This window comes from Macrotis lagotis, chromosome 1 (assembly GCF_037893015.1).
Source record: "Macrotis lagotis isolate mMagLag1 chromosome 1, bilby.v1.9.chrom.fasta, whole genome shotgun sequence".
NCBI classification, from domain to species: Eukaryota; Metazoa; Chordata; class Mammalia; order Peramelemorphia; family Peramelidae; genus Macrotis; species Macrotis lagotis.
The window spans coordinates 582328532-582400021 of NC_133658.1; the positions used below are offsets into that span (position 1 = coordinate 582328532).

General features: G+C 44.6%; 1 protein-coding gene and 1 long non-coding RNA gene across 12 annotated transcripts; one reads left to right on the forward strand and one right to left on the reverse strand.

The window, feature by feature from the left end:
• Positions 1 to 8667: 8667 nt before the first annotated feature.
• On the reverse strand, positions 8668 to 48689 carry TNK2 (tyrosine kinase non receptor 2). 10 transcript variants are annotated; one of them, XM_074214759.1, is made up of 16 exons: positions 40193 to 47150; positions 33499 to 33679; positions 30551 to 30621; positions 28381 to 28602; positions 27660 to 27812; positions 26587 to 26864; positions 25486 to 25612; positions 24529 to 24675; positions 24269 to 24363; positions 15926 to 16120; positions 13718 to 13809; positions 12460 to 12504; positions 10414 to 11798; positions 10146 to 10241; positions 9868 to 9995; positions 8668 to 9579 (listed from the first exon to the last, which is right to left on the reverse strand). In XM_074214759.1, the coding sequence occupies exons 1-16, from the start codon at positions 40265 to 40267 to the stop codon at positions 9573 to 9575; spliced, it is 3297 nt and encodes a 1098-aa protein (XP_074070860.1). In that variant the 5' UTR covers positions 40268 to 47150; the 3' UTR covers positions 8668 to 9572. The 10 variants fall into 10 exon arrangements, with proteins under 10 accessions (XP_074070860.1, XP_074070854.1, XP_074070859.1 ...); XM_074214753.1 differs by lacking the exon at positions 40193 to 47150 and adding an exon at positions 48561 to 48689 and having other exon boundaries at positions 8668 to 9995; XM_074214758.1 differs by lacking the exon at positions 40193 to 47150 and adding an exon at positions 47213 to 47973 and having other exon boundaries at positions 8668 to 9995.
• Positions 36132 to 39742, forward strand: LOC141507261 (uncharacterized). 2 transcript variants are annotated; one of them, XR_012474112.1, is made up of 3 exons: positions 36132 to 36377; positions 38200 to 38885; positions 39607 to 39742. It is a non-coding gene; the product is annotated as an uncharacterized LOC141507261 (long non-coding RNA). The 2 variants fall into 2 exon arrangements; XR_012474113.1 differs by having other exon boundaries at positions 38730 to 38885.
• Positions 48690 to 71490: the final 22801 nt, after the last annotated feature.

Here is a 71490-nt window from a genome sequence, read left to right on the forward strand (position 1 = left end):
CACTTAATAATTAACTAGCTATGTGAATTTAGACTGGCCACTTAACCCCATTGCCTTGCAAAAACTAAAAGAAAAAAGAAAAAAGAAAAGAAAATCTCCCTCCAGGCCAGTACCAAACAATTAATGATTTCTACTTGGGTTTAGTCATTCAGTCAGTTCCAAATCCACCTCACTGTCCATTTTCTAACTTACTTCTTTCCATCTTTTTTCAAAAGAATAAAATAAAAGACCTAATCAAATGCTTTGCTACTATTTGGGTAAACTGAGCATTCTCTTGATCCACCATTTGGGTAATCCTCTCAAAAAAGGAAACAAGATTGAGGCTGACATGACTTATTCTCCACCAGGTTCTTTGCAATCACCACTTCCTTTTGTAGACAATAACTCTTAAATGATTCAGGTTAGTCATTTATCCTTTCTACTAATTTTAAAGATTTTGATCTTGCTTGTAATAATCTAATGATCTGACTACACACAAGGAGCTGATTTGGAAATGACTCCCACGCCAGTAACCAGTTGTTTCCTGTCTGTTAAGATAAGAACTAGTTTCATTTCACAGAACTAGAAAGGATCTCACATTTAGAGGTCTAAGGTAATGTTTAGAGAATGTCTAGAAATGTTCACTATCTTCATCTCACCTCCTTTTCCGCCATTCTCCCTTGCTCACTACAGAAGCATAGGGAGTTGCATGGGATTGAGGTGTGGTGGGGGGTGGGGGCGGAGCATTTTTATATTTTTCTGGGTTACCATGGTCAAATCATCATCTGATGTTTTTTCCAGGAGAGATTATACTCAATAGGCATGGACTTCAAGAATTCATGTCGAGACACTGGGAAATTTTTGTAGAATATTAATAATTGGAATTATAAAGAAAAGAGAGAGACAAATTTTGTATATATGTATAATATATGTCAGTATGGACCCGTTTTTGAATAATCATGTTTCTTCAACTTGTACTTTTCCATCTTCTATGACTCTCAATATTTTGTGAGTGATTTTTTTACTCTGAAACTGACTCATAGCTTTGAAACCCAACTCAAAGCCATATCCTCCATGGAATGTCTCCTGATTTCCTTCCCCTCCTCTCCTCCCCACCTGTCCCTACTCTCAATTGGTAAAACATCCATCAAATCCCAACCTTCCACTTAACCATGTAGTAGGATTAGATCCTGACTAGTGAAAATAATGGATCCTTTTGAAGCAGTTGGATCATTTTAATTCACACTGCGTATTTACCTTAAGGCAGAATCAACTACCATATTTTATAAAATTATAACTCTGAATCATGTGACCTTAAATACACATAACCATTTCAGGGGATTCATTGTTCATATTAATCAGTCCTAGGCTCATGAGAATTATGAGAAGTGGGGAATAGAGTACTAGAAGATGCAGATTACAAATCCTACCTCTGACACTTACTGGCTGTGTGATTATGGTGAGTCACGATTTCTCAGTATCTTAGGCAACATTCCTAGGAAATAGAACCCTCATACTGGGAGTACAAATTACAGGTAGGTCCTGTGATGATTCTGATTTTTGTCTCATTTGCCATTGTCTTATTTTGACTATTGTGACCCAAAGAAAAACTCAGGGTGGTAATGCTATGTGAACTCTACCTGTATAAGTTAGGTTAAGTAATAGATCAAATTATTATAAAATATGGGCTATTTGTGCCCAACATGTGGTGGAGCCTTCTAAGCTCAGACTGGTCTGATCAGCCTCAGTTGGACATGCTGTATCTTGGCCCCAACATAATGATGTCATTTTGGTCCTTTTCAAGAACAAAGGACAGGGGCAGCTAGGTGGCACAGTGGATAGAGCACCAGTCCTGGAGTCAGGAGTACCCGAGTTCAAATGCGGCCTCAGACACTTAATAATTACCTAGCTGTGTGGCCTTGGGCGAGTCACTTAACACCATTGCCTTGCAAAAAAATAAAGAACAAAGGATAACAACCAACCAATTATCAATAATTTATTTTGATGATGATGATGACAACAGCTTACCTTGGGCTAAAACTTCCAAGTGCATTCTCCATTTGGGGAGATAACTTTCCTAAGTAGAATAAACATATACTAAGTAGGATTTATTTAGGCCAACTGGAAAGCTAGATATGGAGTCAGGGACAGAGTTGAAATTTGGCTTCAGATGTTTATTAACTGTTTGAAAGATGTTTAATTAAATTAAATTGTTTCCCTTAGTTTCTTCATATGTAAAATGAAGATAAAAATTGCACCCTCCTCATAGGGTTTTGTGAGAATTAAATTAGATATTAAATGCTTGCTATATAATATCATAATTAGCTATTTTTATTTACTCTTTTCTGCTCATGTGCTTAAATTTTAATGGGTTTTTTCTTGTAATTTCTGTAAAAGGCTTTGCCACTTCAGTCAGTCCCTGCTCCTCCAAAGCCTATTTAGGATAACAAGAACATCTTCCAAGGTCATTCTCAGGATAATTATTAGTACCTGAACTGGCAGACTTCCTTATTAGAGATAATAGCCACTTTCCAAGGTCACTAAAATTATATATATCACTTATAATCTTTCAGCTAATTATGAAAATGTATAAATGAAAAAATCATTTAAGTCCTTACTATGTAAAGTACTCAGAACAAAAAGCAAAAAGTCACACATCTGCTCTCAAGGAGCTCACATTCTAAGGATGGAGAGATAACATATATTCAGGATTTCAGTTATAAGTTAAAAGGTCAGTCCCCATGGACTTTAGGGTCCCTATGTTGCCTGCAGCAGCAAGGATGTTAATGTCTTTTCTAGAATGTCATTTCCACAGATAAAATTAACAGTTTCTGATGTTGAACCATTTGACAGTGCCAAGGACTTTGGTGACAAGAACTTTCTATTTTGGGTCTTTAGTGGATGTGGTTGTAACAACTGCAGGAGAAGCTGCCAAGCTAAATCTCCCAAGGATTTGCTTCCCAGAATGAAGGTTTAGGGAGAGTACTGGGTTGGAAGCATTGTCATTTGTAAGGTCCTTGTGTTCAGCATACCAGATAGATACCAGCATACCAGGTTTCTACTCAGAGATTAGTCACATATATCATAGGCCCTAAGGGTCCTGAATATGTGAAAAGAATAAATTTCCTTAAAGAAATAATCAAAAGACAAGATTGGGCATGTTGGTCCACTGGCCAATCACTACTTTTAAATATTCAAAGTCAGAGAAAAAGCAAAGTTACTGCTCATTCCTGTCAAAAACTCTTCTTGTAAACCTTTAGAGATGTATCAAAGGCTGAAGGACTGGGGATTCTGACGAGATTCAGGAAAGCAGGCATGCCCTAATCTGGAAGCACCCTCTTGCTAGACAGCTAAGATCCACTCACCCTTAACATATTCTTCAATAAATGTGAATCGTGTATTCGGTTTTGCTTTCATTTTTACCATACCACCACCATTTAGGAAGCATTTTTTTCAGAGAAGCATGGACTCACATGAATTAATGCAGATGAAAGAAACAATGACAAGGATTTTATGAAATGAACAAAACAATTCCAAAGGAGAGACGAAAAAATTCACTTTATTCTTTGAAAGGAGAGAAATTAAGATTATAAAATGCCATTGGACTCATCTGATATGTTGGTCAATTTTACTGAATCACTTTTTCTATCCCTTTTTTTTAAGGTTTTTTTGCAAGGCAAATGGGATCAAGTGGCTTGCCCAAGGCCACACAGCTAGGTAATTATTAAGTGTCTGAGGCCAGATGTGAACTCAGGTACTCCTGACTCCAGGGCCAGAGTTCTATCCACTGCACCACCTAGCCGCCCCTCTATCCCCTTTTTAATCTCTTTTCCAAAGAATGGTTTTACAGGGAAAAGGGAGAAAGCAAAAAGGGTCAGAAATATTTGGATATATATAATAAAAAAATTTAAAAAAAGAAATATTTGGATATGAAGATGATGCAAAAAGTATAAAAAGGGGGGGGGCAGAGCCAAGATGACAGCATGAAGGCAAGAATTCCTGTAATCTCATTCCTCAAAAAACTCCAAAAGCCATGAAATTATGACTCTAGCCAAAATTTAGAGGAACAGAACCCACAGAAAAATTGAGTGATACAATTTCCCAGCCAAGACAATTTAGAAGTTCCATTGGAAAGATGTTTCACCAGGACCAGGGAATGGAAAAGGCAGCGCAGCACAGCACAGCCGAGTGCCTAGTTCCCTGGGGGCACCTGGGTGCATGGCAGTGGGGACAGTTAACAGACCTCCTGGCCCAGGGATGACTGGGAACAGCCTGAAGGGGTGACAAGAGAACTCTGCTGACCAGAGTGGGTGCTGAGCAAGTACTGGCCTCAGAGCAGCCCTGTGGTGAGAACCTGCAGTGGGAATGGGGAAGCCAGGCTGCACTTCCAGAGCACAGCCCTGGGGGTTGGAGGAGCCTGCAGAGGTCTCTGCTCTCCCTGGGGCAGTTGCTTTGCCCATACTCAGATCCAGGTTACAATCTGGGCCCCCCATAACACTATAGCTGAGCAGGGACTCTTCTCACAGCTCCAAGGCAGAGGGGAGGGCCTGTGGTCATTCACATACTAAAGCACAGGCAAGAGAGCAGTCAAAGCCTCTCATAAAACCTTGGAGGAATTAAGGTCCCTGTGGGTTGTCCCTAAACCCCCTCCCCAAAAGCCTTGGAAGTGCAGTAAATCAGTCATAGGCTGAGGAAATGAGCAAACAAAAGAAAAATCAGAATCTGATCATAAAATTACTTTGGTCCCATGGAAGATTCAGAAGATGACAAAATCAAAGGTTCTGTACCCAAAACCTCCAAAGAGAAATAGAAAATGGGCTCAGGCTACAAATGAGCTCAAAAAGACTTTGAAAACCAATTAAGGACGGTAGAGGAAAAATTGGGAGGAGAAATGAGAGCAATTTATATCATGAAAACCAAATCAGTAGCTTGGTGAAATACAAAAAAATACTGAAGAAAATAATATATTGAAAGCCAGTTTAGACCAAATGGAAAAAAAACAACACAAAAGGCAAATGAGGAGAATGTCTTTAAAAGCAGAATTGGCCAGCTGGAACAAGAGATAAAAAAGCTCTCTGAAGAAAAAACTCCTTCAAATGCAGAATGGAACTAAAGGAAGCTGATGACTTTGTGAGTAATCAGGAAGAAATAAAAGTATTTCCCCCCAAAAAACCCAGATTAGAAGAAAATGTGAAATATCTCATTGGAAAAATAACTGACCTGGAAAACAGATCCAGAAGAGATAATTTAAGAATTACTGGGCTATCTGAAAGTCACAACCAGGAAAAGAGACTAGACTTCATTTTACAACAAATAATACAGCAAAATTACCCTGAGATCCTAGAAGCAGAGGGTAAAATCAAAATTGAGAGAATTTACCAATCTTCTCTTGAAAGAGATCCCTAAAGAAAACTTCCAGGAATATTATAGCCAAACTCCAAAACTCCCAAGTCAAAGAGATGCTAAAAGCTGCCAAGAAACAAACAATTCAACTACTGTGGTTCTATAGTCAGGATTACACAGGATCTGGTAGCATCTACATTAAGGGCTCATAAGGTTTGGAATATATGAAGACAAAAGATCTTGGTTTACAACCAAGAATCAACTACCTAGCAAAACTGAACATCCTCTTTTAAGAGAAAAGATGGACTTCCAAACTTTCTTATTTAAGCAACCAGAGCTGAACAGAAAGTTTGATCTCCAAGTACAGGATTCTGGTGAACCGTAGAGGGGGCAAACAAGGACTAATTAGGAGGAGCTTAAAGATGCTGAACTGTTTGTATTCCTGCTCAGGAAGAAGATATTGATAACTCCTATCAACTTTCTCATTTATAAGAGCTGTTAGAAGGAGCATATATAGATAGGACATAGGAAGGAGTGGAATATAATGGTCTAATATAGTAAAAAGACAGAGTCAATGGGTGATAAAGGAAAGTACTGGGATGAAGGGAAAGGAGAGGAAGAAGGGGCTAAGGTATTTCACATGAGAAAAAGCTTTTTCATTGGAGTGGAACAGGGAAGGCAAGGGGGGAATGAGTGAGCCTTCATTCTCATCAGAGATGGCTCAGAGAGGAAATAACATAAACACTTAATAGGGTGAGGAAATCTATCTTAACCTAGAGGAAAATGAGAGGACAGGGATGGGATAAGGGGAACAGGGTAGGGAAGGGGGAATAGAAGGGAATAGAAGGGAAGATTGTGGGAGGGGATACTCTAAGATACAACACACTTCTGAGCACAGACAGGGTGAAAGGAGAGAGAGAATAGAATAAATGAGAGTGGGAAGGAATAGAGTGGAGGGAAATACAGCTAGTAATAGCAACTGTGGGAAAAAATACTGAAGCAACTTCTTTGGTGGACTCATGATAAAGAAGGCAACTGATCCGAGAGACAGAATCATTGGAATCTGAACACAGACTGAAGTACATTTTTTTCTCTTTCACTATTCTTGAGGTTTCTCATATTTTGGGGGGGATGGGGGGTTATGTTTACTCTCACAAGATTATTTTAATAATATAAAATAAATAAGCCAAAATATGTGCTATGTACAAGATAAAACTTTTTTTTAAAAAAGTAGGAAAATGAATAAAAACTAAAAATTAAATAATAAAAATAAACATTTGTTGCTATTAGGAAATGAGCAGGAGTTTTATCACCTCTCCAAACCTTGGAATTAATCCTAGAATATTTATTCCTTGAGAGCAGGGTCTTTGTATTTCCCCATGCCTAAAACACAGTATGAACTGAGTAAATGCTTATTGAACAAATAAATTAGTTGGTTCTGTGACTAATAACAGAGATATTGAGATTTCCAGAACTTTCATTCCATTTTGAGGATATTTGGACAGTGTATTAGAAATCTGGACTGTCCTACTATAATAAATTAACAAGTACTTACTAAGAATTTATGTGAAAAGCAAATCAAAACAATGATGTCCTTTCTCATCCATATCAGATTAGTTGATATGATAGAAAAGAAAAATGACAAATGCTGGAGATGTGGAAAAAATTGGGATACTGATGCTCTAGAACTGTGAACTGGCCCAACCATTCCAGAAAACAATTTGAAAGTATTCCCCAAGTACTGTAAAATTAGGCATACCCTTTGATCTATAGTTAACACTACTTGGTTTGTATCTCAAAGACATCAAAGAAAAAAGGAAAAGGATTTATGTGTACAAAAACATTTCTGATCATTCTTTTTTTTGGAGGCAAAGAATTGGAAATTGAGGGCAATGACTAAATAAATTGAGGAATATGAGCATGATGGAATACCACTGTGTTAAAAGAAATAACAAGCAGGATGATTTCAGAAAATCCTGGAAAGACTTGAAATGATCCAAGTGAAGTGAGCACAACCAGGAAAACATTGTACCAGGAAGATCCATAAAGTATGATGGTGAACTGTGAATGATTTAGCTGTTCAGATTAACACAATAATCCACACAATTCTGAATGAATGAAAAATGAAATGATGAAAAAGTTATCCATCTCTAATCCTGATCTGTAGGATACATATTTTCCTTAATTTTTGCTTTACTTTTTTTGCAACATGGTTAATATGGAAATATGTATAAATGATATCATCTTTCTTGCCTTCTCAATGAATGGAGGGGCAGGAAGAAAGGAAAAATTTTTGATAGAAAAAAATTTAAGTAAAAAATAGACCACACACACACATAAAAGGACAACCACTCCAAAAAAGATTCTATTATGATAATGCCAGATACTGAGGATACAAACATAATGGGGTCCAAGAGGCATGGATTTTTTTTTGTAGCTCATAATAGCATTTTCTTTATAGGGTTTTTTTTTGTTTTTTTATAGGTTTCTAAATTTATTTTTCCAACTACATGCAAAAATAGTTTTCAATATTTTTGTGAGATTTTAAGTTCCATGATTTTCCCCTCCTTCCCTTCCCTTGACAGCAAGAAATCTGATGTTATACACACACAATCATGTTAAACATATTTACGTAATAGTCATGTTGCAAAAAAATAATCAGAACAAAAGAAAAAACTATGAGGGAAAAAATCCATAAAACATAAACAAGTTTTTAAAATGAAAAATAGTGTGCTTTGGTCTTCATTCAGGATTCATAGTTCTTTCTCTGAATGTGGATGGTATTTTCCATCACAAGTCTTTTAGAATTGTTTTTGGTCATCGTACTGCAGAGAAGAATTAAGTCCATCATGGCTGATCATCACAATGTTGCTGTTAATGCGCTAGTACCAAATGGTGAGTGGACTAAGTCTCTGCTCTTGCTGGGGCAAGCATGCAGCTCAGTCAAGTATAATGAAGGTCCAACTCAATCCCTTTAATTTGAAGGAAAAGAACTGATGATGTCATGAGATATTACTAATATTTATGGGGTCAGTGACTAGCAGGCTCCCACAGCCTAGGCAATCTACCCACCCCTCCATCACCACCTTGTGTTGGAGTCATTCACATTCAGGGAGTCTCTGAAAGTCATCTTTTAAACACTAATGTTCTTCTAGGGATGCTAAAAAATGGTGAATCATGGAGTACCACAGCCACTCAAGAACCCCAACTGCGAGTCATCCAAAGGGCAACAGAGAGACATGATGACGGCCATGAATAAGTCGCAACACAGAATTACCCGAGGTTTATCTCGAGTTAAGAAGTAGCAAAAACAACAACAAAAGTAGTGTGACACGACACTCTTGGTAATGTAAAATAGAAACGCTTTATTTCTCTGGAAGAAGCAGATGTGTGGAGGCAGGACAAGAGCAGCAAATTTGGCAACAGAGGTTGTTTGGGAGAAAACACAAACAGCAGTGGGCTGGGGTGGGAGCACGGTCTCCACATTAGCTGCCGGTATCTGTTCCCTTCTGTTGATCCTGGGGTTCTGTCCCCTGGAACTGAGCTTCCATCCTCCCTGCCTCCAACATCCTGAAACTCTCGACCTCGGCTGAGCCAGTGACCCCAACCCAGGTACCAGATCGACTGCGGTCTGAATCCTGAGAACACTTCCTTAACGGTCGCTCCCGTGCCCATGGGACTCACCTGCCGGGAAGCTAGCGGGCTCCATGGAGGGGAGCAAAGCAATGGGGTCTCCCTCCTGCCCTCACCTCACCGCCCCTGACAGCTTCCTTCAACTTTCATAGGAATAGGAAATGCCACAGACGCAAGCAGACAGGCTACAATCTGGTCCCTAAAGGGAAGTGAGGAATCACAGTGGATGGACATTTCAAGGGCTGGGGTGGGGTGGGGGGAACATTTTTGCCTGGGACTGTCTCCAGTCTTCTCTCAGCCCAGCTCTGAAAGCCTCCTCGCCCCCTTCCCGATGTGCCCTCTCCGTGGTCCCTCTAGACTGGCCACGGGGGAGCAGATGGAGGAGCTACAGCTAGCACTGTGGAAGAGTGGTCCCATCCGAGGCTCCTCTCTGCCTATCTAACGCAGTGGGGTGATGGGGGGAGAAGGTAGCAGCAGCAGGTTCCCCCAGGCCCCCAGGGGCAGGAGGAGACCACCCTTCCCTGGCCCCCATCATGCAGCTCAGGCTCAAACGATCCTTCAGGCAGACTAACAGGACCCCCCCTTAAGTCAGACTCTCCGGTTCCCCAGACCTGCCATCAGCGCCTGCAAGAAGAGAGGGGGTTGCATGCTTGGGAGAGGTCACTGCGTATATTCAGGGTCCACCTCTTCCCTGCCCCACAACCCCCATTCCCAGGACTTTGCCTCCTCACAATATATCTCAGCTTTAGGGGCTGGAACTTCCCTGACCTTGGGAGGGGCTCTCGGCTATGGAATATTTAGCCCTGGGAAAACGCTGGGTCCCTGTGCCTACAAGGCCTAGCTCCCTCGGGTCCACCAGGCCGAGTAGAGGAAACAGGAAGAACTGGGGGAGAGCAGGAGGGAAACACATACTTATGGTGGGTGGGACCACAGGACTCGAGCAGGTGGCAGCCCGCCTGCTCCAGGTTCCAATCAAACATCTCCAGCACCTTATGGCACTCCTGCCTTGGCCGCAGACCCAGGCCAAAGAGCTGCTCCACCTGTTGGGGGGGTGAGGACCAGAAAGGGCATTGTCGAAGGCCAGGGTTACGGGGGGCTTAAGCATGAGTCGGAGGAGAGGAGGAGAGCTGGGGATCGGGGGGCTGAGCCAGCTCCCCAGTCCTTGGAGCTGGAGGGGCAAGGGATGGTACCTTCAGATACTGAACAGCCCTCGGAACGCTCCAGCTGTGGTTCTGCAAGGCCGCCTGGCACTCCTCGGTGGTCACCCCATGCACCATAGTCTGGACCTGGGCACACCCCCACCACTCTCTGTCAAGACTGCTCATGGGGCTGGGCACCAATTTCTGGGGTCCCCTGCTCCACACACTCCTTTTCAGAGCCCTGCCGAAAGGTCAAAACCCCGGAGGACCCGCTCCCCCGATGTCCTCCCTCCCCAACAATCTCTCTCCCGGGACTCACCATCTGTATCTTGTCTGTGGGCCGCCCAGCCTCCAGCCCATCCCCTGGGCAGCCCCTCACCAGACGAGTGGGTGCCCTGAAGGATGGGGCACGGGCACCTGTGTTGCTATTGTTGGCTGAGAAGTTGGCCTTGGGGTCCAGGGTTGCCTGGGGCATGGGTCTCACAGTGGCAGTGGGGGCAGCGGGGGCTGGCGTGCTGGGGGGAGGCAGCAGCAGAGGGACAGGAATGGGAGGAGGGTCCTCCTCGGGGCTCCGGGCCTCCTGCAAGAATCGCTGATATCGTTCCAGGTATGGGGGCCTCTCTGGAAGCAGATAGTAATGCGTATTGCTGATCTTCTTGCCATCTCGGACGATTGGGAGGATGCAAGGCCCCGTCCGGGGGCCGGGGGCCTGGATCACTTGGGGTGTGGCGTATTTGGGATCAGAGCCAAAGCTCTGAGTGGTGGGCATAGCCTTCCCAGGAGAGCTGGAAAGTCGAGGAGGCAAGGGAGACCCGCTAGACAGTGCCAAGGGACTGGGGGTACGGGAGCCCTGGGGGGAGAAGGGCTCCCTTGGGGGAAGTAGAGGGGCAGGAGCCACCCCCCGCCACCGTCCAGACTCCTCTTCACCCCCAGAAGCTGGCGACAGTTCCCCTGAGCGACAGCCCAGCTCACTTCGCTGGCGGGTGGGCCGAGGTGGGATCGGAACCCTGGGGGGCACTTGGGGCTTGTCTTCTCCGCCAGGGCCAGGGCTAGGAGAGGAGGCCAAAGGACCAGAGGGCACCTGCAGCTGCCTCATGCATTCCTGCTGCAGAGCCTGAAAGATTTCTGCAGTCTGGAGCGAGTTGGGGGGCTTGGTCCCCCCTTGGGGTGGAAGGAACAGATTGTCTTCCAGAGGAGGGGGCCGTCCAGCCTCAGGCACAAAGGCATAGTTGGTCTCCCCACGGGGAGGCCCCTCGGGGCTTCTGACCCCAACCAGGGTGCTGTTGATAGAGCAGACCTCAAAGTCCTCTTCATCCTGGGCCACATCATCATAGGCCGGAGGGGGAGGCAGCGGGCGGGTGTCCCAATCCACCACAGGGGTGGGGTGCAAGGGCCTTGGGAGGGCCCGTGTGGGGCTCTGAGGAGGGGTCTTGTCCAGCAGGGAGCAGGCATCCATGGCCAGTTGGGCAAGGGAGGGGGCAACGGGCTTTTGGGAAGGGGCAGCCAGGGGAGGCGCCGTGAGCTCGTCCCCAAAGTCAATGAGAGACACTTCGCCTCCGCCCCGGCTCGTCTTGGAGCCTGGCACTCGGGCGGAAGGCTTCACCAGCCACAGGCCACGGGGCAGGCCTGGCTTCCTAAGACAGAGGCGCTTGAAGTCAGCAGCCAGGGCGTCCTGGTCATCACTAACAGGGTCATAGGTGGGCTCTGTGAGCGGAGGAGAGAAAGCAACCCCCAGGAACGTGCGTCAGAGGGGAGACACCTCCCTCTTCTTTACCCCTGAGCTGCACCCACCCACCCAGCCTGGCCTCCTGCCTCCATCTCAGCGAGTACAGTCAGAGCAACCCAGGAAGGAGCTGGCCGAACAGGGGTCCCCTCCTGACCACATCCCCAAATATTCCCCACTAGCTTTCCTTTGCCAACATTAAGCCTTTGAAAAACCTCTCTATAAAGCTATGGTTAGCAGTCCCTCGAGGTCCACAGTCCATTTTCCCACCTGGCCCACCCAAACACCACACACATGTTAGTGCAAAGTGGGGAGGGCGAATCAGTAATTAGGGGGCTTTACAAGGTAAATGGGCACAGAAGAAAATAGCAGCCCTGCTGTCAGGCTGAGAACAGGCTCTGCATCTCATCCTTGAGTTTGGGGATTCTGGATGGGGGCACTGATACATTTTCTTGAGAGGAAGCTGGTGTTTAACCAAGGGACCAAGTCATGCTAGGGGCTGGCAGCGGGAAGCTCACAGCACACTCCCCCTCCCCCCTTCAGCCCCCTGCTGTGTACCTTCAAGGAGGAGAGGAGTTAGGAGAGAACAGAGGGGACAGGGGCAGGACCCCCGACATCGAGAAGGAGAACGGCCCCACTTACTCTGAGTGAAGATGGCAGGCTGAGGCGGGCGAGGCGGAGGCTCCCCTGGAAGACAGGCCGTGGGGAGGGGACAGAGGCAGAGGATGTGAGAAAGAAGGGAAGAGGATGAGAAGATAGATAAAGGGTTGGGGTGGGGGAAGGAGAGGGAGGAGAGATAGAAAAGGGAGAGGAGAAAGAAGAGATGGGGAAAGGGGGGGAAGAGAGGAAAAATGGAAAAAGGAGGGAGATGGAGGAGGGGAGGAGACAAGACGGAGGAGGGGGAAGAGAAAAGAGATGAGAGAGAAAGGAGGGAAAAGAGAAGGAGCAGAGTGAGAAAGAGGAGGGGAGAGATGAGAAAAGAGAAAGGGGAGGAGAGAAGAGACAGAGGGGAGAAGAAAGGAGAAGACAGGAAGACAGAGGAAAAAAGAGATATGGAGAAGAAAAGGAGGAGAGAGAAAGAAGGGGAAAGAGGAAGGAAAGAGAAAAGAGACAGAGAAGGGGCAAAGAGGAAAAAATAAAGAGGAGAGAAGGAGAAAGGAGGGGAAAGAGGAAAGAAAGGAGTCAGAGGAAGGAGAGGGAGGAAGGGGAAGGAAGGAGAGAAGGGAAAAGAGGAAAGGGCAAAGAGGGAAGAGAGATGGAGGAAGGGAAGAAGGAAGGTTAGGGAAGGAAAAGAGGAGGGGGAAATGAAAGAGATGGGGGGGAAATAGGATTGAGGGGAGAGGAAAAGAAGAAAAAAGGGGAAGAAATGGAGAGGAAAGAGAGAAAGGGGGTGATAAAGGAAGGTGAAGAAGGTGAGCAGGAAATGAGATCAGTTAACGTGCATCTGAAGAGGTAGGTGGGCAGAGTAGCAAAAAACTGGCTCAAGGATAGCAGGTCAGAGTCTGGGAGATGAGCAGGCGGGCACCTAAGAAGGAGCTCGAGGTAGGCTGGTGAAGGATTAGAAGGCAACATAAAGAGCCAGGAATGGAGTTGTGCTAAGCTGGTGAGGGGAGGGGGCTGGCAGCAAGTCCAGGGCTAATCCAGGGCTATGTCCAAATGATGCCCACCACTGGCGGATACAAAAGGAGCCAACACCAGGTGCCCCTCATCTTCCACCCCACTTGAGTCGGGGGGATCAGGGACAAAGCTAATCCACCTGCTGCTCTCCTCCCCAGGCCTGAGCCAAGCAGACCAGCATGGAGGCGTCCTTAGGAAGAGGCTGCCCACTCCTTCCTATCTGAAAGCCGGGGCCCCAGGGGATAGAATGGGGGGGTGCTCCTGGGGAGGAGCACACTCTTACTTTTGACCCTTCCTAGGAGCTGGGTGGGGCGGGAGGTGCTCAGCTCCACTGCTAGCAGGTCCGGAGGATCCATAGGGTTTCCCAAATAAAGTCTGTAAAGAAAAAGAGAGTTGTGTGCTGGTGGAAGAGGAGAGGTAGCCCTGGGAAGCCAGTCTTTTCATTCTTTCTCTGATGAGACTGAGAGACAAACAGAAACACTAGGGGAAGGATCTGACCCTCAAGGCAGCAGATAAACTGTGCAGACTAAAAGGGATGAAGATTCCGAAAGGCCTGGGAACTAGGCTTGAGAGTGTCTCCCCCAATCCAGGAAAACAGGGAGCTCTAAATCCTTTTTGTGCATCGAGGACACCTTGGGTAATCTGGTCAATCGACCCACTCACCCCCTACTTAGAACTGTATTTTTCAAAAGCATAAACTATACAGGATTATAAAAGAAACCAATTCTATTGGAATATAGCTAGTCAAAATGCTAAAAAAGGAAATAAAAGTTCATGATCTCAGATTAAGAAATTTTATAGTAAAAGAAGGACTTGGGTCCTGGCACATGCTCTATCACCAGCTGTTATCTTGGTCAAGTCCCCTTTCTTCTCTGGGCCTCAGTATTCTCTTCTGTAGGGAAAGGGCTCTACTAGACCATTTCTAATCTCCCTTCCTTCTCCAACAAGCTCCATGACTAATAGATGAGGAGACAGAAGCGGGAACAAGGAGGCAGGGGGCCAGCTTCCCGTCTCCCCTGCCCCCACTTCAACCCCAATCCTTGCCTGTCAGTTCTGGGCCTTAGTCACTAAAGCTGATGAATGCCCTAAGGAATGGGGCTGGGTCCACCCTGCTGTGCCACTGCCATGCCATGAGGCACTAAGGCAGTGTCTCCCCCTCTTTTCAGAACTCTCTCAGGCCCTGCTTCCCTGAATCCCATGTTCTATGAAGAGGGTGTGTATGTGCAGCCAAAAGGGACCTAGAAACAGAATCCTAGGTTGCTGAAGCCAATGATATCAACCAAAAAATGACTGGGTTTGAATCCAGAGGACCTGGGTTCAAATCTCAGTCCTGTTATTTACTGCCTGTGTGAACCTCTATGAGTCACTTAATTACAGTTCTCATTTATAAAAAGAGGGGGTGGATGCCCCAAGAGGGAGTCAGCGCAACCAGACACAACCCAGATCACAGACATCCCAGATGGTTCTGACACGCCACCTAGGAAGTGGTTCATCTCTCTCTGTCTTTCCTTATTCAGGTTGACAAAGGTCCTTATGTGAACTCACAGATCTCGGGCATTCCCCAAGTCTGCACCCCTGGAGCCTGAGGCTAGGGGACAGACTGTTCAGGGCTTCTACTGTCTAGGGTTGAGTAGTATCAAAAGGAAATGAAATGCAAAAGAAAGAAAAGTGGGAGAATCTCAGGAAAGAAAGGGGGCAAAACCTTTGTTGGGGCCTGGGAGGGGGAGCAGACCCTCTCAGTTGTTCCACACTTGCCCTGTGACTACTTGCTTCAGCAAATTATGCAGGCTGAACCACCATTCTCTCGACACCTCACCCCCTGACCCCAAATCCTTACTGTTACCTCCCTCTTCTTCTCTGGGTTTACTGGAGGGGTTCCAGTGCTCCTCTCCTTTGAGCACTGGAAACTAGAGAGGGAAGGGGAAAGAGAGAGATGAGTAAATGGCTGAAAGAGAATTGACCCAGGGTCAAGAATTGGGGGGAAAGACAATGAAGGGTGAGAAGAAAGAAATGAGTAATAGGATGGCAGAGGAGAGGACCCAGGGTCAAGAATGGAGTGTGGAAGACAATGGTGGGGGAGAAAAATGAGTAATAGGGTGGCAGAAGAGGAGACCCAAAGTCAAGATCTGAGAAGGAAATATAATGGGGGGAGAGGGAAATGAGTAATAAGTTGAGATAGGAAGGAACCCAAGGTCAAGAACTGAGGGGGGCAGAGAAAAATGATTAATAGGGTGGCAGAGGAGGGGACCCAGGGTTAAGAACTGAAGGGGGAGGTATATATATACATATACATACATACATATATATGTATATATACATATATATATGTATGTTATTAAAGAGATTGTTGTTAACCAACCTAGTAACAGTAAAGGAACCAGATAATGAAGCATTAACTAAGTCCAACATGCAGGTGAATCACAATCCCTCTCCCTCCCAAGCAGAAGGGTTGAGCGAAAGGGGCAAGTCCCATACCCAGACTGGTACTTACTCATCAATTTTGTCCGGGAATCCCCAGCAGTGTCGGGGGTCACTGTCGCCATGGCCCGTGTGGATAAAGCTATTCTGGAGTGGTTGGCTGATGTCATGGGCTGACAGCCCAGCCACGGAAGTCACTGCGTTTCTCGGGAAGGGCCCCACACACAGTGTCCTTGTATTCTGCCCACGCCACCAGTAATTCTCCGCCCTGTCAAGCCCAAAGGGAGATGGTAAAAATCAAGAGACAGCAAGGACAGTTGGACAGTACCAGCTACATCCAGGTCAGCTCTGGGCATGTACCAGCTCTACGTGAGGTTCAGACCACCTTTTCTCCCTGTAGCCACAGGGCTCAGAAGGAAAGCCAGACACATAAATACCTCACCCCCCCCAACTTCCCTGGACAGGTGTGGCCTATCGTGACCACCCAATCTTATTCTTACCCCTGGGGCATTTAAAAAACCAAGACACAAAAGGGCTGGGCATTTATTTTAAATGTGAGCTGGAGCCAGAGAGGCCGGACTCAGCTATTCCTCCTGGCACCACTCCCGCTCCCCAAGCGGCTGACACATTTCCTCCCTAGAAGCTGTGGGGAGCTCAGAGCCAGGGAAGACCTGCAGGCCTGTCTCTCCAGAAGCAGCCTTCCATAGAACATAATCAAACAACCTTCTCTAATAGATGAGACCTGGTAAAGTTGAATGACTGACCCAAGGTCTTGCAGCTGGATAAGTAAGTGACAGAGCTAGAAGTCTAATCCAGCTCCTTGGACTCCAATCTAGGATTCTTCCTGCCAGATCTGGCACTCCTTCTATTCAATACACGTTGAATTATTTCTAATTTGTTTAGACAAGAAAAAGTTCTTGTCTTCACAGAATGTGTGTGTGTATGTGTCTAAGTGATTTATATAGGACACACAGGTGACAAGTGTTGGTGCAGGAATAAACCCAAGTCAGTCTCTAAAAACCTGTAAAATGAATGTCCCCTTAGCCATGGAAGGAGCGTTTTCATAAAGGACTTATTCCCTAAAGAACAAAATCAAATCTAGAAACATGAATATGGCCCGGGAGCAGCCCGAATGGTGGACAGAACTTACCTCTGCTAGTCATACTATTTTATAGAGAACATCTGAAAACATTTGTTCCACCTGATATTCAAAGTCCTTAGAAGGTTGGTAGGGTGGATATTATCTCTTTCTCTTCCTCCACCTCCCATTTTAATGAAGAAACACAGCTAAGTGACTTTCCCAAGGGCATCCTGGGTTATAAGCAATAGATCTGCAGCCCAGATCATCTTTTTCCATCACACAAGAAACAAACTAGCTTCTTCTCCCCTCCCCCCTTCCGGTCCCATCTAAGTCCCAAACATCACCACCCAATGATTAACTCTCCAGTCCTCAGGGTGGGAGAGCAAGAAAGGACAAAGGGAGAGGGCAACACCCCCCCATCCCAAAATAAACAGCTCCCCACAGGCAGTGGAGAGACCACCCATAGTTATCCGGGGTCAGAGGACTGCTACATGAATATCTAGAGTGAGGGAGAAATGCTTTTAAGAAGTTCATAGACTTCTCTGTCTTTTCCATGCCACCCCTCCCCAATCATCCCTTCTCTACCCCCACCCCTGAGTCCTCTCTTATTTGTCCCCACCCCCTTGGGGCCCATCTCTCTCTCTCTCTCTCTCTCTCCCTAGGCCAATGAGTCACCTGGAAGTTTGACCCTGCTGTCTACACTACCTTAGTTATTCATTAAACATATGAGAAATGGAAGGAAGTCCAACCCCCCCCCACAAAACCTTGTGGGGCTTTTTGAGGGGTGAGGGGGATTTTAGACTCGCTCCTGGGCCAAAACCTTAGGTGTTGTTCCATTGGTTCAGGTCATTGTCCCATTCTCCATGTTCTTTTTTTCTATTCACAATAAAATCTCAATATTCCCTTTATCTTCATTTCTGATTATGTCTCTTTTCCCCAGACACAGACAATTCCAACATCACCAATGCCTTTCAGGTTACCCTCTTTTTCCAGTCAAAATTTCAGCTAGGGTCCCCACAGCACATCACAAAAAAACTGACTCTTCATTGCTCCTTCATGAAAGAAGGTTTTGCACACCTATCCCCAGCACTGCCACATTACAACTGGGGAAATAGAGGTGGGAGTTCCCTAGTCTCACTACTGAGGGACCCTTACACAGAACTGAACTAGTTTCAACCTAAACCTTGCCCATTGGCTTTGGGAGTGGGGGAGGTGAGGTTTTTTCAGTGGATGTCTATGGGAATTACTTCTCAAAGGGCAGTCAAGGAATCACTCCCCAAATGAAAGAACGAAAGGACTGAAAGAGCTTTATAAGCTTCAAAGAACAATATAACTCTAGTCTATTTATTCAAGATGCTCACCCACCTAAGTTCTCTAGAGCTTAGAGGAAGCAGATGATCCTGAAGAACAAAGAAGGGTTGAATCAAACTCCTACAAGACCAAGAGGCAAGTTCTCTCCCCTCTGTCTACCAATCTCTGCTGTCCTTCCAGTCACACACCCTCGCCTCCTTGCATCCAGACATAGCCCATTAAGTGGGCCAGCACAGCTCTGGGGAGGCCTGGCTCTGGGACTCAGCCATCAGTGTTTCCATGGCAACTAGAGGCCAGTTCTGCCAGCCAGCAGTGTCACTGCAGAGAAGACGTTAGAGAGTCCCTGAATGATTAAAAAGATGGCCTAGCACCTTCCACAATTAGACTCCCTCTCCCCTACCCCAAGTTCCTTCACTATCCTAGGCTAGAGACAGACCTGGAGGCTGCCCTCAAATAAGAGGAAACTGAAGCACAGGCTGAAAACTGCCTATGGACTCACCTTTCTCCCAGGAACAAACTGTCACACACAGTGTGTGTTCCTTTACTTCTCCATCACCAACCTGAAATGAATCTCAAAATTCAAATGTTTTTGTCTTATATATTCTGACTCATTCATTCTCTCTTTTCCCATTTCTCTTTCTTCTTCTTTCAAGAATGAATCCTGGGGGCAGCTAGGTGGCACAGTGGATAGAGCACCGGCTCTGGAGTCAGGAGTATCTGGGTTCAAATCAGACCTCAGAAACTTAATAATTACCTAGCTGTGTGGCCTTGGGCAAGCCACTTAACCCCATTTGCCTTGCAAAAAAAAAGAATGAATCCTGACAGAAATTTATTCAGTTAAGAGGCCCCACAGAACCTGCTTTCCCCATCCTTGTTGTTTTTACTTTTGTATCCAAGTCCCTAACCAAAAAGCTTTTCTTACCCCCACCATACCCTTGGTCACATAGTTCCTCGGGGATTCAACTGAAAAAACTGTCCTATCCACCCACCCTACCAACAATTCCCCTAGACCCCAGAATCTCAAATTCCAGAGAAGGAGAAAAAGACCCCCGGGGGAAACACACACACACACACACACACACACACACACACACACACACACACACACACACACACACACCCTTCCAAAAGAAAATGAATGCAGAGTGATAGACCCAGGAACAAACAGTACCACGGACAGAGAAAGACCATTAACACCGAGATGTGGAGAATAAGGCAAAGAAAGACATCTGCAAGAACCCAGGAGGGACAGGGAGAGTCAAAAGCACTGAGATAAACAAATACAAACACACAGAATGGTCTCACTAGCTGCTCTGGCCTCAGTCCCCTTCACCTCCCACTTTCTGATATGATCCAGGAGTTAAATGAAGGGGCTTTGTGTCCAGACCAGTGTTGGAGGCTCCCTGGAAAGCCTTAAGCCCACGCGGCAGGCAGCGGCTAGGCAGCAGCAAAGGCAGCTGGAGCTGCCAGGGGAACCAGGGACGGAAGGGTGGGGCAGAGTGATCCCACAACTGCCCTCCCAGGAGGGAGCGGCCCGGCCCGAGGCCCTCCCAGCTTCTCCCCCCACCCTTCCACCCCTGCTGTTCCGGCAGTGACAGAGAGAACCAGCCCCAAAGACACACAGAGATTCTGAGTCACCCCCTGGGGAATGGTTGGCAGGGTGGGCCCCCTGTACCCAGACCTTCCTCTTACCCACAGAGGATGACCCTGACTCACATCTGGGAGGCAGAGCTGGGAAAGAGGGACTGTAAGGAAAGAAGTATATCCAAAACAACTGGTTGCATGGTAAGAGATGAGAAGAGGGAATGAGGTAAGAGAAAATGTTTAAGATGCTGCCAATGAAAGAAGACTGGATTGGAAGTCTGAAGTCTTTCCCTTTTCTAAGACTTCTCTCTGGCATGTGGATGGACATATGGAGGGAAATTCCTTGGGGTTAATCTCTTTGGGCCTCAGTTCCTTTATTTGTTAAAAATGGAGGTTGAATTTAATGGCCTCAGGTCCCTTCTAGCCCCATTAAGCTATGGGTGGGTGAGCCAGGAACCAGGAAATCCTCAACTTCCCTGGTTGAGAAAGTAGAAATTACTAGAATTCCACAATTGTAAGGAGAGAGACCTCAAATCAAAACTACCATTTCCTAATCAATCATCATGATTCAAGTCTCAGAAGTTCCTACATAGGAAGAGGGTTGGGAGGAATCCAGAAAGAAAAAAGGGTTTTGTTTCTTAAAGGTTTTTAGTTTAGGGAATTTTTTTTTTAGGTTTTTGCAAGGCAAATGGGGTTAAGTGGCTTGCCCAAGGCCACACAGCTAGGTAATTATTAAGTGTCTGAGGCCGAATTTGAACCCAGGTACTCCTGACTCCAGAGCCAGTGCTTTTTCTACTGTGCCACCTAGCCACGCCGGGAAATATTTTCAACATTATAGTCAATCTCTATAGAACCTTTTGGTCTTGGAACCCTTTTGACACTTTTTATTTTATTTAAGAGAATATATATATATATATATATATATATATATATATTTTTTTTTGGCAAGGCAATCAGGATTAAGTGACTTGCCCAGTCTCACAGATAGTGAGTCAAATGTTAAATGTCTGGGGTAGGATTTGGACTCAGATCCTCCTTACTCCAGGGTCAGTGCTCTATTCATTGCACCACCTAGCCTTTGCTGTTAGGGGATGCATTTTAGATTAGAGGTAACTCAGGCTGAAGAAAATCACCCAATTCCAGATAGGAAGTATATCTGCCAGTGTGATGATCAAAGCATCCAAAAAGCTTTGTAGCATTGTTATATTAAGGCCCATCTGCATCATTTTAGTATCTCCAAGTTTTATGGTCAAGTTCACAATTTCATAGTTCTGAACCAATTATCCCAATTACATTGCTGAGTGTAAATACAGGCAAAAACTAAATCATAAAGATGGTGATGGACACCTCTGGTCCTACCTCTCCATTTACCACAGCCACCCTACCCCTACCCCCTATCCCACTTCATTTTTTTTTTCAATTTATATACCTTCCCCTTCTAGATTTCCTCCTCTTCCTCAGGGCCTCTGGATATCCAGCCCCCCATCACCTTTCTTTTCCCTCTCAACCAGAAAAAAAATCCATTCATCCATCAATCATAGTAGTAACTATCATCTGGTGCTGAGAATTCCATAGACATGCTGAGAATGCCCTAGAAGTAGCCAACCCACAGTCAGGCAGGTATCACTGGTCTCATTCCTCTGGGGGAGGACCTCGGCAGCTGCAGCCTCTTCCCTCCCACAGCCCTGCTGAGGAAATCTCAAAAATCCAGGAGATCCCAGACACACGTGTTCCTGCATGAACAAGTATTACTCCACAGGCACCCATAAAATTCCTCCCAACCCACCCCAGAAAGCTCTAGCTGTGGCCTCCCCAAAGACCCTAAGATGGAATACTGAGGTGGTTCGATCAAGAAATTTCCTCCTCTGGTTCAAATCTGGCCTGAGACACTAATTGTGTGACCCTGGGAAAGTCACTTAGACCTGTTTGCCTCAGTTTCCTCATCTGTAAAATGAACTGGAGAAGGAAATGGCAAACCACTGCAGTACCTCTGCCAAGAAAATTTCAAATGGGGTTATGAAGAGTTGAACATGACTGAAAAAAAGAAAATGACACCACAGACCCCAAAGAGAGTTTTCTACTGAAACATATTTTGGAAGAAGATTCCCTTCCCCCATAACACAAGCAGCCAGAATGGAAGAAGTAGCTATGGGGAGAGAATTAAACCAACTTGCCTTAGAAAGCATGAAAAGGTTTTTTTTTTTTTTTGGGGGGGGGGAAGAGAGTCCTAAGGGGGACTTTCCTGCCTCACCTCTCTCTTTAACCCTGAACCTGCTCCTGCCCAAACCAGTTCCAAGGTATCAGATAACAGCAGGTGGGGCCATCTCGGCTGGTAGAGATGCCGGCATTGTTGGAGAAGAGAAGAGAAGCTGGTGACTCAGGAAGTACCTGGAGGCAGAGGCACGTGGGGGGTGGAGCAGCAGCAGTTACCCAGGGTCAGGGCTAGGGAGGGCCCAGGCTGGAAGCCTCGGGGTGAGGATTGAAGTAGGGGTGTGTGGGTGTGAGGAAGGCAAAAAATGGTTGGAAGAATCAATGGGGACTGAGGTGTTCCTTGGGAGGGCAATGGAATGGGGGAGTCAGAGAAATGTTAGATGAATTTGTATGTGCAGAATTAAAAGAGAGGGAGAAAGCAATTAAGTGTTCTAGTTGTACTGGGGACAGATCATTCCGGAAATTGATCAGAAAGCCCAGGAGAGGAATCTGTGGGCATCAATAGGAAGGGATTAGGGAGAAGCCAATATTGACTGGGATGGGTTGACCCCATGGCCACTGTGACTACGGCAAGAATTTCTGCCTTGTTCAAGTCTCCCTCTCTCCTTGATACGGTGTTTGGAGTCAGTGGGGAGAAAGTTGGATTTGGAGTTAGAAGACTTGGATTTCAGTCATACTCTGCCACTTAATGCCTATATGACTTTAGGCAAATCACTTAGCTTTACTAGTCCCTGTGGAGTTTTTATTGATTGGGCATGCTCCTGATTTCCATCTTTTTGGGAGGGGGAGGGGTTTGCAAGGCAATGGGCTTAAGGGATTTGTCTAAGGTCACACAGCTAGGTAACTAATATGTGTCTGAGTCAAGATTTGAACTCAGGTTCTTCTGACTCCAGGGCCAGTGCTCTATCCTTTGTGCCACCTAGCTGCCCTGATTTCTATCTTGAAGTCAGAAGCAGTAGATGTGTCAGAGGTTAAGTCACAAGATGATAGGGATCTGAGAGGCTTAAAGATGAAGAAACTGAGGCAGCATTAAATAACTTCCTCAAGGTCACAAGGCTATAAGCATCTGAGGCCATTTTGAACTCAGGAAGTTGAGTCTTCTTGACTAGTCTGGGGGATCTATCCACTATGCTACCCAGCTGCCCCATCTTGGGGTCTTTGAGAAGGATAAAAAATAACTCTCTTACTATTCTGATTAGGGAACAGGAGGCTAGTAAGTCTAAGTGATTTGTCTAAAGTCATACAGGCATTAAGTGGGGGAGTGTGACTGAAATCCAAGTCTTCTAACTCCAAATCTAACTTTCTCCCCACTGACTCCAAACACCATATCAAAGAGAGGGGAGACTTGAGCAGGGCAAGAATTCTTGCTGTAGTCACATGGGGACAACCCACCCCAGTCAATTTTAGACCTCATGTTCCCCTCAGGGATGATAGTCTGGCCCTTATGCACACAGTTGGGCCTTCACCTTAGGTAAAGTCTTAGAAGTCAGGAAAAAGGAAGAAATTACTGACAATTTAGCAGCTCATATGTACTCTGGATGGTGTGAAATATCTTATAAATATGAATTCTTGTGAATCTTAAAAAATGCTAAGAAGTGGGTACTATTATTATCTCCATTGTACAGATGAAGAAACTGAGGCAAGCAGCCCAGGGAAGTGCAGAGTGTGTCTGAGGGCAGTTTTCCAAAGATTCCAAGATCTGTATTCTATCCAATGGGCCATTTAGCTGCCACTTGATAAATGGAAGTATTTTTCTAACAATTAAAACTGTTCAATACAGTGGCACAGTGGACAGGCTGTTTGGTCTGGAGTCAAGATTAATCTTCATGAGTTCAAATCTGGTCTCAGACACTCAGTAGATGTGACCAGGGACATGTTATTTAACACCAGAGGCCTCAGTTTCCTCATCTGTAAAATGGGAGGGTTGAACTGGATGGTTTCTTAGACTCTTTCCAGTTCCAGATCTATGAGCTTCTCTATATAGTTAATAATGAAGTTTTTAAGAGAATATAATATATATCTCTTGTCCTCTGGACTTGTCCCCCATCTCTTCTGACACTTCAGTGTCAAGCCCAGATAAGGACTATGGAAGCTAAAATTTGATTGAGTCCTGACTCCTCTCTTCCCTTCACACAAATCTCAGCCCAAAAGCAGAGTTAGCTCCCTCGGAGCCATCAGCAACGACCCAGATCCAACCAAATGTGGCCCAGGGACCACCTCTACCCATACCTTCCCTCGATGACAGTGATGACATCATTCATCTGTATATGCAATTTGTCTGGTTCCTCAAAGTCCTGAAGGGCCCTCATGTCTGTGGGCTGAGCCTATGCAAAAGAGCAGAAAGGAAACAGTGGTCAAGGGTGGGTCAATTCCAGCCTTCAGCCTTCTTTCATACTGACAGCAGAGATTACGCCAGAGTCAGTCTTCTCCACCCACACCCATCCACCAGGGTTCCCTAGGGTCAGACTCCAGTCTACCATGCTCCTTACCTCCAGCAAGAAGTCTCTCAAGGCTACAAAGGTAGGTCTGTCCTCAGGTTTGTGGGCCCAGCACTGCACCATGACATTGTAGATATCTCGGGGACAGTCTTCTGGTCGAGGCAGCCTCTCTCCCTCTTTGTCAATCTTGTGCAATATCTGAAGAGGAGAAGGGCAAGGTATGGGTACAACTAAAGAACCCATCCTACCCCCCATCTCCAACAAAAGGTTAATCTGAATCACTTTCCCCTTTACTGAAGTCTTCTGGAGTCAGAATGGATTCAGGCATGGGTTCTAAGCAGGGGACTTGGAAGAAGTAGCCTCTTTTTTTCTGAAGCATCTCCTCTTAGCTATTTCCATCTGAAGACCAAGGTCACTCAGGTGTAAAGAAATGAGCAGATAAGAAGGGAGGAGAGTGTACGAAGACCTAGCTGCCATTCTCTCTTCATTCTAGTGCCTTCTCAATGATAATTACTTTCTTTTTATCCTGGATAGAGTGTGCTTTGTATAATTTGTCTGCCAACTCTCCCATTAGATTATAAGCTCTTCGAGGGCAGAGACATTCTTTTGCTTCTATTTGAATCCCCAGGACTGAGTAAAGTGCTTAATACAGAATAGGAGCTTCATAAATATTGACTAATTATTTAAAAGATGTCCCTTGCAATGAAGTTGAAGTCCCCACTCCATTCGCTTTTTTTAAGATTTTTGCAAGGCAATGGGGTTAAGTGGCTTGCCCAAAGCCACACAGCTAAGGTAATTATTAAGTGTCTGAGGCTGGATTTGAACTCAGGTACTCCTGACTCCAGGGCTGGTGCTCTATCCACTGTACCACCTACCCGCCCCTCCATTTGCTTTTGTTCAGTATCTAGGCATCCATCCCTTGGAGTCTAGACAAGGAATCCAACTAAAATGATCCCAGGTCCATTTTTTGAAGGTAAGAGGAAACAGAGTCAACTCAAGACTCTTAACCTGGCTTCCATTGAGGCCGATCCAGGGCTCTTGGCCATAGGTAAACATCTCCCACAGGGTCACTCCAAACATCCAAGTGTCACTGGCATGGGAGAAAGTTCGGGTCTTCAGGCTCTCAGGGGCACACCTGGTGGAAGGTAGAGTCCAGGTGAGAAAAAGTTACCAGTTTTACTGTGAAAGTTGCTGACAGTAGCTCATCTCCTCACCAGCACCTCCTAGAACAGACAAAGGGAGCAGAACTGGGTGTAACAAAGTGGCCTATTGGTCTTTTTGAACCAGGGTTCCAAAGGTTAGCCTGTATTCCTCCTGTGGTCCTCTCTGGCTACCAAAGCCCCCCAGGATGGGTAAATGATCACTTGGGAACATTGCTTCCCTAAATTAAGAAAAGCAGGCAGGGGGCAGCTAGGTTGCGCAGTGGATAGAGCACTGGCCCTGTGGTCAGGAGTACCTGAGTTCAAATCCAGCCTCAGACACTTAATAATTACCTAGCTGTTAGAAAAATAAAAAAAAATAATAATGATTACCTGGCTGTGTGGCCTTGGGCAAGCCACTTAACCACATCGCCTTGCCCCACCCCCACATCGCCTTGCCCCACCCCCCACCCCAAAAGAAAAGCAGGCAGGACAGGGATCAGATTAGGGCAGTCCAAGGTAGATAGAGGATATGTGAAGAGGAATAATAATAATAATAATGACTTTATGTAAATATTTTAAGATATGTTAAATACAATTTAAAAATAATTATAGCTAGCATTTATATTATGCTTTTAAATTTTGCAAAGCACTCTATATGCATTATTTCATTTGAGCCCCATGGGGCAAATGCTATTTTTCCCATTTAGCATGAAGAAACTGAGGCTGAGGACAGTTAAGTGACTTGCCCAGGGTCATACAGCTATTAAGTATCTGAGGCAAGATTCAAATTTGGGTTCTGCTAATTCCAAAGTCAGCACTCTATCTTCTATGCCACTTGGCTGCCCAGAAAGGCAGGCAGGACAGTCTCAAAGGGGTAGGACTAAAGACTCTTAACAGATGAGCAGAAAAGGGGCAGGGAGAGCCTAAAGGGCCCGAGCATGAGGGACAGCCCCACTCCCACCCTCACCAGGCAAAGGGAACCTTCCGATGCTCTTGCATGACATAGTGGTCGTCATTCTGGGGCAGGGCCCTCATCAGTCCAAAGTCCCCAATCTTGACCAGGTCTCGGGTGGCCAGCAGCAGGTTCCGGGCGGCCAGGTCTCGGTGGATAAAACGTTTGGATTCTAAATAGCCCATTCCCTCAGCCACTTGCACAGCGTAGCGGCTCAAAGTCCCCAGGAGGAAGTGACCCTGGTGTTTGCGCAGACGGTCCAGCAGAGATCCTAGGGGAGCTAGCTCTGTAACCTGGAGCAGCCAGAGGAGCAAGGGGAAGGGGGAGTCAGGGAGTCCACAAGGAGGCTCTGGGGATCTCCCCTCCTCTGCAGTTATTATTCTCAAACATCCTGACAAACGAGCCTCCATTGCCTCAGCTACAAAATGAGTCGACTGGACTAGACCAACAAGCTGTTAACTGACTAGCTGACTCCTGAGCTCCTTCGAGGTCAGTGTCTATGATTTCCCCTTCCCCATTCCCTCAGTCTCAGCCACAGAGACTACCCACTAGGCCTGCTTTTCTTCATTAGAAATGTAGAATTGAGGTTAAAGATTATGTCATCTTTTCTATTTGTATCCTCAGAACCTACTACAGTATCTGGAAGATGCTTAATAAACATTCATTTGTTCATTCATTCATTCATTTATTTATTCAGAAAGTTTAGGAAGGTTTAGATTAGAAATTACAAGAGCACTCCCATGGAGACTTCAGGGGACATATCGCTGTCTCAAAAAGGGATGTGAGTCATAAGAAATTCAGAGAGAGAGTGGCGGTGAAAACTCAGTTGGGATCCTTGAGATTATATATCATCTTACTCTGGAATATGGTATTTTTCCTACTTTTTCCTCCCTCATCCCTCCTTTAAAATCTGTAGCATTATCATGAGAGAAAGAAATGAGGGAGCCTCCTTTTCATTTCTGAGAATGGAGGTGAGGAATAAAGGAAGATAATTCCATTCATGCAAGACTAACTGGTAGAAAACTAAGAGAAGATAGCAGCCTTCTTTATTCTTTGGTTCATGTTTCTTCTCCCCCATGCCCACTCACCATTTTCATGGGTGGAGTAAGGACTACCCCATAGAGACGGATTAGGTTCCGATGGTCCAAGGAGTGCATGGCATTGACCTCCCGGATGAAGTCATCCATGGCCTCAGGCTGGCTGAGGACATCTGGCTTCAGGCATTTGACAGCCACGCTCACCTGTCCAGGACAGAGGGATCACAGGGAGCTAGGACATGGGTCCCAGACAAAGAAAAGACCATGAACATGGCTAAATGGCATTAGTCTGGGGAATCTGCAAGTTTAAATGTTAATCAAGTCTAGTTAAAGCTCAGCACAGACCCCCAAAAGGCACCGTCTGCTGACTTTCCCCTGATCCTATTATCCCCAATTCAGCAAAGAGAAGGTAAATACACTCTATCCTAAGAAAAGGATGGAGAGAGTCACCATATGGATAATCCTGCCCTCCACTCCCACCCCTGGGACCTTGACCATTTAGGCTCGACCCTGATTATAACCAAGGCATTTGCTTTTAATTCAGAGGTGTGTAATGGAATCTACTACAATCTGGAAGCCTTTGGACCTCTTCTCAGCATAAAATTAAACACACAAAATTCAGAGAATTACAAAGCAAATTAATTATACTGAAATAAAGATATATATATATTTTTCGTACAAGTGCCTAGACCCCAGGTAAACACCTCTCTGTTCTCTCTTCTTTTCTTCTCCTCTCTGATCCTCCCAGGAAATCCAGGTCAACCCAGCTCACCTTCTTCCCTGAGGGAGCATCCCACTCCCCTCTGCGTACAACTCCAAAGGAGCCATCTCCTAGCTTCTCGAACAAGCTCAGGTCTTTCTCCCCGATGAGACAAGTAAGGCTCTGCAACGACCCCTCCCCAACAGAAACCCCTGGGACCGGCGACGTCTTTCTGAAGGTATTCTGTGATTGGGGAGTAGAAAATTCTGCATCTAAGCGCTTACCACTGAACACCTGGAGGATAGAAGAGAAAAGGAGTCAAAAGCGAGAGCACACGGTCTAGACTGGGGGTGGGGAACGTCCGGCTCCAGGGCAGTTATAAGGTCCTCAAAATCATTTAGTTTAGTGCTGCCAAGGTACCTATAGCCAAGACTCAAAATTCAATAAATCCAGGAGCTTTTTAGGGGAGGATTAATTAAATGCTTGGCTAAATTCAGCAGGGCTAAATTTTTTAAGTTTTGACTCTTGGCAGAAAAAAAAAGGTTCCCCATCCCTGGTCCAGACCCTAGACCAAGGTTTGAGTTGGTTCAAGTTTAGAGCTGGATGGAGCAGGACTCCTTATGGAATGTAGGGCCCCAGTTAGTCACAGTGATGAAGGCGAGTTAATGGAACAGTCAGTCCAGAGCGGCTCTTCGGTCTTTCCTGGCCACTTTGCAGGCACTGCAACTACTTGTTTATGCCATCTCAGCATGGAATCTGAGCCAGGAAAGATGCTGGGGCCTCCCTTGACCCCAACCCTTTCTCAAGCAGTAAGGGGCCCTCCCTACCTCCCCCTTCTAATTTTAGCTTTGGCTCCTTCCCTCTGCTAGCCACTTGGTGCTGTCTATCTCCAGCCCCCTCCCCAGGGAGTCACTCTGTCCCTTTTCCTGCCCAGGGGAGAAGATAATTTTAGTTTTGAAGGCTGGGAGAGAGAGAGAGAGAGAGAGAGAGAGAGAGAGAGAATGAGAATGTGTTAAGTGTGTGCTGGGGGGGTAAGGAGGTAGGGTGAGGGGAATGCCATGTTTGAAATACTCAGGACAGCCCTACTAAGGCTGAGATGATATCTTGAAGCTGAAAAGGGGACTCTGAACTAAAACTGAGTTTTGGGAATGGAAGCAAAGTGGGGAGGGAGGCAACAAGGCTAAAAGGTATCTAAAAGAGAACTAAATCTGCAGGAAAGAAAGCAGATAAAGAGAAAATTATACTACTCCCCAAGAAAATAAAATGTGATCTTGGCAAAATAGCCCTAGTCAAGCCCTCCTAGCTCCTGAGTTAACCCCAACAGGTGCACCCCAACATTCAGGCCTGCAGCAGCCCACATTATCCTACCATTAGCTCCCATCCTACTCTGACCAAGACCTCCTTGAGATTGGCAAGGCCTCCAACACTGAAGCACTCAGATCCAAGAATCAAGGCTAGCACCCTGCCTCTCTCCAGGATTTTGGTTTCTCTCTTTAGTCCACGATTTGGATCTGTCCTCATGACTTCCCTTTTCACACAACCTTCTCTCCTCTATTCTTCACATGTCTCTCCTCAATCCCCTCCCTTCTCCCTTCAGTCTGGGCAGAGGGCCAGGGCAACATCCACCAAAGGAGACCACGTGGCCTGGTGCAGCTGCCCCTTATCAGGCTCTCAAGTGGGTCCTTTGCTGTAGGGCCATCCAGGAAATTGCTGCTGCCAAATCCAGGAAAAGCTCCCCCGATGCCACCCCATCCCCTGGGACAGGGCCCACAGGACAGAGATAGGGAAAGAAGGCCAGAGACTTTTTTTTCTAATAAGCAGAACACAGGCCTACACAAACTTCCTTTCTCACTGTCTTTTAATACAAGCAAAGGGCCAAAGAATGAATGAATTCTAGGTTCAGCTAAGAGACCAGTCAGAGGGGAGCAGAGACCCAGTAAAGAGGTACTTAAGGGGGATACATTTATTTATGGCAGAAGCCACCTCAGGGACTAGAGAATGAAAGCACAAAAAACAAAAAAATTTTTAGAAGGAAAGATGCTTTTAAGAAATATATTACAGTGAAAACTTCCTAGATTCCAGGAACTGAAAGAATGGGAATGAGGTACATGAGAGGTCTTCTCCTCTGGGGTCAAGTGATTCCCAATGTACTTAAAACTCATGCCATTGGGACAAAGAGAGAAAGAGGTCTCTGCTAGGGACTCGGCTCCACCCCTCCACTGCCGTGGTTGAATGTACTCACCTTGCTCATCCAGGACTTTCGCTTACACATTGCTTTTCTCCGTTTCACAGCCTCCCATAGCCTCCGTTGACCTGCAGGGAGCCAGCACCCATGTCAGAAGACAGATATACCCCAAGGGATGGAAGAGGTAAGAAGGAGAAATGACTTCCTTCAGCCCTCCTCTCCATCTTGCCCAGAAGCAATGGGAAATTAGTACAGTCTTCAGGCATCCACTCCCCATAGAAACCAAAAAATAGCCCAAAAATGGATTAGGCAAGGAGCAGATTGAGATTCTCACCCCAGGACTGCAGTGAAACTACTGACGACCCCTTAAGGCACAATTTAGGCAGAGGTATTTTTCTGATTTCCCCTTGGGAGCTGTCTTTTATTATAAGAATAATAGAGAAGGGTGAAAAAGAAGCACCAATAATTTTAGAGAAGAGGAAAAAAGATAAAATGTAATATAGAAAGAACCAAAAAATGAAACTAAACACTTTGAAATTATAACGACTAAGGTTAACTCCAGAAGAAAGTAGAGAAAATGCACCTCTGGATCTGATCTGCAGAGGTGGAAAACTTTAATACTGAATATATTGTCAGATAAAATAAATCTGATAAATGAATTTTTTTAACTCCTCTAAAAAAAAACTGTTACAATGTATAGCTCAGTGGGTAGGATAATGAGGGGGAAAATACATTCAGAAACTAAAATTATATAAATTCTAAAACAATAAAAATAAGGTATGCATGAGGTATGTCTGTCTGTCTGTTTAAAGAACAGGAGACAGACAGGTTAAGTGATTTAGATTAAAAATTGGAACCCAAGCCACTTGACTTACCCACTAGTGCTCAATCTACTACCCCATGTTGCCTCACTTAATAACAATAACACTATACAGTCAATCAAATCTGTTTAATCAAGTTTTAGATTTTTTAAAAATAAAGATAAAGAAGCAAATTATTAAAAAGCAAAAACAAATTGGGAATTTTTTTTTTAAATCTCCTACCCCAGGGTATATATCCTGAGACACTACACCCTCAGCCCAATCACCCATAGTAAGGGCTCAGGAACCCCTGCCCACATGCCAAGAAGAGCACGTGAACTGACTTTCTTTGGCACTCAGGCTGGATGCCACCAACAGGTCCTCTCCTCAGAATCAGGGGGAACTGCTGTCAGAGTGAAGGATTACCAACTGGCTATCCTTACCCTTCCTGCTCAAGAGCTAGACCCAAGCTCACAGCAGCTCCTCACTCCCCCCCTTCCTGAAGCCTAGATATACCTAGACATAGAAACCCACACACCCCTGACCCCAAGATCTTGAATCAAAAAAAGATATAACTATATCACACTTAATAAAGGCAGAGTATGATATAGGCTAAGCAAACACAATATACATGTTTTAACTGACAAGAATACCCCATCCTAGACAACACATATGCTTGATACCGAGTTTTTAGTTTTGCAAAGCAAGCATGTTCGCCACAAACCAAGCAAAACAATTAACAAATACCCACTGGGCACATACTATGTACAAAGGGGCTTGGTGCAATAACTCTGGAAGGATCTCGTGTGAAAGAGGGATTAGACTCAGTCTCTGATTCAATTCAATATTGTGGCAATGTGGAAAGAGTGCTGGGCCTAGAGTCAAGAAGACTCCTCTTTTGGAGTTCAAATCCAGCCTCAGATACTTACTTGCTGTGTAACCCTGGATAAGTCACTTTACCCTGTTTGCCTGTTTCCTCATCTGTAAAACTTGCTGGAGAAGGAAATGACTAACTATTCCAGTATCTTTGCCAAGAAAACCCCCAAATGGGGTTCCAAGCACAGTGCTAAGCAATGGGATTACAAAAAGAGGCAAAGCAGCACAACTCAGCTCAAATAAAGAAAGGAAAAACATCCTAATATTGAAAGCTAACCAAGAGCAGACCATGCTTCCTTGGGAGAAAAAGTTCCTCTCCCTCTGAAGAGCAGACTGGATGATCCCTCGATGAGACATGATTTAAGCACCTCCTTGTCTCTTGGGTAATAATGAGCTTGCTCCTACAGCCAGATCCAGGGGATGTCCTATCAACCCAAAGCTACTATAGATCAGCACAAAGCTGCAGAAGACTCTTCCAATTTTGTGACTCTTCATCTCATCTCACCTATCTATAAGGACCTCCCCTTGGGGAATGTCTCTGCTAGTCAAGTCAATAAGCATTTGTTCAATGCCAGTTAGGAGCTAGGCATTGTGTTAAGCACAAAGGGAGATTAAAAAAACCCCAGCCCCAAGGGACTCACCATCTAATGGTAGACATACCATGCAAACTATATTCAAAGAAGATGGACAAAAAGTTGGCAATAATCAACTGAGGACACCTTTTATAGGTCTGGAGAAAGGATTCCTGTACAAGATGAAATGATAGCAGGGATGTGAAAGAATCCAGGGAAGCCCAGGAGGTGGAGCTCAGTGGGAGAGCACTCCATACATAAGGGAAAGCAAGAAGGCCATTGTCTAAAGTCTAAGAAGTTTGTCAAGGTTGAGGTCGAATTATGAAGGGTTTTAAAAACCAAACAGAAGATTTTATACTTGATCTCTGAGGTAAGGAAGAAGCCATCAAGAGTTCACTGGATGAGGATTTGGGGATGGGGCATGACTGAGGGAAGAAGAACCAGACAGTTACTACAATATTTCAGGTGTGAGGGGATAAAGGCCTGGACCAGGATGGTCCAGGAAAGAACTTCACAATTACTTGTTAGAAATATAAGCCCCCTGAAGGCAGGAACCTAGTCTCTCCAGAATGGTGCTTACAGAGATTCCAGTTATGTACAATTTTCCCTTGAGCCCCATTCCTAATAGCAAAGGGAGAGCAGGCTGAAAAATGAACAATCCTGAGGGTAAAGGAGGTCAAAGGGCAGGTAGGCAATGACCAGAGAATGGAAAATAGGCCATGGTCAAGAACAAAGAGCAGTGTCCCTGCATACATACCGGGTCGGCCCATGCCAATCTTCTCCAAGTCCTCATTCTTGACATACTCAAAGTGGGACAGGCGGGTGATGTTGAGATCATCTCGGAGACGAAGGAAGTATTGCTGTAGCTGTACCTCGGCCAATAGCTCAAGCAACCAACCAGTGCCTTCCTCTGCCTGCATACTGCTTCCTTCTAGTCTCTGTGGAGGAGAACAGGGATGAAGACTCAAGAAGAAAGGGAAGAAGGGAGAACAGGAAGAATTCTCTCACCACCCTACTCATTCTGCTTCCTTGAATGACCTGGAAACACAACACAGGCAGTAAAGGGGCAAAGCCAGGTCTAAATGGTAGGAATCCTAAGGATGGGAAGGCCTACATGTCACTCCACACCCCCAAACATGTTACTTCTATGGTCCCATGACTGAACCTCAGTCCACCAATCCTGGACCCCCAGAGTTCTTAACTGTCCCATCAACACTGTTCCTGCTCCTCCAAGTTTCAAATGTTCCCAAAATGATACAGAGTCAGACTTGAGTTCTGATCTCAGTTGAGCCATTAATTTGATGTGCACCTTTAATAGAAAAGTCATTTAAAAATTTTTATACTCTTTGATCTTGGCATCTCCCTACCAGACATAGTACCCTAAAGAGATCAAAAGACAGAAAGAGTCCACGCAAGCCCAAATCTTCACAGTGCCCCTTTTTGTGAAAGTAAAACAAAACAAAACTTGGAAACAAATCAGACATTCATTGATTGAGGAACAGCTGAACCCACTATAATATATGAATGAAAGCAAAGAATGTAAGGAACTCTTTAGACCCATGTAAATTTGCTATATGATCTTATTCAAAGCAAAGACAGATGAGATAAAGAGACAATATTAAAGTAATTAGACAAAATAAAATTAAATTCAAATAGAAACATGAAAATTATATGTTACATATATTACATATTAAATTATATAGTAAGCCATATTTAATAAAGTAATTATGCAATACTAAAACGAAAACTATTAGGCAGCTGAATTTGGATTCATTGCCAAAGCCCAATCAGATCTTGAGAAGAGATAAAACATACTTCTTTCAGTAGAGAGATGAGGTTCTAGTGGGGTGGAATGTTGCAAACACTATCAGTTGGCTTTGCTTAATTGGTTTCTTTGTTCCAGGGAGGGGGAAGGTCACTATATTGGGAAATGATTGATATAAAAGAACAAATGGTTCCAATAAAATATTTGAAAAGAATCACTTCCTTTCCAAGTATAACCCACAGTTCTCTCGAATCAGGGCAGTGACTAGGCAATCTAAACTCTCAGCTTTGAAATTTTTTGATTCCACGCTAGCCAATGTCCCTTCATCAGTGTCTGCTTATCATACCAAGGCTATTGGGGAGTAGCTGGACTTGGCAGGTCCATTTTCTAGGCTGCCATGTTCCCCGCTGCTAATGGACACAGTAACCCTTCTCTATCCCAGCTAGAATAGCAAAGCCCTCCCCATGGTCCCTGACAATATAGCTGCTCTCTTTGGGGATGGAGGTGAGAAGCCAGGAAGCCAGCAGCTCAGTCTGCTGAGAAAGGCTACAAAGCCTTGATCAGAGGCCAAAGGACATACAACTTTCAGTCAATCAATCGACAAGCATTAATTCATCAATACTATGTGAAAGGCTCTATACTAAGCTCTAGGGATATGAAGAAAGGCAAAAACACCATCCTGCCCTCCAAGAGCTCACATCCTAATGGGGAGACAACACACAAACAACTATGTATTTTCAAGTTGATAGAGCAGACAGAAAAGGAAGAACAGCTAGGTGCTCAGTGGATAGAAAACTGGGTCTGGAATCAGACCAGAGTTCAAATTCACAAATTCAGCCTCACACTCACTAGATATGTGACCCTAAGCAAGTCACTTAACCTGTCTGCCTTAATCCATTGGAGAAGGAAATGGCAAACCACTCCAGAACTTCTGCCCAGAAAACTGTGCATAAGAGTCAGACACACCTGAATGATTGAACAACAGGCAGAAAGTAGTCTCAAAGAAGCACTAGCAGTTGGGGGGGGGGGGGGGCTGGAAAAACCTTTTGTCAAAGGTTGTATTAAATCTTAAAAGAAGACTTAAAGTTCCCTCTGTTGAAGCTAGGAGAGCCAGACAAGACAGTCCGGAATGACTTAACCTCACTGGAGGCACTTGCACTTGGGAGTGGGAGGAGAAAAGGAATGGAATTATAGGGTAAAAAAGGGTCTGCTGAGGAGAGAGAGAGAACATCTTCACCCCTGAAAGCTAGCCCTTTCATGAGATCTTAGCAATCAAATGCAGACCTCACTGGATACATAACCTCATGCAAAAGCATGCTTGTGTGTGTGTGTGTGTGTGTGTGTGTGTGTATATATGTAAAATACATGTGTGTTATGTAGAAAATGTAGACATGTTGACTATTATAAATGTTGTATATGGATTATGTACACACTCATGTGAGTGTGCACATACATACACATACACCCCTACCTCTTTCTAATAACATCCTCCCATGCTGATTCCCAGTGTCCACTGAGAAAAACTTGTACTGGATTGAGGATTTAAGACAAAAGGGAATTGGGGGAAAGAAGCCCCACAGATCAGAATCCTCATTCCCCCACAGAATTGTCAGTAGAATCTAGAATTCTCAAGTTCTTTTTTCTTCTGGTCTACCACCCATGGGCTATGTACTATTGGGGAGTGAACTCCTTGCTGCTCCCCTACTCACTGTGTAAAGACGCAACCGAAGCCGAGTCAGAAAAGGGAAAGAAAACTCCAAACCAGGGAACCGACGAAGCATCTCTGAGGCTGGCCCTAACCCTCTCACCCTCAAAAAAATAAGTGCTGCGTGAGGATATCACCAGGATTCCAGGACAGAGAGTCGTAAGATGTAGGAACCTCCTGGCCCCTAAGCCCAGGGCTCTTCTGCAAAGACACGGCAACTGGGAATTCTCCTTCAAAAACTGCCAACATTCCCACTCCCCAAAAGCTACTTCACAGGAGGGTGGCTGTGCTGCTCTCCTTCCCTGCTGCCCCTTCAGGACTCTCCCAGAGCTGTCTGGGAAAGAGAGCCGGTCAGCTGGCTGTCCTTCTCAGGCAGTCTCTGGGTCTTGCCTCTCCCACCGCCCAGCTCAGTGGTCACAGCACCAGCCCCCTCCTCCCTAGTTCCCCTCCCAGACTGAGTAGCTCTGGCATTGGCTGAGAAGAGACCTCTCTGAACTGTAGCCAAGAGGGCGGTGGGAGAGGGGGTTGGGGGTGGGAGAAGAGTGTGTGCTTCCTCTGGACCTCCCAGTCACCCGTACCCCCCCTCTCACTGTACACAAGGCACCCTGTCTGCTGCCTCCCAGCCCCCACTCTTCCAGACAATCCCTTAGACTGGGGTGCGGACAACTGGGGAAGGTCAGGTCCCAAAGGAAATGAGTCTTTTGGTCCCATGGGTGCCTGGCCCCGAGGCAGAGAACTACACAGCCCCTTTCCCAGGCTCGGAGGTTCAGGTAAAACTCCTTCCCACAAGATAAGCTCCTCAGATACCCTTCTTCTACCCCCTCTGCCCCCAAGCTTAGTTGTGTGGCTCCTGGCTCAGACCCCATATGTCCCCGTTGCCCTGGTGCCCGACGGAAATAGGGGGTTGGCAGTCAGCCAGGAAGTAGAGCTTAGACAGCCTAGTCAAGAGATGTGATGGGGGTGGGGGATCCAGGGGACTTCTCCTTCCCCTCCTCAAGAGGGGAGCCTGTCTTCGGCTCACAACTCCCAGACTCTTGCTCAAACTAGCCAGTACAAGTCCCACAAACGTCTCCCTCCCCCACCCGTGCCCCCCCAATGTCTTGGCTTCTGGTCACTTCAATCCTCCCCCCACTCCAGCTCAGAGGTTCTCGGAGAAGCCCCCACCAGACACACCTGACAGCTGCGGGAAGACTCCCCCTCCCCTGCCCCATCTCAGTCAGACCCAGGAGGCCCCTCTGGTAGGGAACACACAGGCTCTTGTCCCAGCCCAGCTGGCTGACAGCAGTGAGGGACCCCAGCTGGCTGGGGACCGGGAGGGAAGGGCTTGGGGAGTCCGGAGCAGGTTGGGGAGGCTCTCCCTCAGCTCCACATCCCCATCATCTCAGCCAAGTTCCTTCCGCTGAGCCCCACTACTCACCCTTCAAGGCTTCTGGCAGCTCCACCGCAACCCTCCACCCTTTCTATGGGCCAGAAGGGGAAGGGGATGGGAGGAGCGGACTGACTTCTGCTCCACCCCTCCCCGGCTTGCCCCCCCCCCCGGGTTTCTGGGTGAGAGTTGGAGGACAGGCTGGCCCACAAAGGGTTAAGGCCGGGTCAAGGGCAGAAGCCAGTCCTCCTTCCCAACACCTGGGGGAGGCGGGTGACCCTGGGTTGGGCTCTGGGGCTCCAAGTCCTAAACTCGGGTCCCCGGAGAGTGCCTGGACGTCCCCTCACACCCCTGCCTCCACTGTCCTTACAAGTGGGGGGGTCATCTGCTTTCTCTAGGGGCCACTGCCCCCTGCAGGCTCCAGGAGGAAGCACCAGGCCAGCGTTCTCCCTTCTCCCTCAGCCTCCCCTACCTTCACCAAAGTACCACTTTTTCATTTCTACAGGCAGGGATGTGCTGACCTCACCTGCCCACATACCCACGGGAAGGGTGGAGATGAGGGGGGAAAGGAAAGGGTGCCCTTACCTAATTCTGCTCATTTCTCTTATCCCCTCCCCCCAAGGAGTCGCTACAGAGCCTTCTCAACATTAGCCAAGCAAGGCTAGATAGGCTCATCCCCAGTGGTGCCCAGGTGGCAGGGAGCATGCAAACAGGACCAGCAAAGAGGAGACAGCCAAGGCCCACCGGCCTGGCCTGTGCGGCCCCTCCTCCCCTCTTTACCTTTCCTATTCTGCCAGCCGCATCACCGTCAGACCTCACCACTCGGGTCCCCTGAGGGGACCCCCACCCCACTGCCTTTCCTCCCCCAAAAGCATCCTCCCAGATCATCCCTAAACAACCCAAGATACCTATGAGAACACAGCCAAGGGCTCCCTGGGCCTCATCCCTGAGGGATGCTCAAGGCTGCCTTTCCCTCTCCCTCCTTTATCCCTCTTTCCCCTTCTCACCTTCAGGCCCCAAATCCCACCACCCATCTGGGAAGCCGGCTCTCCAGGCAGCCAGCGGCTGCTCTTCGCTGCCCAGCCCACCTGGGGAGGCTGGGTTCCCTTGATCACTGTCCTGTCGGTCCCCTCCCCCTATCTTCCTTCCCAGCTTCCATTTGGCAGCTGGCGACACAGTCTCAGCAGTGCTCATGCTCCCATCCGGACCAATGGGCCCGCCCCCACCGCTCTCAGCTTAGAAAGAAGAGAGACCCAGAGACCCGAAGGGGGAAAGACTCAGAGAGGAGAAGGACCCTCAAGGACAGAGGTTCTTCAGCCTTTTTTGCATATATTAGACTCCTTTGGCAGATTGGGAAAACCTACGGAACCTTCTTAGAATGTTTTTTTTAAATGCACTAAACAAAATACCTTTGATTAACAAAGGAAACTATAGTTAGCAAAAATAAAAATATAATTTTTCCCCATCCAAGTTCAGAGACCCCCTCAAATCTGCCCAAGGATCTCTTTCTTCCCTAGGTCTCATCTTTATGCACATGCACCGATCAGGTTCCTCAAAGTCACAGTCCCTTTCTCCCAGCCCCAAACTGCAGGGATGTTAGACCTTGCCAAAACCTCAGGGGTTAAAGTCCTCTTCAAATGAAGGCTCAGTTTGGACTTGGGGATACCACTGCCCTCTGGTATGAAGAAATCCCCCAGAACTATCTCCCTCCTTTAAGAGTAAGATACTAGGATCTACAGGGGTCACTTCTCACTAAGATGCATCTGGTCCAGTAGAGAATGGCTGGATCTACTCAACTTTTCCCTCCCACCCACCCCCCTTTAGAATATAGTTCAGATACCTCAGCTTGTCTTATTGGCAAGGCTTTCTAGTTCCAAGGAGGGGAGGTGTTCAATGCCAGGGTCCTAAAGAGTCTTCTTAGAAGGTGCTTGCCCAAGCAGAGAAGCGAAGCCTCCACCCTTTCAGTTCCTCTTCTAACTTCCTCCTCTTAACAAAGCTCCTAAGGCCAAATATTTCTCCTTCCCACCAGGGAACCCATCCTCCCTGCCTATCTGGAGCAGATCAGGAGCAAAGGACAAGATCGAGGCCTACAGATAGAATTCCCAAGATATGGACCCTGTAAAATAAATGCCTACAACCCTGGCAGAAGGGTGGGGAGGAGGAGGGGAAAGGGGAATGGAGATGGGAGAGGGGGAGAAAGAGGGGAAAAGGAGAGAGAGAAGGGGGAAAGAGAGGAGGGAAGGTGAAAGGGGAGAGACTCCACAGGACAGGCCCTGTCCCCTTCCTCCCTAAGTCTCACCTCTGCCTGGCATGGCTCTGACCTGCTCTCCCAGAAGCTGCTGTTTTAGTCTGGTCAACCCCAGGGCTAGTGCTGGATTAAAAAAAAAAAGTCCTCTTCTGGAGACTCCTCCTCTTTCTTCATCCCCCAGGGCCCCAAACCACCATACACACCCTCTCATTCCCCTGGCATCTGAAGCATCCACTGACTCCTCACCAGGTATCTGGGGCTGGCATTGGGACATCTCAGCCACGAAGGAGGAATGCCCTAGCAGCCTACTCCTGCCTCCCTCCTCTTTCATCCTTATTGCCCAAAAAAAAAAGCTTTAATTGCATACCTTTCCCTGGGAAAACCTCAGAGAGGGTCTTAATGGGGAATGAGAGGAGGGGAGACCCAAAGCTCTTATAATCATCTCTCCTCTTTTCTCTCTTCCTCTCTCTACATGGAACTCGAGGTCAATGGAAGGAGGGAGTTGGTTGGCATCCTGAATTGCAAGGTTTCATTCTGACCTTAAAATTGAAATTTTGTTTCTATGCTCCTCTTTTATACCACAGCTAAAATAGCTTAGGAAGAGATTGTTCCAAGGATACTTTATCAGGGACTCCTTTTTTGTCTATAGAAACCAGGCCTAGGTCCTTCCTCCTCTGGTTGGTGGAATGTGGTGACTAGCCAGTCATTCAAATAACCCAAGTTCCTCCTCCCCATGCCTCTACTGCAGGTTGTCTCCAGTATCCAAAAGATCTTTGGCAAGAAGTGAAAACAATCTCCCTACACACACACACACACACACACACACACACACAAAACCTTAGTCCCCTCCTTATCCCACACACCCAGAAAGGGAGTGACTGGTGCCTGAGATCTTGGCTACCTCCCCCCACCCCTACACAACCCCAAAGCATTCCTAAAGTCACAAATCCACATAGGAGAAGACTAATGATGCAATTTCCAGTCATAAGGATTTTTCAAAACAACCTACCATCGTTTAGGGAAGATATGCCAATCTATAGACCAGCCTAATTCCTACCTCCTCACCACTGGGCCTGGAGGAATGTCCCCAAATCTGGAACAGATACCTTGTTAAGAGCTAACAACATTAGGAGAGCCTTGCCTCCTTCACAACAGTGGTATCAAAACCTACACCATCCCTCTAATTCACCTGGTTTCTGGACTCTCAGGCCCCTCTGCTTCTGATGCCCCTCCACATCAAGTGCCAGAGAAGGGAATGTTCTCATGTTCTCCCTAAAAGCCCCAAACAATGACATTGTAACCCCAGTGACCCAGAGACCCAGTGGTTGGAGACAAGCAATAGGCTGAATGGTTTGGAGAAACAGATACAAGCAAACAGACAAATATAAACCTTTAGCCTCTTTTATGTCAAACTCCAGGGCAGCAAGACAACTCACCAGTCTTCTAATCGTGTCCTCCTGATTCTTTGAGGACTGGTTTAAGCTTTACACAGAACCAAGAATACAACATATTACAAAATCCTGGGTTCTCAGTCTATACACCTTTCTGTCATATGGTTTGGAGTGAAATAAGAGGAAATGGTAGCAACACACTACAGTGAGAACAGAACTTCAAATCAGGAAATCCAAGTCCAAATTTCCTGCCATCGCTAACGGTGTGGCATTAGGCAAGTCATCACAAAACTAGCCTCACCTTGTGGAACCTCAACTTTCTCATCTGTAAATGAGAGAGGTGGGTCAGAAAAGTTTTAAGACCTTTCCAGTTCTAGAGGCCCAGAGGTCTATGAACTCAAGGTCCTCCACCCTTCTAACAGACCTTCACTACAAGTACAAGTGAGTAATGAAAGGAGAGAGAGGTAAGGTTCACCTTTACACTGAGAGCTCTTGGCTTTTTACTGTTCAAGTAGCAAAGTGATTAACCAGAACTAAATCTAGTAAGATGCAGGAATCTCTGCCCCAAACTCTTCTGTTTTAATCCAGAAAAGTCAGAGTCTTCATGGGACAAGGAGATAGGGATGATGCCATCTGGGAATGCCAATCCTACTGTTCCTACTCCAAGCCTAGGAGTATTACAAATCTCTTATGGTGCCAACATCAATTTAATTCAAGTCTAGTCTCAAATAGTCTGTTCTATGATTACAAACCCTTCTCTGCCCCCTTGCCACAATCCCGTTGATTTGATAGCACATAAGGCCACTAAGTTTTTAAATGGATGAAGGACCTCACGAGGAGTTGGTATGGAGGAGTTGGTATGGAAAAGGCAAAGATTTGCTCAATGCAGATCATTCTGGGGAAAAACTCAGATGCTATATGGCAGGGACTGAGTCAAGGCAAGGTGTTCCAGTCCCTTCCCCACCCCCCACACCCCAGTACCTGGACACCAAGCAGGACTTAAGACTCTCCAAATAAAATAAGGGCAGAATTCAATAAGGTTAGAACAGGAGGAAACTATCATCTAAGGAGACAACCCCCACACCCAATAGAATCCACAACTTCCACCTACATATACTAGATATTTGAAACTGTTCACCTATACCCTATAGCTATAGGCCTTTAATAACCCTGTAGACAATGTTCACAAAATTGTTTATATTTGGGGAGAAGAGGTATTTCTCAATGCTTTAAAAAAATTTTCTGGAAGGAGCCCCTCTGCCCACTCAGAAAAGTATTAAGGATCTGGCTTGGCAGAATGAAGGGGGGGGGAGTCTCTATTTAGAGCCTGAGGATCTGAATTCAAATTCTGACTGTTACTGTCTAGGTGTGACCTTATGGAAGTCACTTAAGCTTCTCTAGGCCTTAGTTTCTTCAGCAATAAAATGAAGTGGTTTAAAGGAACCTATCTAGCTCTAAATATATAATCTTATGAAGGTCCACAACCATGCTGACAAGGTTTCCTGAAGACTTCAGACTTCTTGCCTTCCACCAGAAAGTCAAGAGTGGGTGGGGTGGCAGGAAAGAGAGGCAGCTTATAAGAGCACAGCCCTTCTGTAAGCTGGGTGGTGCACTGGACAGAGCACTGGCTCTAGAGTCAGGGACTCATCTTCCTGAGATCAAATCCAGCCTCACTTACTAGATGTATGACCCTGCGCAAATCACTTAATCCTGTCTGCCTCAGCTTCCTCACCTGTAAAATGAGCTGGAGAAGGAATTGGTACACTTCTTTGTCAAGTTAAAATTTATTAGGGTTGAAGGAATGCAAAAATCCGTATCTCCTGCCTCTTTTCCCCAACCTCAGAACTTTCCCAAAACTAGACAGAGGGAAGGACAGAGATTAATTAGCTCTAATCAGCCCCTGCCTATATTCACTCTTGTCCATTCCCAGCCAGAGGTCTTGGACTGAAGAGGTCCATTGTTAGGGCCAGAGTCCTCAGAATGGAGTGGGGGAAGAGAGGGACTGTCCGGGAAGGAGGAGCTGGGGGAGGGTTTATAAACAGGAATCTAGCCAAGATATGGTCTCCTTTAAGGTCCAGATCTCTCTCTGGACTGCAAGTCCAACCCCACTGTTAACCCCTTGGTCAGGTTCCTAGGGACTAGGTTCCCTCGCTATGGTGCTGTCTTGGGTTCCAGCCAGGATAGAGATCCTTGGTGCTGGGAAGGGTGGTATTCCATATGGAAAAGGTGTCACCTGAGCTTAGCCCTGATTCTGAGAGGCAGAGATGAAGGGGGAGAAAATTCCAGGCATGGAGGATGGGTTTATTGAAGAGAATAGGAGCCCAGTTTGGTTGGAACACAGAATCTGTCAATGGACTAGTATGAAATAATTCTGGAAAAGGAATTAGATCAATATGGTCCCCATATCTTAAATGCCTGGCTGAAGAGTTTACATATTACTTAGGGTTGGGGGGGGGGGGGCAGGAGGGTGGGAAGGAAGTCTTCTATCATCCCAATCTACGGGAGAAGAGAGCAATGTTTGATCACCTTCCTAGATAAAGCACCTAAAGGAAGTCCAAGTCTTGACACACCTAACTCAGGATTCTTTCCATTAAGCTTGATTTCCCTTTTCAGTCCTCCACATAATAGTTAGCATTACATAATGGTTTTAGGCATGAAAGATGCCTTATCAATATTTATGAGGTTCATTAGAATTTGTGAGGTAGGTGTTATTATCTCCATTTTACAGTAAGAAAACTGGTAGAGTTAAGTGACCAGGATCACACAGCCAATGCTGGATTTGAACTCAGGTCTTCCTAACTTCTAATTAAATTAATAAAAGTTGGTAATTCTGAAGAGGAAGGACTCAATTTCCTGAAAGCATTCTTCGACCTTTTCTTCTCCCCAGGGACCCTGGAGATGGGCAAAAGCTTAGAGATAGGACAATGTACTAGATCACAGAACCGAAGACTGTTAGAGCTAGAAGAGACTCCTCTCACACACAGAAGTTACAGACAAGAAAATTGAGGCCCAAAAAGACCAGGCCACAGAAATGATAGGCAGTAAGAGGATCTTCCACCCCTACCTAGCTCATGGCTGAGACCCCCAGGTTCTACACTGCACCAAGATAGCATCATCGGGGATAATAGGTTAACACTTGGAATCGGAAAGCCTTGAAGGAGGAGAACTCAGCATCAGAAAAAGTTTCTGAGCTCCCTCAGTATTTCCAACCGAAGAAAACAACAGAGCCTGGCTTTAAAAAGGAGGGAAAAAAATACAGTTAGCTGATGCAGTGCATAGTACACCAGCCCTGGAGTCAAGAGGACCCAAGTTCAAATATGAACTCAGACACCCAATACTTGGTTGGCTGTGTCATCTTGGACATTGCCTTGCAAAAAAAAAAAAAAGGGAGGGGGAAGAAAAATAGCCCTGATCCTGGATTCAGAGACCTCAGTCTAATACTCTTGATATGTCTGGTGATTAATACATGTTTCAATGACACTTGCATATGAAATGTAAGGCATCCCACTAAGCACTTTACAAATGTCTCCTTTGATCTTCACAACACCCTTGAGAGGCATCCCCATTTTACAGTTGAGGAAACTGAAGCAAACGGGCCTAAGTGAGATGCCCAGGAATATACAGTTAATAAGCAGCTCAAGTTGAATCTGAACTCACAACCTCTTGAACCCAGGGTCTAGTACTCTATCCACCCAGTCACCCAACTGACAACAGAGACATGGTCTTGGATTTAGAAAATTGAAGACTAGGTTTGAATACTAGCTCTATAACTTAATAGCTGTGAAATCCCAGGCAAGTTTTTCCCTCAATAAATGGATAGCAATATTTGCATTGCACAACCTACTTCTAAGACTTCAGTTAATAAAGTACTTTATAAACTTTAATCATAATATAACTATGCACTAACTTGGATCAGTTGTTATTATTATTGGATAAAGATATCATTCCAGTGTTTTTCTGTTTTCTTCTGACCTAAAAATTAACTGATAGCTTAGAAATAATGTTGTATTTTTTTATATATATATATATATATATTAAACAAAATCTATGTCAAATTGCTTGCCTTCTCCAAGGGGGTGAGAGGGGATGGAAAGAGAGAATTTGGGACTCAATTTTTAAAATGAATGTTATAAATTGTTTTTACATACAACTGGGAAAAAAATAACTGAATTTTTAAAAAAAGGGAATAAATGCAGCATTCCACAGAACACAAAAACATTTTAAAGAAAATGTTGATACAAATGAATTGTAGGAGGTTCAATGTCAGATAGCTAAATGTTCATTGTTGTTTTTAAACTTAGTCATCTCTAACATCACCAAAAACTGATAACCCAACAAGGAAAAGAATACAAATTAGCTTTAACATAGATTTGACCCATGCAGCTTCTCCTTCCTTCCCCCCCAATGGTTGATTAAGGAACTAGGACTAGTCACAGAGGAAACTGGGAATCTTGGGAGGGAGGAGGCTACTGGGTAGATCCTTCATATTCTCAGACAACCATCTCTCCAGGGTCTTCTCTGTCCTGCATAGTGGGCAGTGTCATGACCTGAAGTCCAAAAGACTAGAGCTCAATAACCTCTCTCAGACTCAGTTTCCTCTTCTGTACAATGGAGATAATAATAAAATCCATCTCACCAGGTTGTTAGGAGGACAAAGATAATAAATGGAAAGCAAACTTTAAAGAACTATATAAATCCTGGATTTTACCTATTATTAAATCTGATCAGTGTTTAAAGGCCTTTACCACCTTGACCCTTCCATGTCCCTACTTTCAGTTATACCAACTTTCTAGTCCCCACAGAACACTCCTGTGTCTCCAGGCCTGCAATGCTTCCTCAGAGCAGGTCAAATTCCATCTTCTAGGGGGCTGGGAGGCGGGGGGGTCTTTCCAAGTTCTCTCCCCAGCCCCTTTCCATCTCTAGTGCTTATCTTCCCTTTATATCTTTTTTTTTTTAGGTCTTTGCAAGGCAAATGGGGTTAAGTGGCTTGCCCAAGGCCACACAGCTACACAGCTAGGTAATTATTAAGTGTCTGAGACCCGATTTGAACCCAGGTACTCCTGACTCCAAGGCAAGTGCTTTATCCACTAAGCCACCTAGCCGCCCCCCCTTTATATCTTGAATGTAGTTATTTTCCCCATTAGGACATGAATCTCTCAAAGGATCATGCTTCTCCCCACCCATTCTTTATATTCCGAACTCTTAGCACAATGACTTGCACAAAGTAAATGCTTCTGAAATGCTCACTGACTGACATCCTGAGATGGCATTTAAAATCCAGCCTACATATACCCCCTTAGAGTACCAGGCCCCAGCTCCAAAGCCCACAAGCACAGCACTGTTCTTCCTTCTATCACCCTCTGCTATGAGGCCCATCCAGTCCAGCAACTTGGGGGGGGGGGGGGGAGAGAAGGAAGCACCAGAAAGAAAATCAGAGAAAAGATGAGAGAGAAGAGAAGAAAGAGAAGAGAAAGAAGAAAAAGAGACAGAGAGACAAAGAAGGGGGAAAGGGAGAGAGGAGAGAGAGAAAAGGGGAGGAGAGAAAGAAGGGGAGGGGAGTGAGAGAGGGAGAGAAAAAGGAAAAAAGGAAAGGGGAAGAGAGAAAAGAGAGAGAGAAAGAAGAGAGAGAAGATGGAGGGAGAAAAAAGGGGGAAGGAAGGGAGGATGAGAGAGGGAAGGAGAAGAAAAGAGGGGGAGGGAAGAAGAGAGAGAGCAAAAAAAGGAATGTCACAGACTGATAGTTTGAACCCAGGTTTTCTATCTTCAACTCCAAAGTTGCTTTTGTGCTGTTTTTCTTTCCCCCACTCTACTACCCTCATAGTACCCTACTACCACCCTCATAGAATACACAGCAGGGCAGAGGGCAGATCAGTAACTAGGGGCTGTGCTCAGAGAAAACAAGAAAGCTCCTAGTTTCCCCTCCAAACCCCACTTCCCCAGGAGTTCCCACCCCCATAGCCAACACAGAGGGCACAGGAGCCATGCAGGTCACTCACTGGAGCCAGGTTTCTGGGGTGTGGGTTCTAAGGGGGTGGCGCGTCATCACTGTAGAATTACGGTTCTCCAACCACGGCTTGGCAGGCGTGGGATGGGAAGCAGACAGACGGGTTTGGGTTTGGAGCGGGCTAACCGGCTCAGGCACAGCTGCCAGTGAGGAGGGCTGCCCCTCGGTCCAACAGGGGAAGAAATAGGAAGGAACTCCTCGGGGCAGCCCATTCCCCTCTCTCTAGGGATCAAGTCCCAAAATGGATGTCATTAGCCTATGGCTTCATTTAACAGAATTACTATGGTAGTAGAGGGGTCCCAACAAAAGTCATAATAGAAGACGTGACTGTACATCTTCCCCAAAATGGCAAAAATAAGAAAGGACTAGTGTGTTCTGTTTATAATGAGGTAGAAATAGGGCCTCTACCTCCCCACCCCAACCAAGGAAGCTGGAAAGCAAGAATTCTGATATTTCTAACCTTTCTTCCCTGGCTGTTGTATGGTCAGCTCAGGAAAGAGGAAAGAGCCTGAGCGCTAGTCGGATGGAGGTAATAGAGCTCAATAATCTGAGTCTCCCAAGTCTTTCTCCCCCGCCACACAACATCTTTGGAGGTTAGAGATCAGCTCCAAGCATTGGGTGTGGCAGCAAAAGGAGCCACCCCAATGCCAGAGTTTTGGTCTGATCTCCTCCTTCCTGAGGTGGAAAGGAGCCAAAGAAAGGTAAAAGCTGAAGCGGCACAAGCCTCACTCGTTGGCGGGGAACCCCAGTCTCGGTACTGGCTCGGTACTCACAGCTCATCCTAGTGCAGATTTAACCTCAAGGTAGGTCTCCCCGAGGGCAGAGGGCAGGCCCCCGGCAGCCACGGGGAAGAGGGGACCTCCCCCCCCCTCCTGCCCTCCACGAGGACTGCCTGGACTAGCGGCAAGGCTCCGGCCAGAGTCCCCGGCCCTGTTCTCGTGCTCTCTAGCGCTGGGACTCTAGGTGAAAACCTAAGCACGGGGTGATCCTAACTGCAGCTCCTGCCCAAGACGTGAGTAACGTGTCTTCCAGAACCTTCAACAGCAAGAGGAATGGGGCCTGGTGTCGGCATCTGCACCCGCCCCCTATGCCCACCGGTCGTCCCCTCCCCCGGGGCCAGGAACAAGGAGGCTGCGCGCCGCCGCGCGTGAGCCCACGGGGCAAGCTGGCCCTGGGGCAGTGCCCGCAGCCCGCGGCGGCCGGCCGAGGCTGGCCACACGGCGCCCTGCCCTGCGTGGCGTTCCCCGAGCCCGCGTGGGGGCCGTGGGGAGGCCCGGCCCCGCACCCCCCCTTGGCCCGCACACAGCGGGGCTCCCCCCCCGGGCCCCGTGAGGCCTTACCTGCAGCCTCCTCCGCCTGGCCCCCGAAGGATGCGGGGAGCGCGGGGCCCGGCTGCCACCAGCCTCCGGGCGGCCCCGCGCCCCGGGCCCCGGGCCCGGCCTCAGCGCCGCCGCCGCCGCCGCCGCCGCCGCCGCCGCGGGCCCTCCGGGGCGGCCTCCGCGCCCCTCCTCTCCCGGCAAGTTTCCTGAACGGAGAACTTCAGGGCCCCCTCCTGCACCCCCGGCCGCCAGTCAGCCTCCTGCACCCCGAGCCGGCCCTCGCCCTCGGCGCCCCCCAGCAGCTCCAGGCCCCTCCAGAGGTGCTGGGCCACTTGCTCCCGGCGCTGCTTGCCCGAGCCCGCGCCGGGCCGCGCCGGCCCCCGCCCCCCGGGGCTCCCCTCGGGGCTCCGCGCCGGCCCCCCGCCCCCCGGGGCTCCCCCCGGGGCGCCCCGCCGGCTGCGCCCGCGGCCCCGCGCCCTCGCCCCGCTCCTGCACCGCGGCCCGCGCCTCCCCGCGCTCCTGCACCGCCGGGCCGCCCCCGCCCTGCTCCTGCTGCTGCCGGCCGGGCCCCAGGCCCACCTCCTGCACCGCGGGCCGGCTCCCGGGGCGGCCCCAGGGCGGCGGGCTGGCACGGCCCCCGGGGGCGCCCCGCTCCTGCAGCCCCGCGCCCAGCCCGCCGCGCTCCTGCACCGGCCGCCCGCCCCCCTGCTCCTGCACGCCGGGCCGCAGCCCCCGCCGCTGCTGCGCCTCCCAGCTGAGCAGCCCGCGCCGGCCCAGCCGCGCCTGCTCCGGGAGCGCCGCGCGCAGCCCCTCCGCGGGCCGGGGCCCTCCCCCGCGGGCCTCCGCCGGCCGCGCCGCGCCCCCGCTGCGGATGGTGATGCCGGGCGGCCCGCGGCCCGCCGGGGCAGCCGCTCCCCTCCCCCTCCGCGGGCCCCGCCCCGCCGCGCCGCGCCGCCCGCAGGTGCCGCCGGAGCCGCCGGAGCCGCGGGGCGGGGAGCGCGCGTGCGCCCGGGCGAGGCGGGGCGGCCCCCGCCCTTAAAGGGCCAGGCGCACCTCGCTCCCGGGAGGAGCCCAGGCGATTGGCCGGAGCGAGGGAGGGGCGGGGCGGGGCGCCGCGTGCTCGGGGCGCGGCTTCCTCACCTGTCAGGAGGCGGGACGGCGACCCGCCCGGGCGGCGAGCGGGGAGTGGGGAGCGCGGCCGGGGCCGGGGCCGGGGCCGGGGCCGGGGCCGGGGCAGCGGCCGGGGCAGCGGCCGGGGCAGCGGCCGGGGCCGGGGGGGCCGGGGCCGGGGCCGGAGCCGGCCGGGGCAGCGGGGGCGGGGCCGGGGCGGGGCAGCGGCCGGGGCAGCGGCCGGGGGGGCCGGGGGGGCCGGGGCCGGGGGGGCCGGGGCCGGGGCCGGGGCCGGGGCCGGGGCCGGGGCAGCGGCCGTCCGTGCTGCGCCGCGGACCCCCGAGCGCCCCTTCACCTTTTATGCTAGCGCAGCACTAGAGAGCGGCCGGGGCCACGCCGGACGCTCCGCGGGCCGGGCCGGGCCGGCTGTCCCTCTGATGGAGGCTACCAGCCCCGACCACGCTGGGTTTTATTTAAATTCGTTATGGAAGAAAAGGCAGCCAGGGAGAAGGGGAGAACGGAGACCGGGGAGCCGAGCTGCAGAGCCCGGACTGAGAACGCCGAAGAGCCGCCCCCCACCCCCCGCAAATGACTGGAATCACCCGCTCGGGACTTTGGAGAGAATCACATCCCCCCACTTCAGGACCTTCTGTAGTGCAACAGCCATCGCCCCTCCACTTTTTGTTTTTGCTTCTGGCAAGGCAAAGGGTTAAGTGACTTGCCCAAGGCCACACGGCTAGGTCGCTGTTAAGTGTCTGAGGTCACATTTGAACTCAGGTCCTCCTGACTCCAGGGCCGGTGCTCTATCCACTGAGCCACCTAGCTGCCCCCCCTACTTTCTGTAAAATCATCTACACTACACAGATATTCTATCTCAAATTGACTCAAATAAAATTGAGTATCAAAGTATCATCTTTGAAATGCAATGAAACAATATAAGACCTTTATTTTAAAACCTTTTACAATTGTCATATTTATAATAACTAACAAAGCACAGCTTGATGTTGTGGTTAAAGAATCTGCTTCCTTGCCAGGGATACCTGGGGTAAGTCCCCACAGGTATATGTGTGACCGTGGGCAAGTCACCTAAGCTTTTCGGTGACGGTAGGCTAATTTTTTCACTGTAAGTTTCAGAGAGAGTGTTGACCTTTATTCATCTATTATGATGAAATCAACGAGTCTAATCTTATTCCCTAAAATTAATAATATTTAATATCATGGGTAGCCTTGTCTATTAGGGCAAAATTTCTAAAATATTGCCATTGATGATGCTACTCCTGTTAAGTGAGAATTGATACATCCATTGAGATCTATATTTTGTCTTTAGAAACAAAGCAGAAAACCCCCATTTCATACCTAGATAACAAAAATTAGTAAAAGTTTTAACATTTAATTTGATAAACTAATAAATTCTTTACCTATAGCTAAAATAGAAAACATCCAGATTCAAATAATAGTCCCAAAGTATTATAACAAGACAAATTATTAACTATTCTTGAACAGTTGCCCAAAGAACAAATGTATCATTTTTGTTATTGGCAAATGGATTCATTTCCTATTTTTTTTTTGGAAATATCAAGGTCTTTAAAATAAGATGAGGATTTCTCCTGTAGACCATTGAAATATTTTTAAAATTGGGAAACATATCAAAAATATTATTTTGAAAATTTTTATCCTTAATTATTTTTCATAAATTCTCATTGTTTTCCTGAAATAGAGTATGGATTTTAAAATTATATATATATATATATATATGTGTATATATATATTTATATATATATATATATATATATATATATATATATATGTATGTATTTTACATTCAGCTAGGTAGTTAGACTGTTGGGCCTAGAGTCAGGAAAACTTATCTTCCTGAGTTCAAATTTGGCATCAGACACTTAACTAGACGAATGACCCTTAATTCAACTCTGCCTCAGTTCATCTGTGAAATGATCTGGAGAAGGATATGGCAAACTACTCTAGTACCTCTGCCAAGATGGGGTCATGAATGAAAAACAAATGAGGAACAATTTTTTTTTTATTTAGAGTACTCAGGTTTCCAAAAAATTCATCAAATATATAAGCTTCAGGGGAAGAATTGTATTAAAATGTATTGCTCTACCTCTATTCTTAACATTAAGAAAAATAGCAATTTCTTCCTTTAGTTCAAGTATCCTTCAATATGTTTGGATACAAGAAAGCTAGTATGTTTCCCATTAATAAAGAATTGCTCTATGTTCTGCTCCCATATCATCACACAATTTTGCAATAACTTATAGCTCTCAAGATTTCCTTGATGTAGGGGCAGCTAGGTGGTGCAGTGAATAGAGCACCAGCCTTGGAGTCAGGAGTACCTGAATTCAAATCTGGCCTCAGATACTTAATAATTACCTAGCTGTGTGGCCTTGGGCAAACCGCTTTAACCCCATTGCCTTGAAAAAAATCTGTGCTTCCCTTTAACAGGCAATAGACTCAATTAACTTTAAGAAAAGACATTTACTCAATTGGCATGGTAAAAATAGTTCTCTCAAATCCTGGATTGTATTCTGTGGGGTAGACAGTGGGTAGGCACAGACTTAAAGTTCAATCAGTAGTATACCTGTCTAGGGTGTTGCCAGGGCAACTCACAACTGTCAAACAGCTGGACCACAATGTACTTTCTTTCTTAGGAGTGTCCTCATAACATGTCCATATCTCAGCTAGAATAGAGGATCCGTTGTCAGGTTAGTCCCAGTAGGTCTTTCAGCTGGTCTGGGCTGCTGCCGCCACACCAGGTAAGAGCTCTTCAGAGATAAAGGCATCTTTGCTAATCAACTTAACTTTCTGGGATAAGCTCTATCACCGCCTACTTTTGGCTTACTGTGTTATTACTGTACTCTTTAATTGAATCACCTTTTTTTTTTTTCTCTTTTAGGAAGGGCAGTGACCCTTGGTAGATTTGGCAGAAACCTGTTGTTGATGACTCCCCTGTGGCCTCAAGACAGGACATAGGAGAAATTTAGTTTTTCCTGTTCAGTGATTCTTTATGGTTCAGAGAATCATTCTCTAGGTGAAGAACCCAACCAGTACTTATGATGATCAGTGAATTACATTTCCCATATTCCAGTGGGGGAATTATGTAGATGAGTGGCTGGGATCAAAAATTTAGAGGCAGTGGGTGCCCTGGAGCAAATTTATTGTCATTATGTCACCACTGAGTTGAATGTTTTCTTTATATTTCATTTTCTCTCTGCCCCTTCCAAACTTCAGCTTTTCTGAAGTCCAAAGGAGGCTCACTATTACATCAAAACCAAAACGTTTTGCTCTCACATGTGTAACTCTTCATTCATATATCTTGATATAGGTGATTGTCTTTAAAAGAGGCAATGGGTCCAAATTACAGGAAAAATCACATTTTTTTAATTGTTTATAGACTTTCTGACATCAGTGGATGAATCAAGACAAGAGTCCAATAAACTTTTCCCCACATTACATTCATCCCTGGCTAAGACACACTGCTTCACTTCCTTGAAAACTCATGACAGAAAAATGAATGATAACTCTGTTAAAATGCTGCCACAGCAGTAGCAGTGGGTAAGGGGCTTACACCAATAGTGCTTGCTTTTGGAGAGGCTGAAGCTAATAGATTACTTGAATTCATGGGTTCCAAACTACAATAGGACTAAAACCAATTGTCTACACTTATCTGTCCCTATCATGTGAGCCCCCAGAAAGGGACAATTGATTGCAGGAGTCAAACCATGTTGCCTAAGGAAGATGAATTGGCCCTGGTCAGAAATGGAGCAGGTCAAAGCTTCCAAATCAATTAGAGGGATCAAACCCACCAATGGCAATTACAATTCCAGCCTGGGCAAGATAGAAAGCTCTAGTCTGGGGGGGGGGGGGGTGCGGAAATGCAGCCAAATCAGGTGATCACAATTACAAACAAGGTGCCTCAAGAGAATCAGAAAGGAGCAATGTCATTAGATAAACAAGGATTGAGCCAGTCATCTAGTAACCCTTAAAAGATACAATTCAATCATTTAAAGAGAGTGGAGGAAGATCCATCATTTAAGGGAAGAATTCAACTCTACCTCCTGGGGGGGGGGGTAATTATCTTTCCCTTTTCTCTCATTTGCCATGTTATTTAGCAGCAGAATCAGACAGAAAATACCCTATCCCACAGTTAAAGGGATAGTTCTAAGGGGTGGTTAGGTGGATAGAGCACCAGCCCTGGAGACAGGAGTACCTGACTTCAAATCCGGCCTCAGACACTTAAAAATTACCTAGCTATGTGGCATTGGGCAAGCCACTTAACCCCCATTGCCTTAAAAAAAAACTTACAAAAAAAAGAGATAGTTCTAGAGAGATTTAAGCATATTTGAGGTAGGAGAAATACACATTCCAGACAAACTCAGAAAGAGAAAGATATCCATTGAAGGTTGTAAACAACTTCAAATAAGAGGACTTTTGACAGTAGAAAAGAGCCAACTCCTCATTCAAAAGAGCTATCCTTAGCAATTGAGATCAGAGCTACAGAAAAATAAAGCCTGTGATCCCAGCTGAGCAACCCAGCAGAGACACTGTTCCAATAGAGAATGATTTTGAGAATTGTATGAAGAAAGAAAGGGGTTAGAAGCCTTATGATACTAGAGGAATGAGTAGCCTTGGAAGCACATGTTTCTTTCATAGGTAGCTTGATGCTATTGTTTCCAGAGTTTATGCTCATTCCCATACACTTCGTATGTTTTAGTTGTGAGCAGTAGGGACATTCTGTCGATACTGTTTTTACTATATCGTTTTAGTGTCTTTACTTTGAGCTAACTGAGAAGCCATCTTATGGCAGCTTGTAAACTAGTTTTAGTTTGGTTATCTAATTGGTACCCCCTAGAACCTGGATCATCCTCTTGGGACCCCAACTGTAAGTATGAGTGTCAATTTAGGGAATATCTCAGAGAGGGCGTAACCTTAAAAATCTGTCAATTTAATTGAAATTTTCTCTTGATGTGGTATTGCAAACTTAACAAATTTCTAACATCAGTTTCTTTTTTAAAAATAGATTCACCTACATTTCTCCCTATATTCCTTTTCCTACCTTCTCCAAAAGAGCCATCACTTATAATAAAGAATTTTTTAAAACCAAAATATTAAAAAAAATCTATGTCAAAAAAAATTTGTTGTATATGCAGTTTCCCTTACCTAAGGATTTCTATCACTGAAAAGGAGTAAAGATAGGTATTTTATCATTTCCTCGGGGGGCAAGCTTAGTCGCTATAATTGTATCACATTCAGATTTGATTGTTTTATAGTTTATGTTCTTTTTATCTTGTAACTATTGTACATATTGCTTTCCTGATTTTTCTTACTTCACTTTGTATCAGTTCGCTTTCCATGTTTCTCTGTCTTCATTATTTCTTAAGGCACAATAATAATCAGTTAAATTCAGGTACTACAATTTGTTTTATCACCTCCATCAATAAGGATGTATTTGGTTTCCATTTCTTTGCTACCCAAAGCAAAATAGGAAATTTTTTTTATCAATTCATTGATCACAAAGATCTTTATAAAGGTTTGATATTTCTTCTCTTCAATTTATCTTTAAGTGGAACCTTTTGAAATTGCTTTTGATTTGCAAAATGCCATTTTGACCTTATCAATAGCAGGTAACATCAGTAGGTACAGGTTTCTTCTATCAAATGAGAAAAGTAGCTTAAAGGAGGTCGAGACATATGATTAGAATAGAAAGTAAAAGCAATAGAAGTAGAAGGAGCAAAAGATAATAAACAGTCTGGGTATGCCACTAATATTAGGAGAGGAAGGTCCTCAGTGCATTGCATGTATGTCCACCGACCCCTCACTCCCACTGTGGTGGATTTCTTTGAAAAATATAAGCATGAGTGGCATAAGATAAAAAGATATAATTAGGTTATAGCTTGTGAAGAATGCTCACTCACACTGATATATCTTAGATTCAAAGTTCTGCCTATTGGCTATAATCAAATGCAACCAATAATATTTTTGTCTGCAAAATTACCAATAAAAGGCAAAATAGAGGGTTGATCTGGAGCTATACTGAAGAAGACTTTTGAGAATTCCTTGGACAACAAGCAGGTCAAATGATTCAAACTTTAAAACAATTCATTCAGTCTGTTCACTGGAAGGTTAAATATTGAAGTTTAAACACCTTGGATGTATAATGAAAAAATAAAATTCATTGGAAAAGATACTGATATTGGGAAAGACTGAAGGCAAAAGGAGAAGGAGAGGACAGAGGATGAAATGGATAGTGTTTTTGAAACAATGAACATGATCATGGACAGACATTGAGAGATGGTAGAGGATAGAAGGAACTGGCATGTTATGGGGTCATGAATAGTTGTACATGACTCAACAACAGCAAAAACAATTATTTAAAGAGAAGTGAACAAAGATTTATTAAGTGCCTACTATGTGACAAACTATGTACTAAACACTGCAAATATTTTCTCCTTTGATTCTTGTGGTTCTTGTCCTTTGTTATGGAAGAAAACAAAAAATGATATCACCACGTTTGAGAAAAATTACAGTGTGTTCAACTGGCTAATCAGACCAATACCAGCTTGGAATGCTCTGCCACAGGTTGAGCACAAATGGTCCAGCTGGGGTACTTACTCTAAACTTACAAATAGAATCTTTCCTTTGAAATGATTCAATTCTGTCTTCCTCACTGACAAGAGCAGACCATACTGGGTGGTTTTATGTCAGTGTCTCCCATGCTGTATTCTAAAGTTCCCAGAATCACTTCTTCTGACCCCCTTGTGAGCACTTGCCCTGTGTGAGTTCTCCAGAAAATAATCTTTTTGGCAAGCATACTTCTGGCATTCTACCAACATGACCAGCTCATCATGATTGTACTCTCTGTAGTAATGTTGGAAAGCTAGGCAGTTTAACTTGAGAAAGGACCTCAGTGTCTGGTATCTTCTGCCAGATGATCTTCAGATTCTTCCTAAGAAAATTTAAATGGAAGTGATTCAGACAAAGCACTGGTAGATTGTCAGGTTTCACAGGTATGTAGCAATGAGGTCAGCTCAATGGCTTTGTAGACCTTCAGTTTGGTAGTCTAATACTTCTTCCCTCCCACTTTTTTTTTTTTTGGAGCCTCCCAAATACTGAGCTAGCTCTGGTAATGAGTGTGTTACCTTCATTGTCAATGTGTACTTCCCTGGAAAGGTCACTGCCAAGGTAAGTAAACTTGTCCACAGTACTCAAAACTTCTCCATTTGCTATAATCGATGGTTCCACATATGGATGGTATGGTGCCAGCTGATGGAGCACCTGGGTTTTCTTGGTGTTTTTTGTTATCACAAGCAACAGAGACTCAATCCATACTTTGTGACATCTCCACCTCAGAGGGTGTATTGAGTGCACAGTCATCTGCAAACAGTAGATCATGCACCAGCACTTTGATCTTGGTTTATAGCCTTTTCAAATTGAAGAGTTTGCCATCAGTACAATAGCTGACCTGGAGGTCATGTTTGTCCTCACTAAAGGTATTTGATATATGATTAAAAACATCATGCAAAAAGTATGGGAGCAAGGACACATCCTCGTTTCACTCCATTGGTGACCAGGAAATCTCAAGAGCATCGTTCACTATCCAGAACCCAGGCAAACACACCATCATGAGACTGACATACAGTATTATTGAACTTCTCTGGGCAACCAAATTTTATCATAACTTTCCATAAATCCTCATGACTGATGGTATTGAAGGCCTTGGTCAGATCTACAAATGTTGTATACAGACCTCTATTCTGTTCCTGGCATTTTTCCTGGAGTTGTCAAGTAGCAAAGACCATGTCAACTGTTTCTCCACTCTTTCTGAAGCCACACTGGCTCTCAGAGAGGTGACCATCTTCCAGGTGAAGGTTCAGTCTATTGAGGAGGCCTCTGACAAGAATCTTACCAGCAATGACTGAGAGAAATACCCCTGTGATTGTCACAGGATAATCTATTCCCTTTACCTTTATAGAGATGGACGATGGAGGCATCCTTGAACTCTCGAGAGATAACCTCTTCATGTCATCCATATAACCTGGAAAATTTCAGTTAGCTTTTGAATGAACAATGAACCCCCTCCCCCCACTTTGTAGATCTCAGCTGAAATAGAATTAACACCAAGAGTTTTGCCCCTTGAAAGGAATCTAATGATATTCAAAACCTCTTCATCAGTTTGGACTTCAGCTAAGGACTGATTGACTTCAACTTGAGGTAAACAGTCAATGGCTTTTGTTTGGCTTGATGATGGTCTGTTAAGAGAACACTATGGTAAGGAGGCAGCTAGGTGGCATAGTGGATAAAGCACTGGCCCTGGAGTCAGGAGTACCTGGGTTCAAATCCGGACTCAGACACTTAATAATTACCTAGCTGTGTGGCCTTGGGCAAGCCACCCATTTGCCTTACAAAAACCTAAAAAAAAGAAAAAAGAAAAAAAAAGAACACTATGGTGAATAATTACCTAGCTGTGTGGCCTTGGGCAAGCCACTTAACCCAATTACCTTGCAAAAGATATATAAAAAAAAAGAACACTATGGTACTTGGGGTGGCTAGGTGGTGCAGTGGATAGAGCACCGGCCCTGGAGTCAGGAGTCTCTGAGTTCAAATCAGACCTTAGAAATTTAATAATTTCCTGTGTGGCCTTGGGCAAGCCACTTAACTTCATTTGCCTTGCAAAAACCTTAAAAAAAACACTATGGAAGTGTTTAGCCCATTTCTCTAGGATCTTGTCCCTATTGCTGATCTTTGTGGATCAATTAGCACTGAGTAGTTGAGATGTACCATATGTCTTTGGCCCATAAATAGCCTTCAGGGCATCATAAAAGCACTTTGGTTTGTTACTGTCTGCATAAAACTGAATTTCCTCTGCCTTCTTACTTGGCCAAAATCCTGCTTGTTCTTTACTTTTGATGGAATTATAAGTGCTTCCTTCCTAGAAATGGATGAACTATCTTGCTGGCACACCCCATGGAGTTCTTGTCTCAGGTCCATTGGATCTTGTGTTGTCTATGAATGTAGGCATGTTCCATGCACTGAAAAAGTTTTTGTAGATTGTTTTGTGTCACAACTACACTGTGGGATCCCTGCCTGCACCAGGAATCAGGTCAGAGTTGGGTAAACAGACAATTTTTAGGGCACCTTTTCTAGCCCCTTCCTCACATCAGGAGGTGAGCAGTGTGATCCTTAAAAGGGCTGCTCAGTCACCCAGGGGGCTGCTGAATCCCACTGCTGCTTACAATAGGGGAAACGACCCTATGTCCTAGGCTGCCTGTGTTCACGGTTCTGGCTACAGCTCTCAGTATATCTGCACCCACTGCTTTGTCATTTGCCTGTTGCCACAGTACTTTGAGAAATGGTAAAGTATGAGTGCTGCATGCATGCATAAATTGGATTTAAGAGAAGTGGAGTTTCATGAAGTCATCCTCCTACCAAAGTCATCATGATCCAGCATGGCAAGACAGAGTCAAGATAACTGGTGATGGCTCTAGATGTAGTGGATGACCTTGGCATCTTCGAACCTCTAAGCACTCCCTAGTGACCTTTGGAACAAAGTGTTCTCATCCACCCATTCCACCGGTGGAAGATTTCACATGCTTGGAGTAGACACCCCCCACAACTCACCTATGAGTTTGAGACTCCCTTGGTTAGCCTCAACCTGGTTTACTGGAGTGTGGCCACTGTGCATGCTATAGCTTCTTGGAGCCACAGCTTCTTGGGTAGCTCAGGTGATCATTAAAGGTGGAAAGCAGTCCTCTCACCAGAGGTATTAGTCTTCCTTGAATACAACCTACACGTCCCATAAGGAAGGAAACCATATAAGAGTAGAAGAAATGACTACACTACAATGTATTATCAATGAGGAGGGCATTAATGATATCATTGGAATGATTTGTAATCAGAAAAGGAGTGGGCCACTGGGAAAGCTAAGGAAAACTGATGGATATTGCTTGCACAATGGATGTACCCTTTTTGGGCCTTCTATTCTCATTTGTAAAATGAAGGGATTGGGCAAGCCAACCACTCGGGTCCTTTCCAACTCTAAATCTTGATCTTTTCCATCTTGTGTACTTGGAAAAACTTTTTGGTTGCAGCTGCTATCTGAAGGGCTTATTAATTTTTTTTGTTGTTTTATTTTTTCCAACTACATGCAAAGGTAGTTTTCAGCATTCATGTTTTTGTAAGCTTTTGGGTTCCACATTTTTCTATCAATTCCCTTCCCTTTTCCCTCCCCAAGGCAGTGAGTAATCTGATATAGGCTGTACATGTACAATCATGTTTAACATGTTTCCATATATTAAGCAGAATTAAATGTGAAAGAAGAATTAAAATTACGGGGAAAAAACAAGAGAAAAAGAAATATATATATATATATATGAAGTTTTAAAAAGTGAATGCTTTGTATTCACATTTCATAGTTTTTCCTCTGGATATGGATGGCATTTTCTGTCACAAGTCTTATAAGATTGTTCTTCATCACTGAACTGCTGAGAGGAGTTACATCCAACATAATCGATCATCTCACAATGTTACTGTTAATGCGTGCAATGTTCTCCTGGTTCTGCTCACTTCACTCAGCATTAATTCATGCAAGTTTTTTTCTAGCTTTTCAGAAGTTTACCCATGGGTAAACTTACAGAACAATAGTATTCCATCACATTCTTACATTCTTATACCATAATTTGTTCAGCCATTCCCCAATTGATGGGCATCCCCTCAATTTCTTTGTCACTATAAAAAAAAGAGCTGCTATAAATATTTTTGCTCATGTGAGTTCTTTTCCCTTTTTCTTTCATCTCTTTGGGATATAGACCTAATAGTGGTATTGCTGGATCAAAGAGGGTATGTTCAGTTTTATGATCAGTTCACAAATCCACCAACAAGGCATCAGTGTCCCAGTTTTCCCACATCCTCTCCAACACTGATCATTTTCCTTTTTTGTCATTTTAGCTAATTTTATAGGTATGAGGTAGTAGCTCAGAATTATTTTAATTTATATTTTCTAATCAATGATTTAGAGCATTTTGCATATAATTAGAGATAGCCTCAAGTTCTTCATCTGAAAACTGCCTGTCCATTTCCTTTGACCATTTCTCAATTGTAGAATGACTTATATTCTTATAAATTTGACTTAGTTCTCTATATATTTTAGAAATGAGTCCTTTAGCAGAAATACTAGTTGTGAAAATTGTTTCCCAGATGCTGTTCCCTTCTTCCCCCATATGGTAGGGTGTCTCTCCATTACTCAGCATCTCCCACTAGGTCTTGGAATTTTAAGAGCCTCCATTTGCTCTCTTCTTCCACCTGTCTTCCTCTGGGACCAACCCATGAAAATAAGCCTGTGGTTGCTTTGAGAAAGCACTAGAATCAAAGCAGAGCAGCACAGGTATCCCTGACACATATGTCACACAAGTATGGGAGGCATAGGGAGATGAGTTTAATCATTCCTAAATGTTAAAGATTTCTCTCTTTGCTATATTTCTACTATAAAATAAAGAATTATTCTTTATTTCAAAATTCCATTTGCATTGAAATAAATGTGCTATTGTGTTTACCTTTAAGGAAATTATTGCTGTTTATGATTTTTTTGTTCTATTCTTATATTTTGGCAATTCAGAGTTTAAATTTATTAGAAAAGGCATGTTAATAGAAACCTAGATAGTAGAATATCAAATAGCAGACCAACAAGTATACCACTTTTCTATAATCGTAAATATTTAATAAATATATGTGAATTGAAAGTAAAAAAACTGTTGCATTCACACAGACATTCCTAAGAGGCAATAATAATGTCTGTCAGGCAGTCAATAATTTTTTAGTAAGCACCTACTATGTGGTAGACACTATGCTAAGTTTTCTTGGACAAATTCCCAAGAAGGAACCAGTAACAAAACTCTCTCTCTCTCTCTCTCTCTCTCTCTCTCTCTCTCTCTCTCTCTCTCACACACACACACACACACACACACACACACACAAAATGGCTATATACAAGTATAAAAATATGAATAAAAAAGCAAAAGTTACTAACAACTTAGATTTTACAGGTAATTCAGTGAGATGAGATCTATGACTGGAACATGGCTCTAGAACAGGTATACCATATTCAAAAGAAACAGAAAAGGAGAAATCAAAAAGTATCAGTATATTAAAGAAATATACTCATGTAAGAAATTAAGGAACCAGAGGGAAGAATGATTGATTTGTAGTTGCAAGGTAGTACAATGGGTCATTGGGGGCACCAAAGTACTCAAGAGCACTAGGTCTGTAGTCAAGAAGATTCATCTTCCTGAATTCAAATCCACCCTCAGACACTTCTTAGCTGTGTGTGACCCTGGGCAAATCACTTAATCCTGTTTATCTCAGTTTTCCCACCTGTGAAATGAGTTGGAGGGGGAAATGGCAAACTATTCCATTATTTTTGCTAAGAAAACCCTAAATGGGATCACAAAGAATTGAACTTAACTGAAATGACTGAACAACAGCATTAACAAAAATGACTAGGGTGTTCTACTTAGGCTGGTTCCTGATGCAGTAAAGGAATGGGGATTTTTTGGGGAAGTAACTATTTCCATTTGTGATTTTGTGACAAAAGAAAAAGTCAGGCATGGTCTGAAAGGCACTCCATCTTTTTTTTTCTTTTTTTTAGTTTTCTTGCAAGGCAATGGGGTTAAGTGGCTTGACTAAGACCACACAGTTAGTGTCTGAGCTCGGATTTGAACTCAGGTACTCCTGACTCCAGGGCCAGTGCTCTATCCACTGCGCCACCTAGCTGCCCCTCGGTGCTCCATCTTTTTTTTTTTAAGGTTTTTGCAAGGCAAATGGGGTTAAGTGGTTTGACCAAGGTCACACAGCTAGGTAATTATTAGGCACTCCATCTTAAGAAAGATTTTTCTTAAGAAAGAAATTTCTCTGAGGGCAGCTAGGTGGCGCAGTGGATAGAGCACTGTCCCTGGAGTCAGGAGTACCTGGGTTCAAATCTGGTCTCAGACACTTAATAACTACCTAGCTGTGTGGCCTTGGGCAAGCCACTTAACCCCATTTGCCTTGCAAAAACCTTAAAAAAAAAAAGAAAGAAAGAAATCTTTCTTTCTCTTCTTTCTCTCTCTTGCTTCCTTTCCTTCTTCCTTCCTTTTTTCTTTCTTCCCTCTTTCTTTTTCTTATCTTAAAAAATTACAAATTAAATAAGCAAAGCAGAATAGAAAACAACATGTGAAGCCATGGACCTGCATCATAAACATTTTTCTTCTACCTCCAAAACAGAAGAAGTTCAACATTTCATTTTTCTTTTTCTTTTTTAGTTTTTTTTGCAAGGCAATGGGGTTAAGTGGCTTGCCCAAGGCCACACAGCTAGGTAGTTATCAAGTGTCTGAGACCCAATTTGAGCTCAGGTACTCCTGACTCCAGGGCCGGTACTCTAACAACTATACCACCTAACTGCCCCAAATATTACTTGAAGTCTTTTTTAGTGATTGCGTTGGAAACAAAAATAGATATCTGTTGATTGGAGAATGCTAAATAAATTGTGATCCATTAATGTACTAGATTATTTTTATACTATGAGAAATGATGAACATAATGAAGATAGAGAAGTTGGATAGACTTAAATGAATTGATATAAACTCAAGGAGGCAGAGCCAGGAAAACAATACATACAATAATATCTATAACACTATAAATGGAAAGAAGAACCTCAAAGTAATCTAAAAGGAATATCTTAATAATAATAAAGAATTCTTCTCAACTTCACTCTGTATCCATTCATGTAAGTCTTTCCAGAAGGATTTTCTGAAAATATCCTGCTTGTCATTTCTTATAGCACAATAGTATTCCATCACAATTATATACCCCAACTCATTCAATCATTCCTCAATAGATGGGCCTTCCCTTGATTTTTTAATACTTTGATATCACAAATTAATAATTTGTATATAAAAATGATTTTTTTATATAGGTCCTTTTCCTTTTTCTTTGATCTTTTTGGGATGTAGATGTAAGTAATAGTATTGCTGAGTCAAAATTTAAGCACAGATTTATAGTTCTTTGGGCATACTTCTAAATAGCTCTCCACAATAGTTGGATCAGTTCACAACTGTACCACAATGCATTAGTGTCCTAGTTTTCTGACTTTGTTTCTGATGGTTTACTATGTGGTAACAAAAAGCCTTTTAGTTGACTGGTGAAGCAGAACAGAATTTGCATACAAGAAATTCTGGCCAACACTATCTCACATCCCTAGAAGTTTTGAAGTCAGAAGAACTGGGCGAAGGTGGGTAGGGGAATACAAAGACCAGTTTATGACTGCCTTATCTTCCTAGCTGGTCACCAGATAGATAGGTATCTGACTAAGAACACAAGACCTCAATTTCTTTTGTCTCTTGTGTTGATTCTTTCCTAATCTTGGACAAATGAGTATCCAAAAATGAAGAGGACCAGATTATGTCCTTGTGAGGTTCAGATGTTTGGAAGAGGCATCTGAGGTCTAGCATAGTCCTAACAATTGAGTTCAGTGAGGGGGTCTGGGTGGAGGGATAGAAGGGAACAAACATTAATGTCTAAAGAGTAAAATCTCATTTGAACCTCACAACAACCCAGAGAGGAAAGAGCTAGTATTATCTGTACTTCAGAGGTGTGGAAATAGGGGCAGACAAGGTTAAGTGACTTGCCCAGGGTCATACGGCTGGTAAGTGTCTGAGGTTAGATTTGAATTCAGATCTTACTGACTCGAGGCCCTGCTGCTATACCCACTGCTGAGAAACTACCTGCTAAAGAGGAGACTACAAAGTTACAAAGTAGAAGGTGTCAGAGTGAGAGAAAACTATTTTAATCTAGATAACCCAGCATACCTCCTTGACAAAGATCTAAAAAATGCACCAGACTGAATTTTGGTGGGCAAAGTCAAGAAAAAAATAAGAGGGAGTCATTTTTCTAACCCAGGGCGACAGTCAGAAAAATCTGTGAAGACTGGGTACAGGGTCTGACCAGGAACACTTGGGGATCAAAAGATATCCTAGGCAGGTCACCAAGGGAGGAGGTATAGGAGTATAGAGATGCCACTATGGTTATACCCTTTTTCATCACCCCAAATTCCATTAAAAACAGAAAAAATCCTTATAATAAATAAGCATAATTAATCAAAACAAATTCAAACAGTGGTCATGCCCAAACATATATGTCTCTTTCTGAATCTTGAGTCTGCCATTTCTCATTCAGGAGGAGGGCAACATACTTCTTCATGGAATGGTTATTTCCTTGATCAAAGTAGTTTTTCTTTATAATGTTTTCATTGTATAATTTTTTCCCTAGTTCTATTCACTTTAGTCTTCATTAGTTCATACTTCTTAAGATTCTCTGAAATTGTCTCTGTCATTTCTTATGGTACATGAGTTAGTCAATTAACAAGCATTTTGGGGGCGGCTAGGTGGCAAAGTGGAAAGAGCACTGGCCCTGGAGTCAGGAGTACTTGAGTTCAAATCCGACCTCAGACACTTAATAATAATGACCTAGCTGTGTGGCTTTTGGGCAAGCCACTTAACCCCATTTGCCTTGCAAAAGCCTAAAAAACAACAACAACAAAACCACAAGTATTTTGATTAAGCACCTATTATGTATCGGTATACTTCCTTGACACCTACTATGTGCCAATTACCTTAGTAGTAATAGCTAGGGCAGACACAGAGAAAGGCAAAACACAGTTTCTGTTCTCAGAGTGCTCACATATCAGTTTGTTCAGCTACTCCCCAACTGATGGGCGCTCCCCCTGATTTCCAGATCATTTGTCTCTTTCATTAAACTTTCAGTCCCCTTATTCTTAACCCCACCATATGTGAGAATAAATATTTTTTTTTGCTTTCTACTATTTTCTCCTCAGTATCATCCTATTTAACACCTCTTTTCTTTATCCCAAACTTTTTTCCCATTGAGTTCAAAATATTTCTGTGTGTGTGTGTGTGTGTGTGTGTGTGTGTGTGTGTGTGTGTGTGTGTTTAAGCTTCCTTTGTTCAGTTCAGGAAACAGTAAGATTCATCTAATGTAAGCTCTCCTCACCCCTTCCTCCTTATTTGTTTATTTGTTTTTCTTACACACTCTAATCATGAGAAATAGTAATTTCTTCATTTCGAATATTATCCTCCCTTTTATTTCCATCTTAAACCATCAGAATAAAACCAATTAGCCTTCCTATCTTTATATTCATTAATTACTTTCCCTGAATACCCCCTGAAGCATCATCATACAGTTCCTTCCAATGACTCATAAATTTAGCTTCCTATGTTTCTTTGGAATCCTATATTTGTGTTTTCAAATTCCTACATAATCTTGTTCTTTTCATCAAGAATCCTTGAAAGCTCTCCATTCACGTGTTCTTCTCTCTAGGATTATATTCAACTTTCCAATTATGTCTATTTCTTTTGCTTTTTAGGAATTAGTGTATGCATAGATTTCCTCTTAATTTATAGTAGAAGCTTCCTGGTCTTGTGTGCCCCTGATTATAGTTCCTTGGTATTTGAATTCTTTTCCCTTGGATCTTTGCAGTACTTTTTTCCCTCTCAATATAGAAACTCTGGATTTTGACTAACTTTTCTGGGACTTTGGGTGCTTCCTTTGGAAAATAGATGGCAAAGTGGACAGAGTGACAGGCCTAGAGTCAAGAAGACTCATCTTCAAATCTAATTCTAATCCAGAGTGATCAGGGAAATTGACATTTATCCTGAATCCCTAAATGAGTATAATATTCCCAGTTTGCAAATATTTGATATATAGTATATAGATATGTCTAGCCCAATTCCATTTTAGAGATAAATATGACCTATCTCTTGTTTGTCCAAGGATGAAAATCAGTCTCCACATGGAAAGATACATTCCAAATGTTATATATTTAAATATATCCCAGGTAGCTTGGGTTTAAACTATTGGGTTTAAACTATTAGAATAATATTCCTTCTTTTTCTATTTTTTTTTTAGGATTTTGCAAAGCAAATGGGGTTAAGTGGCTTGCCCAAGGGCACACAGCTAGGTAATTATTAAACGTCTGAGACCGGATTTGAACCCAGGTACTCCTGACTCCAAGGCCGGTGCTTCATCGACTACGCCACCTAGCCGCCCCCTTTTTCTATTTTTGCAAATAGTTTTTATAATATTGGAATTAATTATTCTTTGAATATTTGATGACATTGGCTTGACATTGGCACCTGGTTTTGCTGTTTGCTTTTTGAATGTCCATTTATTGTTTGTTCAATTTCATTCTCTGCATTTTGGTTGTTTAAATTCCCTAATTTCAGTTCTTTTAATCTGAGCATTTTGTTTCTGTAAAATTTTTTGTTTCTTTTTTCATTTCTGGTTCTAGTAATTTCTTTCTAAAATCATACTAGGGCAGCTAGGTGGCACAGTGCATAAAGCATTGGCTCTGGAGTCAGGAGCACCTGGGTTCAAATCCGGTCTCAGAAACTTAATAATTACCTAGCTGTGTGGCCTTGGGGAAGCCACTTAACCCCATTGCCTAGCAAAAACCTAAAAAAATAAAAAATTCTTGCTTTCCTGGGTTTTTTTAAGTTGTATATCTAATTCTTTTATATGTTTTTCCTTTTCTTCTGTTGATGCAAATTTAGAGATTTTTCTCTAAGAAGTTAGTAAACAATGATCTAGTTTGATTTTGCATTGTAATTGGGGAAAAAATGTTTGGAATCATTAAAAAATCAATTTAAATAATGTGAACATGGGATTTGGGATTTTAAAAAAAGACAATATAGCAATTAACAGTGATTTGGAACTTTTTTTAATATGACAATATAGTTTTAATTTCTTCATCTGAGAACTGGCTATTCATATCCTTTGATCATTTATAAAATGAAGAATGACCTTGAATTCTTATAAATTTGACTCAGTTGTCTATATTTTAGAAATTAGTCCTTTATCAGAAACACTAGCTATGGGGCAGCTAGGTGGTGCAGTGGATAGAGTACTGGCCCTGGAGTCAGGAGGTCCTGAATTCAAATCCAGTATCAGCCACTTAATAATTACCTACCTGTATGACCTTGGGCAAGCCACTTAACCCCACTGCCTTGCAACCCCCCCCCCAAAAAAAAAAGTGGTTAAAATTGAAATAAAATTGCAAAAAAATAAAAATAAAAAAAAAGAAACACTAGCTGTGAAATCATTTCCCATCTTTCTGTAGTCTTTCTAATCTTGTTTTAGCAGGCCCAGATCAGATCACATCTGTAGTAGTGTATTCAGTTCTAGATGTCACATTTTAGAAAAATTAACAGATTGACATACTAAGTAGGTGCATGGAAACCATTCTATAGAATGATCAATTGAAGGAACTGGGGGTGGTTAGCCTTAGGGTGGAACAAATGTTTAATGACTTATTGTGTAGAGGAGAAATTCTTGGTTCTAAAGGGCAAAGTTAAAATTAATAGGTGGAAGTTACAGGGAATTTTGGCTCAAGATCAAGGAAATAATTCCTATTATTTGGAGCTATCCAAAAATAAAATGAAAAAACAAATAACCAGTGAAAATAGTTCTCTAGCTCTTCTCAGGGCTTCAGTTTTTTATTTCAGGCATGTTGGTTCAGGAATTTCAGTGACGGTGTTCATATGACTAGGGATAGGGGATAGGAGGTAGGAGATGTTGAACAGGAAAACTTTTGAGGTCTCTTCCAGGTCTGTAATTCTGATTATTAGTAACAGACTCACTCTGGATCCTAGCCAAAATAAGCAATGAGGATTTAGGACTAAGACCCAGATCTCTTGAATTCCAGTTTGGCCTCTATTGTTCCAAGGTTCAGGTCAAGGGGCTGACAAAAGGCTTTAGGATTGAGGAGAGAGGGAGAGAAAATCATTCAGAGATGTGGTGGACAGGATTCTAAATGATAAAAGACTTGAGGAATAGGTAAGGAGACAGTGCAAGAAAAGTAATAGAAGATAGGAAAGATTTTAAGAGAACTTAATCAAAGGTGTTTCTGAGCAGGAGGAAAGGTGGAATAGAATGAAAAAAGGTCACACAAAAAAGGGCTATAGGACGAACCACCTGGTATGTCAACTTTCTGCAAAGTTGTTGCTGATTATTAAAGATTTAGAGATTGAAGACAGAAGATTTAAGGCCACTGAAAAGGCAAAGGAATTTGCACACTCTCTGGAACATTAAAACTGTTCAGGATTTTATTATAGAATATAACAAAGTAAACAGGTTAGAAACTTCTCTCATAGGGTCAGAAGCACTTAAGACAGAATGAATAATACAGACCTAATAGACAGAGAGTGAGGCAGAGATATAGGGTAAGTTTAGAGAGACAGAGTAAAAGAGCAGTTAAGCAGAGTTGACTGGGTCAGAGAGAGAAAGATGACTGACTGACCTCTAGCGGAGGTCCAACTCAGGTTTTATGGTCTTGCCCCTTAGCCAGAAGGTAAAAAGCATTAAAGGTACATTCAAACATGTGTAAACACATAGGCAAACACATACACACATACACAAATACCTGTGAACCTGAGACAAAATTATAGTGTTCTAGACCCAGCCAACTTCTCTTTCATTCAAATCCTAATTGACCAGAGTGCATAAAACCATTTGAAATTAAATAGTCACTAGAAACCAGGAGGGACAAAAGAAATTAAATAGTCACTTCGGAAGAACTAAATTGACTCTCCAAAGGTGGGAAAGTAGTGGTGCTCAGGGTGTAATGGAACTAAAATTAAAAACAAACAAAAGAAGTGCCCCCACCCCAAGCACTCATAAACCCACATTCTTCTCTGTGGGAAAGGATTATTTTCTGCAGATGTCTATGGAGAGATTCAGCACCAAGGAAGAATCTTAAACACACTCTCACACTTTGTTGATCAATAAACCCTGAAGGTCTTACTCCAAGAATTTTTTTCTTCTTTTTTGGAAATGGCTTTGTTTCATCTCTTTCTTACCTAACCTTAATTTAGGCAAATGAGCATTGCCTCAGTCAAACTGTGACCTGGGAAAGACCTAACCTTAAAAAGCTGCATCCAGAACCATCTCCAATTGTACTGATCCATATCTGACCACTGATCCTAGAAGGCTCTGAAGGAGAAAGTGAGGCTGATGACTTTGCACAACATCCAAATCCAACTCACTTGCATGGCATGGCATCACCTCCCTGAAGTCATGGTCTTCTTAGAGAATGAAAGACAAATAGTAGCAACAACAGTTAAACTCCTACTATATTCAATCATCTCCTGGAAAATAGAGTGAAATTGTAAAGCTTGTCCTCAGGAAGCTTATACTACAACAGAGTAAAGCAGTCTGTAGAAAGTATCAAAAAAAGTGATGAGTCTTCAGAGTTCAGAAAGGGGAGAGATCACTATGAACTGTGACCATGTGTGTACTTAGTGAGGAGCTGGAGTGCCATGGGGTGGGAGGTGGGCATTCTAGGTTCATTGGTAATTACACAATAGCTCTGTAAATGGGCTCAAGTCTTGGTGTTGTGGTGCCATCTAGTGGATAAAATATCATAACAAGCTCCACTATCACTCACTCAACAAAAGCATCTATATAACAGATTATACTGGAGTCTGACAGATACATAAAAATGGCCCTTATTATGAAAGAGCTTATAATCTAGCTAAGGTCACATGCCTCAAAATTGCTTTTTTTTTCCTCATTAGCTCCACCAGAGCTATGCTTTCAAAAGTTAGCTATGACTCAGTTCACTGGCAAATCCAAAAAGCCTTTTTATCAGTTGTTAGGAAGTCAACAAACATGTTCATGTGCCAAGTTCTAGGAATACAAAGGAAGACTTAAGGCCTGCTCAAGAAGCTCAAAGTCCAATGGGGGAAGACAATTTTCAAAACAATTCTGTACAAACAAGATATAAATAGAATATTCTCAGATGAAAGCCATTTTGGTAGAGGAGGACTTGAATGACTCTTCTTTTTTTAGAGGCAAAAGTCACACAGCTAGTGTCTAAGGTCATATTTGAATTCAGGTCCTTCTGACTCCAGGGCAAGTACTCTTATCCACTGTTTAGTCCTGGGAACGACTTCTTGCAAAAGGTTATTTATCTCCTGGCTTTCATCAGGTTTCAGCTAAAGAGTGAGGATGACACCTAGGTTGGGAGCATGAGTTCCCTGGACAATATCAGGTAAATTAGGAAGAGAATTTGAGGGGAATGGAATAACGAATTCAATTTTAGATGTGCTGAGTTTGAGATGTCTATTGGACATCCAGTTCAAGGGAAAGCTAGATGCCACAGTGGATAAGAGTACTGGGAGTAGAGGCAAAAAAATCTGAATTGAGATCCAGTTTCAAATGCTAGCTGTGTGACCCTGGACAAGTTATTTAATAGTTTTCTGCCTCAGTTTCCTCAACTGTAAAATAAGGATATCTTTTACCTCTCAAGATGGTTGTGAGGATCATGTGAGAAAATATCTGTAAAACTCAGCAAAATGCCTGATGCATAGGATCTAATGAAATAAGAAAAAAAATCCCTTTCCTCATGAAACTTGAGTTCTAGTGGGAAAACATTTATACTTGGAAAACAAGTTGATGAATTAATAATTAATTTTGGGACTCTGATACAAGGAGCTTGAGAGATTCAGGTGAGATTTTATGTCGAAAGCCTGAGTTGAATAGTGATGGGAAAAATGAGATTTAAAGAGGATAGATTATATTATATGTCAAAGATAGGAGAGAGAGTAATCTATATAATAAACCTGGAAAGGTAGATTTGGGGACAGATTGTGAAGGTTTTTAAATCCCAGTCTATCCCAAAGACAGCAGGGAATCATTGGAGTTTGAGGAGAGTGATGCCATTCCTTTCTTCCATTTTCTAACATTCCCAATTCCTTCCACCAGTAATGGCCTGGTTTTC

Excerpts from the sequence above, each read along its gene's own strand:
- TNK2 (XM_074214749.1), bottom strand. The coding sequence starts at position 40,267 with ATGATTATAAGAGCTTTGGGTCTCCCCTCCTCTCATTCCCCATTAAGA. Across the intron at positions 24,676-25,485 it reads TCGGCCTCAATGGAAGCCAG|ATATTGCACAAGATTGACAA; the intron begins GTTAAGAGTCTT and ends TCTCCTCTTCAG. Across the intron at positions 16,121-24,268 it reads ATCACTGTCATCGAGGGAAG|GGCGGAGAATTACTGGTGGC; the intron begins GTATGGGTAGAG and ends TGGGCTTGACAG.